Genomic DNA, 70,896 nt, shown 5'->3' on the forward strand with positions numbered 1-70,896 from the left:
TCAGCAGGCCGTCTTCACCATGTTGCTGAGTTGTTTCTGTGTAATTATCTGCAGAGAGAAATGCATTAACAAAATGTTGAGAAGGTGTACCTAATAAAGTGGCTGGAGAATGCCGTGTAGTTTGCAAGCTAATTCTCGGAAAACAAGGAAAGTTTGCAAAAGAAAAGCCAGGGTTTTGTTTTTTTTTTAACTTTGTTTGTATTTCTCCATGAAAATTCCAAAGAACTTTTTCAATTCAAACTCTTCTTTACTTCTTCAGAGTAGAAAAAAAACAGCACATAATCGTTGGCTCATTGCTTCCTTGCCAGCTACCAGCTCCTGATTGCATTTCAGCTGAGAAGTAAATACTACATGCTCAGTTACCAGGTGAAATCAAGCAGGCAGATGTGTCTACAGCCTCAGTAGACACTCGCTGGACCCTGCCTCTGTCTACCTGTGACACAGAGATTCCAGCCAAGTCAGCTGCTATTCATCCATGTTGCTGAGTTGGTACGAGTGTGTGTGTGTGTGTGTGTGTGTGTGTGTGTGTGTGTGTGTGTAAAAAAGAAGGCACTTTGCTGACATTTTAAGAAATAAACTCGCCTTTCTGACCTATAAGGCAATGGATTTATGAGACACTTACGGGACATATTCCTCATTAGAATCAATAAAAGAATAAATCTAACTAATACAGATAGCTTCAGATTCCAACCCACTCTGCAGAATCAGCAGGCCCGTTTGTCATGAAGAGAAAGAGCAGCAGAGGTATGTTTGCCAGACAAGGGGTAAGAACACAATAGCCCTCCTTCCAAGGGTCTGTAACCATAGACTCTAATAAAGTCACCGCCTGCAAATAAAGAGCCACTGCTCGGCATCGTCTTACAACAACAAGGGCCGCATTATACGACTCGCTCCTGCTTTGAAGCTCTCCACCGAATGTTGTCCAGAGCACAAAGTATCCTTTTCAACTGTCATTTGTTGGAAGATGATGATGAATATGTGTTTGATTAAATGTGATGTACGGTTCATAATTGCAAAACTTGTCTGAATTAGCAAGTTGTGTCTATCCTAAACAAAAACTGACTTTTTTAACATACTCTTGTACTTTTATTTAATTTTCAGTGGTTTTAGAAAAAATTATATTTTAAATTTTATAAAAAGTGACGGCAGACTGTGTGAGACTGACCTGCAGGTTCATCTCTTTTTGTCATAATTTGTAAGGATGCCAGAAGGACGAGTGCTGAAAATAAAAATATAAAAAAATACATGAAAATCAGAATACAGTGGACTGTAATTAACCGGCAAGACATTTATACATGTGTCTAAATAGCTTAAATTATTAGCTAATACAACTTACTATGAACTAATGTTTAAATAATTTAAACAGAACTTTTTTTGAGGTAAAACACGATGACAAAACAATAGAGATTTCCTGGAATGTCCTTTAAATGATGACTCTCATTCAAAAAGCCTTTATTGTTCAGAAAGTTTCATCCAGCCAAAGTGGGAAGGAGCATCCCTTTGCAAGTTTCCAGGCCTCCCTGTTGCTATGGGTTGTGACCCCTCTTTTTATTTTTCCCGGGGCTGTTGGGTTAATGAAGTAACAACAAACTGGGCCTGCGGCTAATTTGGAGTGGCACTTCCTGGGCCCTCCGGTCTCCGTGAAGACGTATTTCATTTTCTCTTATCTCTGGCTCAGTCATGTGGCTTTCCGCATGGACGCCCATGTCTCCCCCAGTTGGACGACTAATGGAAACTTTGTTAATGTCATTAATCTGCCGGCCGGGACGCGAACACAACACGTTTAACCTCTCCGGGCAGGCCTCTGCCACTGGAGCTGTAGTGACTGTCCACGCACTCTTGTACTTGTGGCCTCAGCGAGTAACAATAGGAGATTCACTTGTCCACGTCACTTCAAACTATCACGGCAGAGAGAGCCTTCATTCACACTCACATTCCAAAATGTGTTTTCATTGGTTCGCTAATATCAAGAAAGATGTTTGACGGACGCATTCTGAATAGAAAAATAAAACACAAATCGACGCCTGCAGTCGTCAGTTTACACTGAATATCTTTCTTTCCTAATCAGCCTCACATGAGTGAACAGTGGGGCTGCAGATGACAGCACTCTCACTTCCACCATGCACATTTAAACAATGGTAATGTCAAAAGACTCTTTAATGACTAATCAGGTGGCTCTGATTCATGCCTCATTCATGCTGTATTCACACATTCCACCGGCTCCATGAATGGACACTCTCAGCCACACATGTCATATACTTTCATTCATAAAGAAGAAAACAGGAGGGGGGGGGGGGGTGAAAAAAAAAAGAGGGATCTGTCTGGTAGGATGAGTAACCCAGGGGACATTTTCTTTTGTGTGGCGCTCAGCTTATGGGGCCAAATGCCAGCAGGCTTACCTCCGCACTGTCTGTCTGTGTGTTTCCCCCTTTCCTTTGCACACAGTAATTAGGAGGATCTTAATGGAGAGGGGGTTTATTAGTGTCTGAGGAAGGCTTTAAACGTCACGTTAATTAAGGGGGATTCGGCAGACAGCTTGTGTGGCGATGTCACCCGTTTTATAAAATCCTTGTTTTGGCACAACAGGAAAATAGGAACTGGTTTTCCAAAGGAAGGACGTCTAGACCTGCGGTCAGAGGCAGAATAGATATTCTGACCCTGGCTGAGCATTAGGATGACGGTCATTATCTGCCAAGAAATTCCACATGTGCATGCAGGGAGCAACAACACCTCCTTTTCTCCCACCCAGGAAAAATAATCAGCCAAATAAACGGCCCAACCCACCAACAGTTTCTTTCAAAAGATAACATCACTGCTAAAATTTTTGGGGGGGATTAATTTATTCTCAGCATATCCTACGGCCACTCATGCAGGATATAAAATCCTAGATTATTTCCTGCTTGGTTAACCCGCATCCGGCCAGTCCCTCTCACAAAGCCATTCTAATGTTGCCATTAGTTATGCTCCTCTGGTGGCCAAAAGATTGATCCCTGAGACTTGGAATCCAATAAATGTGTACATGAATGGCAGAGGGAGATAACATGTTTCTCACAGATAGAGCGAGGGACCGATCAGTGCTGCGACATGATTGGAAAAAGATGATTAACGATATCATATTTGAAAATAGCATCAGCATTAAATTCATCCATAAATTCTAAAGGCTTTTCATTTCCTCGTCCCTTCTATCTTCACACTTTCCAGATTTTCTATTAAAATCACACTCAGCTGCTGGAAATTTGATAGGAACTGATTTTTTTTCTTCACTTGTGGGCTAAAAATATTGTTTCTTAATAGTTTTTTTTTTATTGGCTCTTATGTGACAATGAAAAGTAACCTAAACAACGCAGGATACACTTTCAAAGCAAAGCAAACAAAAAAGAAGAAGAAGAAACTACTCACCCAACGACCACAGGAGAGCATGTACTCAGTCATAAAAGCCGGTGTTGTCGCAGACATCATGAGGCCATAAAACCAGAGTCTTCCACAATAACTGCAGCTGCTGGGAGCCTACAGAGGGGATCTGATAACGGGCCCGAGGGGAAACGACAACGCGCTCAGGGACCAGAGATTGTCTGGAAGACAGATAAGAAGACACAGGGACAGGTTATCAGTTAGTTTATGAGGTGTCACTCTGCTCAAACACTCACCTGTTCTGCAGGAGAAAATCATCACAAACAGGCGTCCCATTGATTTGTGCCGGGATCCCACTGGGTCATTTCAATTTGGATTCATTTTACACCTTTTTATGCTCCATGTCCAGATTACTTTATGAAGCAAGCAAGAATACAAGTATACAAGTAGTTATAGATATTTATGGGGGGGGGGGGGGGGGGGGGATAGAAAAACTGTAAATAAGAATGTATCCTTAGCTGACATGACATCAGTATTTACAGTTAAAACCCCAGTCAGAGTCTGCCTTCAGTGTGAAAATTCCTCCTGTCGAACATGGACACATATTCATTTTGTGCTTCAAAACAGCTGAGAAAAAGCTCTCGGGACTGAGAGGAAATAGCACGTCCATCCACAAGTGTTTTGTTGTTGTTCTTGTCAAACAGCGTTGAGTGGAGGAATAGTCGATTCAGGTTTTTTTTGCTTGTGTACCAGACCTGAATATAGTCCAAACCTGCCTGTATGACTTTACTGTCACACTGGGCTGACACTGATTTCCAAATTGACGCCAGTGATTTATTACTGCAGTAATTATCTTGTATTATTTGGGCCCTAAAATGACTCAAAGTTGATTCCATGTGCCTGAATTCAACTTTAAGAATAACTAACTTGGTTTTGAAGGATTTCCAGGTGAAAGAGCTGCTAGACTGAGACAAATGGCAGAGAGGACATGCTTTGTGGCAGACAGGCGCTTTAAAAATACTTCCTGTGTAGGTGGACAACAACTGCATCATCATCATCATCATCGCACCCTGGGCCATTATTTTGAAGGGAAAAGTCACATTTGTGTTCAAAATATTTCTCATGAAACAATTTCTTTTTAGACCAATCATTTATGCTTACACTTGTTTACACCAGTTCCTTTTATATTCAATACTATTATTTTTATTGGTGTTTTATACAAATAGAATTGCATAAAACACCATATTTTCAGCAATTAAATCTTTATAAATGATTTAAAAAAACTTTTTCCAAATCTGCACATACAGTACATACAAACATACATACAACTTTCATTTATACTCAATAAATCATCAAAGGGGTAACCTTTGTTCATAGTTAAATCAAGTAAAAGACACAGATAAAAGAGATGTAAAGGCTGAATGACCACAATGTAAAATATGATCGTAAAATCTAAAAATATTGAAGAAAAAAATGCAAAATATCTTACAATTGTATCAAAGAGTTGCTGCTGTAAGTTTAAAGGTTTAACCCTTAGTGCTCACATGCCACAGATCAGTGCCACAGGTGCATCCTTGGTAAATTGCAGCAGAAATATTAAGCAACTCTATATGGATAACCTGGCGGTCTGTGTTTACATCTTGTCTTCAGGCTTTACAAAATGTAATTTGTTGTCTTCTTATGGGCTAAGAAGACAACAAATAGCCATAGTTATGATTCATTTTTAAAAGAAACAAAATGGGAGTAGGGATAATTGTGTAACAAAATAGACCGCTTTTATTTTATTTCCGTTTCTAAAAACGAGACAAGAACTCTGAACCGTGACCTATTTCCAATTTTCCCAAATTCAATCAGATTTAAAACAGATGTGTGTAGTTGGTGAAAATGAACAGTAAATCTTTTACATCAGAGTGCCTATAGGTAAAGGTGCTGTAAAACAGGATATAAGGCACTCTATTAACATATGTTTTAACATAGTAATGGGAAAAAACAACCTAAATCCCAAAAGAGTCAAATGTACTTGTATGACATGTCTAAAAAGACAATTGGATAAGCATAAATGAATCATATGTTATCGTATTCTACTGCTGAACTGCTACATATGTATTTAATTAAAAACTTTACTTTGTCATATCACTCACTGTGAGTTCTTATTTACTTTTCAGCTCCATGTCATGCCTCAATGTGCAGACCATGATGGCACCATGTCAGAGAGAGAAACGTCTCCTTCCTTTAAGAAAATAAACAACATTGCAGTCGCACTGTAAAAGCTGCAAAGCTGCATCTCCAGGTTTCCTTTTCTTTTTTTGAAATCATTATTCTTTCACCCACATAAATGATCACAACAAATGACAGTCTCTCCGTGCAGAGAAGAGGGGGAGCCCACAAAAGGGAGTCTGACAGCCATTTCCACAACAGATGTTTTTACAGAGGGGTGTCTTCTCTCCGCTGAGCAGTCTCACACATGAGAGACCCCCAAAAGCTTCAGAGAAACGTCCAGAAAACCAACATGTAAATTTGTAACTGCCATGTCGCAGACTGGCGGGCCCACGCCAATATCACTTCCGCAGGAAACAAACAAGGAAAATGAGAGACGTTAGTGTATGGGGGGTTTAAAAAGGTGTGCGGGGGGGGGGCAGAATTAGAACCTCAATATCAGAAAAAGACAACAGACAACATTGTTATGTGTTATCATGAAAAGATAAGTTGCTATCGATCCAGGTTGTGGGCAAAGGCTGCACTATTGACAGGAAGACAGAATATGTTGGCGGGGCAATATTTCATACATTTGGCCTGTTCACTCCATCACTGTGAGAGGGTGTTTTTCTGGGCTGTATATAATAACACGTGTGCTCTTTATTTCCCTCAGATCAATGGTAATGCGAGGGGGGCCACACAAGATGGATGCTACGGGCAGGTTAACCTATCGACTGCTGCACAGAGACACACGGGACAAGACAAGGCAGGGCAGCCCATTTACTACTTTCTTGTGTTTGGAATCACCCGGCTTATTGCACACACAATATATTATACTTAATTGTACAGTATAATTAATTTTCTGTATAATTTACAGTTAACTCTTGGCAAGGAAGTTACATAATGTATTGTACAATTGTTCATTATTGCGGAAGATGATTACAGTGTATTACAGGGTTTGCTTTACAGGTTTTTTACTAAATTAAATTACATTGCCTATTAGAGCTGCAACTAACAATTATGTCATAATCGATTAATCTGTCAATTATTTTCTTGATCAATCGAGTAATCGCTTGGTCCATAAAATATCAGAAAACGTTAAAAAATGTTGATCAGTGATTGTTAAACCTGGAAATGATGATGTTCTCAAATATCTTGTTTTGTCCGCAAACCAAAATGATTCACTTTTAATGATTTCTTTGTTATTATGGAGCAAAGAAAAGAATATATTCACTTTTGAAAAGCTAGAAAGTCAGTCAGACAGTCAGAAATCTTGTTTTAATCGTGAAAATCTAAATAGTTGACGGTTAATTCAGTAATCGATTAATAGACTAATTGCTTCAGCTCGATTGTCTATTCAATTTACCTGAAACTAATGTTGTACTGTTAATACGTTGCCATGGGATATTTCTGAAGTTAATTTCTTTTTTTGAGACCAGACTTGCTGTTTATCCAACATTAGCCTCTTCTCACATTTTAAATACATTTGATAACAATCTTAAAAGTCCAGTTTGTAAAACATAGGGGAAATTATATTTGCTTGGCAGAAATTTAAGATAAAATAAACATATTGTTTTTAAATAAGTGTAAAATCAGAAGATTGTTTTTCATTACCCCAGAATGAGCCTTTAAAATGGAATTCTGGACACTACAGAGTGTTTTTACACTAAGCCAGGATGGACAAACTAAGCATCTTTTTGAGCTCCGACACACTTGGAAGGGAAACTGCAACATGTCACCAAGAAATATTCCTACATTTTACCTTTAAAACTCTGAAACACTAGAGAGATGAAGGTCTAGGCAACTGACATCACCTGGAAATATGACAATCACTAATCTGCAAAACAAAACATCATGAAGTTATCATCTATTATCTACTATAATGTTCACTCTTAATCAGAGTCAAATATAGGAAATCATGTTCCCTCTACCCCTGTACTTTCGTGTGCTCTGTCTCTATATGGACAAACGGGCAGCCTGCTGAGCGGCCACTTCCTGGAGACAGGAAAGGAGGCAGACGGGACTGCAGGCTCGTCCACACAGGAGGCCCAGATCTGGATCAGGTCGCCCTCAAACAACCAGCCGCAGCTAATCCTTCACTTCTTGTCTCTTCAGGACTCCTGAGCCTGCAGCTCTCAAAAAGTGAAAAGGTAAAAATTTAATTGAAAACATTTATGATCTGTACACAATAAGGCTTTGAAACCAAGCAGAAAGAGAAAGAATGATTAGTAAGTTTGATATTTGATTAAAGGTGGGTGATGATAGTGACGAAGGTGAAGGCGGCCTCATATTGTTAAGAGTTTCAATTAATTAAACTGCACTAAGGTTGAATTCACTCTGTAAAAGCACCTTTTGTGCCACGTCGGAACAGATATGTTTAACTGTTCGATATTTTCAACAAATTCTCGCTGAACCCATTTCTGCTGCACAGGTGATTAAACTGAAAAAAAATATCAGATAACTCGCAGGCCTTTCTATTGTGAATGCAGGGCTACACATTCACTAAGAAAATACAATAAAATCTAAATATGAAGTCACTCTGGCTGAACTGCAAATCGAACGTTAATAGAATAAAACTGTTCCGTCAGACAGCACTGAGCATTATTGTCAAAAGTTAGGTAAAGGGTAATTAATTTGGCAGTGTTTTGGTAACTCTGATAAGAATTTTAATTTTTTTTTTTGCACAGACACCACCTCTCTCTCTCTCTCTCTCTCACACACACACACACACACTCAAACACCACCAACCCCCTGCCTGTGTGAAAATGAAAATCTGTGCCACCAGTACAATATCCACATTATGTGCCTTGATCAACATTGTTGCATGACATGCTTGATTGTGCCCCAGCATATAGGAAGAGAAATGTGTAAACACACCATTAGCACACATTAGGCGTTCCTTTCCATGTGCAGCAGTTTGTAATACTTGTCTCTAAAGTTTCTGAATGTTTTGTTTCTCTCTCCGTGTTTGCATGTTGGATTCGTCTGATGCAACATGTAAGATTCACTCCGTTTTTATTTTAGTTTAGTATAATCTGAAACTGTAGTGACCCTTAAACATAGTTAAATAGATGACTAGTTGAGTGTATGCATGCACATTTCACATGACTTTGCTCCAAGGGTATGAGACGTCCAATCAGAAAAACTAATGTTCAGACCAAAGAAAAATGACAAAAGTAAATACATCAACAACACTTATCCACTGATGATGGCGTCAATATTTCCTGACTCTCGGCTTGTGTTTTGGGTGTTATAGAGTGAAAGGGAACTTAATATTAATAACTTTCACACCAAATGTGTTATAAATACTTCAGGTTTGTTTGATCGTACATTTCCTTTGTTGTTTTGATTCATCAGGAGGGCAAACCAAATCTCTCAGAGGAGTGAGTGAAGTCTTGCTGTCACTAATAACTCAATGATGCCATCTAGTGTTAAAACATGGGTTTCAAAAGAAAACAAAATGCAACCATATTACAGTTTTATTGAGTCTGTCAGTATGAGTTCATGTTTATCACTGAATTCTGATTTAGGGAAAACATGATTAAAACAATTGTTGTGATTTTTGCTTGTTTGGTTGGTTTAATGGCTTAAACCCATGGTTCTCAAACTGTGGTGTGTGTAGCACCAGTGGTACACAAGCTTCCCCTGGTGGTACCGGAGGAAAATCAGAAATACTGTTTCACTGTAAATACCAGGGTATGTGATTGGAGTTGCACTGAGGAATTTTAACTGGACTGAACAGAAAATGAAAAATAAAAAATGTCACCTTATCTCCCGCTCTCTTAATCTAATTTCACTATACAAGTGTGTGAAGTATATGTGAGGAAGTGGAGGATGATGGGAGAACAAATTATCTTATTGGGACTAAATCTGCCTCCTGTGAAAAGTCTGTAGCTGACTTTCCTCTGCCTATGTATGTATTTATATTTATGTATGTATTTTAACATTGGTGATAATGGTTACCAAGAGCTCAGTATTATCTCAGGTGGTACTTAGTGTATAAAAAACACAAGTATAATTTGAACACAAGTGAAAACATAATACTCTGTGTGAACAGGTGTACCAGTATGAGTGATATGGCTCGAAGGCTTTTTTTTATTATTTTAAAGACAAACTATTGCAAATCAATTCACAATATAAACCATGACAATAGCACATTTGTGCAAACTATAACCTTTACACATATTGTACTGCCATTTTCATCACACATGATATTGTTTTGGATTGGTAAACCAGCCATTTCAATGATTTATGGGGTTTTTATTATTCTGTGAGGTTTTATGATTGAGATTGTGATCCTGAAAGTTGCATATTTTTGATTATTTTATGTTTTTGTATAGTATATACGGATGCTTAATTGTCTGTCTCGCCAGGACGCATTTGAAAAAGAGATTTTTAATCCAAATGGTTTATTTTACCTGGTTTAATAAAAGTTAAATGTCAGATGATTAGATCACCTCTTCATTTTATGCACATGCTACATAACACATATGCAAATCCTAAGTAAAAGGATTGTAAAATTCTGCAAATATATTTGGCAACTAAAAATCTGTGGGTCCAAACCCAGTTTGTGGGACTGACTGTTCAACACACATGGAGAAAAACATGATGCCCTCATTTGCTGTAGCTCTTGTTCGCTCTCCCTTGGTTCCTCGGCCCCACCTGTCTGACCATGAGCTCAGGGTTGAAACAGAGTTCAGCCAAGTTGAGAATTGTTCTTGCTTGTTTTATCAGCGGCGTGTACCATATTTCCTGATGAAATACTACAGCCGGCGAGAGATACTGCCAAGGGAGCAAGACAACAATTGAGTGGGCATTAAAGATTTACATGTACATATCTGCTATAATACCAACACAGACGGAGGCAACTGAGAACAGGATCTGATGGCACCATTGATGCTGCCTCAGATAACACCTCCATCATCAACTATGTATGGATCTGGCAAAAGATATAAGATAATGTCCCAGTGAGAGTCGACTGCTGTCTCTGTGTGGACCAGAGCTGTGTGGAGACAGTGAGTCAGGAAACACAGAAAGCTTTACATTACTGAGGAGTAAGTGTGTCTGTGTTTGTATTTGTTACCTCTTTAGGAGATTTTTTGGCATAAACACCGACAGTAGTCCTGATGCAGACCAAAACCTGGTCCTAATGAGGCAGTACCTCATTTCTGAGGAAGAGATAAAGTTTAGGGCTAAGATTTGAATTATGGTTAAGATTAGACATGATTATGATTAAGCTTTATTTAGGCGGTCCAAATGAATGATGGCCAGTGCAGACTGTGTGTATGTTGTACCAAAATGAAAGAAATTTGAAAAACATAATTTCCATTGTAAAGCCAATTGTGACCCTAACCCTATGTGCCTGCATCTTAAATTACAGTTCATACAACAAGAACTAAGTTTGAAGAAGATTTTTTAGACATTGCCAGTTGTTCCATTTCTTTGTTACTGTAATGACAGGTGTCATTTTCTCAGTAAGTTGTTTGGTCTGTAAAATATCAGAAAAATCATAATTTTGACTCATATTATAAAATACTAAGTACTCAGCCCAAATGAATACCACAGAACCATTAGGCAGACTTTGTGATCAAATGACCAATCAATTCAGTGGAATTGTATCACTACAGTGTTTGTCACAGCACCAAAATGTCACTAAAGTGGATTCAGTTTCTTCTTTTGGGAGAAAAAAAAATATGGCAAAACGATAAGCAAAAGAGCAAAAACATAATCTGTTATGATGTACAAGTTATTATTGGACATGGATTCAAAGGTCACTATAGGACCTTTTTTAATGAACTTTGTTGGGGGGGGGGGGGGAAATCAAACCAAAAACAATTCACCAGACAAGTACGCCATCTAGTGGAAGAGAAAAGTGTGATCGTAAAACTTACAAAATCAATGTGCTCTGTGGTTATAAAACACAAAAATACATAATTCCTCTCTGAAAAGACACTTGGGTAGTTTAGGGGTTTAAATGTTGTTTTTGGTATCAATAAATGTCAGAGCTTCCATAAATCCAACAGAAACAACATTGTGGGACATTAGGGTCATTTTACATTTCATCACAACATTCACAATAAATTGTGTGTGTTTTTTTGACCATTGATATGCAATGGTCAAAAAAACAATTTGTCACGTTTGTACAGAGGTATGTATATTGTATAGAGAGAAGCATTTATGAAAAAGTCATTGTGTAGAGCAAACTGGTTGAATAATAACCAGGAAATTACGTAGCAATGTTTGGGATTGTGTGCCCAACGACAAGCTGCACGGATGGAAAGCTCGACTGAGTGAGCAGCCTTTTACCCTGCAGCATTTGGGGGGAACGTTGAGCTTTATGTCGCCATAATTTCCGCAGAGTAAGTTTGCAACTGCACTTTAAAAGTGCACGGATATAAATAACAGAAGTTAGCCATATAAGCGTTAGCCATTAGCTAGCCGTTAGTGTCTGCTAACAATAAAGTCACTCAGCTAGCGCTAGTTAGCTTACACTGTACAGTCCTATTTCTCAGTGAAGGTTAACGTTTTGGACAATTTCCAATGTATATATTGAGAAAACGTGTGGAACAATTGAGGTGGCAGTGGAGAAATATTTACAACGTAACCGTGGCGTCAGTTATGAAGCATTAGCTTGTAAAAACAGCCGAGGATCTGTGATGCTAACGCTGGGCAAAACAACGCAGCAATATCAATGTCTTACTCTCTACAAGATTTACTACCTTACTCGACAAAGGCGTTATACAGTGCGTTGTTTATTAGCATCGGTTACACGTGAGGTCTGAGGTTTTACTTGGTATTTATACACTCACCGACCACTTTAGCGGGTACACCTTGTTAACACCGGTTTAGACCTCCTTTTTGCCTTAATGCTTCGCGGCATTTATTCAAAAAGCTCCTGGAAACTTTCTCCATATGTGTAGGTCCTTATTGATGTTATAACATCAGCTGCACATACATGGTGCCACATTCAAAGTCACTTAAATCACTTTTATTGTCCATAATGATGCTTGTTGGTTTGAACTCCAGCAGGTCTCGACTGTTGTCTTAATTATTAGCATCTACTTGCTGCCACTGTTGTACCTAATAAAGTGGCCAGTGAGTGTTTGTAAGCACATTTTAATGTAAACCGATGTGTTAAGTAAAGGTATAAAGTCGATCATATTATCTCTGGATTAATCTCATGGAAGTCTTTGTTGCAAGATGATGGTTAGTGCCTGAAAATGAAAACGTTGTTTGTTGCTTTTGTAAGAAATACTTTGAAGACATACCTGTCAGTCTGAGCTGGTGGTGTACCTATCAAATGTGGTGCTTAGACCAATGTTTCACAACACTGCCCTGCATGTTTTAGATGTTTCCCTGCTCCAACACACCTGAATCAAAGGATCAGCTCATCAACAAGCTTTGCAAAACACTGGTGACGAAGCATTCATTTGTGTTGTGCTGGGAAAACAATCTAAAACATGCAGGGAGGGTAATGGGTCCAGGGGAACAGAAATTGAGAGCTACTGGCTTAGGCAACAGCTGTTGTGCTTGGTCATTTGAGATTCACACCTGTTATAACATTGTTTTCTGTACCTCAACCCCAGCACTTCTTCTACTGCACAGTAGAACGCAATGGACCTTCACAAAATCATCCACAGTGCGATGCACGATTTCATTCATACGTACATTCCTGATGCAGATCTCAGGTAAACAATGCCTCCAGCTTCTTTTGCATCCCTACAAGAGAAATCCAGGTTACTCATTTTTACAGTAATGTCTTTTATGTCATTTATTGCAGTGCACTGGATGATGTTCTTCTGTCGTATATCACTGGAGTCCTGGAGGATCTTGGCTCCCCACATAGTGTGGAGGAGAACTTCGATGTGGAGGTTTTTGCAGAGATGCTAGAAGCTTACATACCTGGCTTTGCTGAAATTGACAGGTGATACTAGTCATTGTTTTCATGATTGATAATCTGTGTTGCTTTGTCCACAAACCAAAGCTATTCAGTTTCTCTAAATATCTTTGGTTTATATATATTGAACATTGTTTTTATTTCTGAACAAATTGTCAAAATAATCCATCAATTAGCAACATTTTTGGCAAGTTATTTTACTATTGTTGCATCCCTTATTTCATCCATGAGTCAGTTGTAATTAAAATTGTTTTACCTTTTTTATTTTGCAGTGTAAAAGTCTGTGAAATGATGTTCAGCCTGGCTTCAAAACTAGCCACTGCTCGGACCACAGGTAACTACATTTGTATTCATAATCATTCGTTTCCTGTTCTGTTCATTTACCCATCAACAACTCCTCTTGGGTGCAGTGGATAAATGTCAGCATGCAAATAAATAAACATATAGAATGTACAGGGTTCCCCTGGCTCTAAATGGCATCGCTAATTCAAAGTGCCAGCTCCTTTATCTGTGATATTTGTTTTTGTATTTTGTGTAGAAGAACACACACTATCTGTCTTTATAAAGTGATTGGTGTTGGGTTTAGAAGTCTGTGCGCATGGTATACCGTAAGATGTGCTGCCTGAGATCTTGGCTTGTATATGAAAATCACAAATAATACAAGGTTGTGCACTGAAATAGGTGCAAAGTCTTTTTAAACAGAATTGAGTTCAAGCGATTTATAAAACTCCGGAATTCCTCCATTTGTAGTCAACAAACTCACTTTGAGTAACATTGATACTCATTTAAATGGCTATCATTTACATGTTCAGTAATGTGTGATGATGTTAACTTGTTTGTTTCCTTTGTAGGCAATGAAGACAGTGATGTGCCTAAATCAAGGAAAGATGATCTTTCTATGAAACACCTCGACACCCTGCCAAATGAACATCCATCAGGAAGAGAAGCACCACACAGAGAATCACAGACAGAGGGCGCCACTGCTAAAGTGATTATTTGAGCACATTATTCTCCTGAAGCTGATCCATTTGAATTGTTGTGTGCCCTGCTGTTTATATAAGGTAATTAAAATGTGTATATTATGTCAAGCTTCCAGAGTCTGAATGGGAAGCCCAGGAGCAACACCTGCTAGAGATGTTTCCCAAGTGTAGTCTGTCTGAGGCTCGTAGTGCCCTGTCTATTGCCAAAGGAGACATGGAGGAAGCTGTGCGCCTTATCATAGAGGGCGATATCCAACTCAGCTCCACTTCCGCTAACGTGAGTCTGCCACACCTACAATCATTGTCACTGTGTGTTTTATGTCAGCCTTGTGCGTGTTTACAGTCTGATTTGATGGTGTCCTGTTGCCTCAGGTTAATCATGGGAAAAGTATTTCCTCGCAGGCAGACCATAAACTTAAAGAAAGCATCCTTGAGAAGTGAGTAAGACAGCTTTTAAACTGTGGAGCACAGAACAAGCCTCACTGCTTTGTGTCATTGTTTATGACTTGTTTTTTTCTTCTCCACAGGTACATGCATGTGGACAGTGAAGAGGACAAAATAACACACCGGCCTGTCGCCCCCAAAGATGTAAGTCTCTGCTTATACTCTGTAAATCACGGAGTAGCTTTATCAAATGTCTTACTCACCTATAAAACATAATCGTGGTGTAAAATCCACAGGCTCCAAAGAAGTTAGTGCGCTACCATGGCAGCCAGGTCGTAACCACAAAAGGCGAGAGATACCAACTTGTGAAGACAAACGAGACGGAGGACATGAAGAAAACATACGTCAACCTCAAGCCTGCAAGAAAGTACAGATTCCATTGATGACGAGCACGGCACTGTAAGCGCAGCTACTGACAATATTGTTTACATTATTGGTCAAATAAGCAAATTTAGCTTTTTTTTTCTTTTCCCAAGTCACGAAACATATTTATTAGACAATGTTTGTGGCTTATTTTAAAAAACATACCATTTTATGCCTTGGTTAAATCATGATATTACAGTGTTCCAGTTGTATCACTGTTCATTAACTTAAAACTTTGTGTGATATTTGGCTGGGATGTCGTCACATGTGGTCTAGTTTGTCCTACGGCCTAATTTATCAGTGTTTTGTCATTTCAGCAGGTCTGATGTTGCACTGACATCCTTTTTTGACCGTGTAAAATGCAAATTTGTAATAGTTTTTTGCTTTCTTTTTGTATTGTATTGTATTTTAACTGGGTAGAACATGTGTAGGTTCATAACTATGGCACGAAGTTATAGAGATGAATCTACTTTACTTTCTGTACATACGTATGAGTGAAGCTGTAAAATTCCTTCTGAACATTACATGTCACAGCTGTTTTTCGTGCCATTTTTACCAAAAGGTCCAGTGTGTAACATTTAGGAGGCTTTATAGCAAATATTGTATATTCTAGCCATATGTATGTTTATATATAGGTGTATAATCACTTTTAAATAAAAAAACAATTTGGTTTTTCCAAAGCCTTAGAACATGTACTTAAGGTCAGGGCCTTGTAATCATATTTCTGCAGCAGCTGAAACTGACGAGTCAGCCACAGTGTGATTTGCCAACTAAGAAAAAGGCAACGGGTAAAAAAAGAGTGGAGGAAGTTATGAAAGAGTGATTGCATCCTTTCTAGAATGCAAAGGCCACCATAGTTCCCTGATGCACTTGGGAAAGGGACAGTACACTGATTGTGTGCTGAACAAATCTTTTTCCTCTTAGCCAATGTTCCAGATAAATCCACATTGGATAGTGAACTTGGTCCAATGCAGCTGAGGCACAAGAGTTTAACAATGCAAGGGTATGGGATAATATGCAAAGTTAAAAACATTTCCATTTAAAAAAAAAACTGAAGAGAATTAAGATAAATATGTCCCAATGTGAAACGACCTGATACTAGAGCTAAACAGTTATTTTCAAAGTGAAATTGCCGTTTATATGAATGGAATTCACACATATTAAAGTTATTTGCTCTGTATTAGAATGTATTTCACGTTTTAAATGTATTATATGAAAATGTTAAATCTTTACTTTAAAAAAAAAATTGCAATTCAAATGACACAGCAATATCTCTCAGAAAAATCAGATATTTAGTTTAGTCCTGAGCAGCTTGAGAATATCTTAATGTTAGTGGGTGACACCAGTGAATTGTTATTAAACAAAAGGTGCTCCAACTTTCATGTTACTCCACGACAATGGGAAACACTACCACTATCAAGGATGGCATCATTTTCTAGCACAGCATATCTAATTCTCAAGGGATGCACAAACTCAACATGTTAAATTTCAAGTGCTACTGGTTGATGTTGATGTGTTTTTAAATTTCGTTTGTTTTTGTTATCAACATTTAGATTTGCAACATCTCATTTACATTGCTGAAATGGCCCACCAGCTCTCTTCATCTCATTTGTGTTGAGTTTTGCTCATTTTTGTGACTGCCTTTTTTTTTTTTATTGTTGTTAATATCATGGTTGGCTCCTTTATCTTTCCACCAACATATACAACTTATCTATTTTTGTTCTGTGTCCATTTTGAGCTACTGTAAGCTGTCGTTTTTGATTGGTGGCATAATATACTTTTCCTGAGTGTAGATTTAACACAATCAAATGTTTCAAAGACGTGTTGTTATTGACGCTCGTCATTATCAGCAGCAATGTTGTTTTTATTTACTGTATGATGGTATTACTGTAGAGCATGGAACGGATTCACCGAATCCAATGAGAAACTGTACACGCACAATTTATAGTAAATAAATACAAATTTTTTTTAGACGACCATTAAAATTGTATCCTTTGATTCATTTACAAGTACATTCAAACCACGCACACACGTGCCGTAACTTTGCAAACAAACTTTAATCAGTGGGTGAACACATACTCGTATGTTCAAAACAGAAAACCAGCATCTATCAATGAAAACAAGCTTTCACCTCAGTCACTCAGAACTTTTAAAGCTGTTCAAAGTGAAAAATATTTGACAGAAAAATTAAAAACACACACACACACATTTTTCATTATGTTCTCACAACAAGGAGTGCCCCACCCATGTCAAGCAAGGCACATGGTAAACAAGGTTAAGAAGTGATTTTGTTTTATACAACTAGTTTTTACAGAGAAAGTAGCACTGTTGGATGACTGTGCAGTTTGTGAGAAACAACTCAAGCAAACATGTGGCAAAACTAAACGACCGGAAAACGCATGTATTCCTCACAAATTAAGTGCTTGGATGTCCCTAGTTTTAGTGCATCAATGTCACAGGCAATCACAGCTTTCTGGATATTACGACCGTCGGCTCGTTTGCCAAATACAACACAATTTATGAAATTATTCCTTCCCTTTCGTTTACCTTTTTAGTTTGAGGGAGCATTGTGACTGCGGGAAATTAAAGAGGAGTTCATCCTTGAGGAACTAGAATCCTTCGTTTTGAGCGAGTGCAGGGGTTTTCTACTGCAGTGTGCCTTAATCCCAGAGCTGCTTCACTCAATACATCTGTACTGAAGAAGCACAATATTATATAGTGCATGAACCAGGTATGTTGAGATTAACATGCAAGAGCCTATGTGAACACTAGATGGTGCAATATGTCCTACTACAAGTGGCAAACACGCAAGCTTATTTCCAGCAGATGCCCCCCTCAGTGTAATGTTACACTGATACGACGACTACTACTACTAATAATAATAATAATAATAATAAATCAGTTAAACAGTTAAGTCAAACCCCAAGAACCACCAGAATTATGTTCACATCTACTGAGGTTTCCAAAACAATGTGAAATGTATTTTCTTCTCACGCATTAAAACAATAGCTGCAACTAAAATTGCACTTTCTTTTCTTCTTCTTCTGTGCTCCCTAACCTGTTGAATAACAGGGCAGCACGTCCAATTAAGTCCTCAAGGTATAAAACAAGCTCAAACGCAAATAAATCAGCAAGCCATTACATATTCCTTCAGCTGAATACCAAGCCCTGCTTTTATGCACTCTAAAAATCTAATTTCATTACTATTTTTTTCTTTTTTCCAAATCTCAATCAATTATTGCCGTGCCTCGTCTGTCTCCTTTGTGAGGTAATCACCGCTGATCGCTCCCAGAAAACCTGCTATTAGTCAGTGTCAAGATAAAGCAGATTACGCAGATAAATATAATAAAAAGACACTCAGATCTGTCACCAGTCATGAAAGCAGTCTGTGTGATAAGGACGGAGGAAATTCAGTCTGCATTACTAATTAAGCCACAGCTGTGGGTTTGCGTGTATAAAGGAAATGACCTGCATGGGCTGATATCGACTGTCTACAATATATGTATGTGTACAAACCCCCTGATTTATTAATTAGTGGTCAACGTATTGAGGTTGCTCCAAAGGTACCGATCTCATGCAAGGTTTTTTTGCGTCTGGGTGAGCAAATGCACCCAAATACCCTTGAGCTTGAATTATGAGCATGTTGACAGAACACTGAATCACATATACATATATATATATATATATATATAGATACACATACATATACATACATATATATATATATATATATATATATATATATATATATATAAAGAAAAACTTCAAGTAGCGCAATTCCCATGAGTTAAGTCGGACTTTTCTTCGACATTTGTTGTATGTGTAATGACAATGGCACTCTTGAGACAACTGAAGTAGAACAGTTTCAAGATGGCCGCTTATTGCCATGCAGTCAGTATGCGTGTTACACACACACACACACACACACGCGCACACACACACACACACACACACACACACAAACAAACACACACACACACACAGCAGTTTCCGCAGCAGTCTCGTCAACAGATCAAAGGTGGGGCCTCTAACTGAGACCGTGGTCATATCGGCCCTTGATCATCGTTTTCAGTAAAGGTCCAACCTACAGAAAAAAAAACAACATTCTTAGATAGACATATTTTATTGTTTTATACACCGTCCCATCCAGACTGCATACATCCTCCCTTTGTACTAAATCAGATACTCCATAAATATTTATAGTAACTGGGCTGCGGGACGGGTCAGCCTGCCCCAGGGATTCCATCTAACAGGTGACCTTAATATGATCTGATTTAATGTTCCAGAAAGTGGCAGCGTGACATTCATGTGCGACTAACACCAATCCACCATAACATTATCTGTGTTGATGTTGTCACACATTAGTGTTTAACATTGCGCGTTTTCTTTTGGTGAAGGGAACGGAGACATTTAGCAACAGCAGGGCTAGATATGGATGTGGTCAGTTCGGGGGAAAGTTGAAGTTGAAACAGAAACTATCAAACACTTTGTGTCACAAAAGTGCACGACACAAGAGGAAAGTGTCATGGAACATTTTTCTTGTTGTTTGACAGACTTAAAGGTGTTACATCGCGGAGAATAAATCACACTTAATTGTAAAGAGAAAGAAAAATCAAAAGGCTTTTACTTCTCGAGGGTCTCCAAGTGCTTCTCCCAGCATCTTCTCAATGTTTCTCATGATGGCCACCTTCTGATGAGCCCGCAGAGGGTATTCTATCCTCCTGGGTGTGGGGGCGCCCTGAACACAGGAGTCAAACTGGTGAATAGTTGGGAAAAGAAAATACAGAGTACTAAGACAGAACAGTCAAAACGAAAAATTCAAGTTGACCTACTTTGTACCAGAAGTTTACTGTGATCGTCACACCACCATTCAGCAGTGACTCAATGTGATGCCACCTAAAGAAAATAAAGTAGACTTGTTTTACAACCTCCACTATGGAAATAACCAAATATTTATACAATGACTATAAACGTATGAATATCAACAGCTTGTGATGGTATTTATTAGGGGTGAGAACACGCTACGATACGATCACTGATGCAAGTATTTTTTTTCAATATTATCACATTATTTAAGTCACGATGCGATATTATCGTGATAATTAAGTCACAATATGATATTATCACGATATTTAAGTCACGATGCGATAACTTCACAATATTTAGGTCACTATACGACATTATCATGACACTGCAAAATACGTCGTTTTTTTACGATATCGCGATATGCAAGTCACGATGCGATACTACAGTTTTGGTATACAGAATTTGCGAAATCATATATTGCAATATACTCAGACAACAGCTCTAGTGAGAGTGAGCACTTGGCACCATCTAGTGGACTGAACTGTCAATGGATTTTTTTTGTTGATCCACAAAATCGATACAGTGAAATATCGCAATATTTTGCATGGCGATATATTATATATATATATTGATTTCCCCCACCTCGCCCCTAATATTTATGAATATTAGTATTCAAATGACATTTATAATAATACTCTTAATATTCAAAAATTGTGAGTTTCACAGTAACCTGCATGTTCTCATTTCAAATCCTATTATTTTTCATCACAATGAGTTACTGAAGTTCATAATTAGGGACTGATGCAAAAAAATTATCTCGTTATTGATTATTTTTTTTACAGATTAATAGTTTAGGGTTACCAAACTAGTATCGCTTTATAGTATCCAAGTAGCAGAGTAGCAGCAGTGACTAATCTGACTACTCTTTAGCAGTTAAGTCTCAGAAAATATACAGAAGACACCAATTTCCTGCATGTGTTGTGGATTCAAGCTCCAACACATCAGCTTTATTACCTCTGTCAAGGCGGTTGTTTTCAGCCACGTTTGTGTTTGTTTATGAGAAGCATAACTCAAATGAAATGTGAGATAGGGGAGTATATCAACACTGCAGAACCTCGGGGGCCTTGGCAGAGATTTGTGCTCTCATTTCTTTCTCTAGTTAAGAAAAATCTGTATCTAAGAAATAACTAGCTGTTTTTATAGTTAAAATAAAACAAACATTATTTAAGTATATAATGTTACTACACAATCATTTCTATAGTAAAGATTTATAGACGTACTTCTTACCAATACATAGGGATGTAAAGGACATCTCCTGGGCCCACGACTGCCTCATAGCCGACAACATTCCTAAAATTAGGAAACCTTGTGTAGTCAGGGTTATCGAAATCCACCTAAAAATGACAAATATGCATTCATTAAAACGTATGAACCCTGCATTCATTAGAAGTGAAAAAAAACATTTCATTCTTTTGTCTTTGGTTGATGACGGTAGCAGACGTTAAGTGGAGGGTAATGGAACCCCCTCTTCTGAGGCTAACTCAGCCCATTTTGGAAAATGCCAAGAAGTGGGCTGACAGCTGAGTGAGGAGGACGTTTTGTGAATGAGTTTAAAAAAATATCGTTATAATATCATATGGGGACTTAAATATCGTGATAATATGTTACTGTGGTGTCTGTTGATTCCCACTCCTCATAGACATTGACTTTCACAGAAAAAAGTGGTCTAGTTAAGTTTTAAAAGTGAGTCCCTTAGAACTAGGGGTGGAACGAACCTGTTGATTATTTCCCCCCCGATTAAATGAGTACTTGTTTGGTCCATAAAATGTCAAAAAATGCCGAGAAATGCTGAACAGTGTTTCCCAAACCTCGAAAATTATAATTTTTTTTTGTTTGTACACAAACCAAAATAAATCCGTTTCAGCAAAGAAACCAGAAAAAATTCATATTTAAGAAGCTGAAAAACCAGGAAGCTTGTTTTAATTATTAAAAATCAGTCAAGTAGATTAATCAAACTCTTGTCAAATGAGTTAATACAATTCCAATAATGAATGTAAGCTCCACGAAACTCTGTTTCTCAGCATAGTGGCGTTTAGATCTTGTGTCGCCAAGAGACATTAGAGCACAGGAAGTGGTTAGTTTTATTTCAATACAGGTGGAGGCAACAACAACGTTGTGCTAGCAGTTGTACTGCCACCAACCTGCACTGCCAGCATGTACACGCAAACACTGCCTCAGCCAAGTCTGACAATATTGATTGACAGAGCAGCCCATTTTCAGATGAAAGACACAGGATACAAAAAAGATTTAATTATTTCTCTTCATAAAGACAAAATGGAGGCAGAGCAATAACATCAACAACAAAACAACAAAAAACAAGAAATCTGCAGGTTTAACTTCACATTATTCAACCAGGATCTCTCTAGAGTTGTTGGCTTACTTGGCTCTGTCTGTCACAGGGGTGATGCACCGGGTACGGGTAAAGACACTCAAACTGTTCTGGATGGAAGAGGATGCATCTCTTGTGCCCTTTGATCTGTGCAAAGAAGTTCTGCTGCTCGTCATAATGTGCTGGTGTCACGTTGCCTGTGTTGACAGAACATTAATGTAAAAATGTAATACAACGAAAGGCGAAAGCATTTGCAGACGTGACATTTTACAGCACAGATTAAATTACTTATTCAGGATGTAACCACTGTTAAATTCCTCACCTTCCATGCCTATGAGCAGAAGATTAGATGTCAGCTGCCCCCAGTTTCTCTTGGCTTGCTGCTTGTTGATCCAGTTCCAGTTGAAACCAAGGAAGTCAACAACTATCTTCTTCCCGACAGTGTCATTCAACGTCTGCTGCAGATATACTCTGAAAGAGACGTGCAAAATGCATGAGCACTGTGGTTTTACAGACCTGAGACATGAAGTAAGTTCCAGTGCAGCTTATTTTCAACAGCGCAGTCAACACGTATGCAGGATATACGCTTGTTCAATTCTGTTTTAGTAGATTTGCCTGACATTTTACCTCTCATCTGAAAGGCTGAAAGTCATACAGCACTTAGAAATACCATGACCTGGCTGCCTGAGAAGCATTACAGACATTTAGTAAGTGATCTGTGCTTGTGTGGCCATGCCAAGTCAGGTTATAGCAACAAGCCTCTTCCCTGATCCTCCTGTCTAAATGCTTAGTCACTCTGCACCACTTTCATGTGTGCTGTGAGGGAGAACACCTATTCACTACAAAACATGCATTATCACATCCTGGTACTCTTAAGTTTGCTTCGCCCAGATACTTCGAGGTCTGATTTAAAGTGCACAGTACCTCCCCTCTCCTCCGATTTCCTCTGTTTCATGCATTTTGTCCAAAAATTCTGAGAATTTCATTTCCACACGCCTTGACTTGGGGACAAAGTCCTGAAAGTTGGACATTTTCTTCTCATCGTAATAGAGGAACTTGTGGTTTTCTGCCATGTAAACAGAGAAGTCTCCATTCCCAATGTTCTCCCGCAGGTATGCAATGTCCCAATTAAGAGCTGGATACACGAGGTTTGTGTCCGTCAAAACCACCGGTTCCTGAAAGCAGACAAAGAACATTTGAAAAATAGAACTAGTCAACTGAATGAGTCCAAAACCTCATGTAAAGGCATTTTCTATTTAAATCAACATTTAGAGTGAAGTAATGAAGTAGAAGTGCTGCTCATCTAAAATAGGAGGAGGCACATAACAGCCAATATAATAATAGAATATAGAATGAATAAATGTAGGACTGTATTATATTAAGACAAGATGTAATAATGTTGGATACTGCAATGATAAAGATAGGACCTTCTGTTTTTGGTTCACTGTGACAAAAAAAATGTAATGCATTATTTTCATTCCAACGTTTTATTGAAAACATGGAACATCCTTCATCCCTCCTCAAAACATCTCTGCTACTCACCCCTTATTACCTGGATTGTTGTCTTGCACACAAATTTGAATGATGCACTAAACTCATTACTGCAATTTAACATCTAAAAATATCTACATCACTACTTGTAACTGTTCTTTGTCTCACACTGCACTAAACCTTTAATTTGTAGTCTTACTGCAACATGTGCTAAATGAATCCATGACAACACAAATGTTTTTTTTGTTTTGTTTTTTAACGTAAACGTGAGAATTTGCTGCATCTGGACTGAACTGGAATGAGCTGAAATCCCAGCACACGCAAACGCAGCACATCCACGGACAGAGAGGTGTGTGTGTGTGTGTGTGTGTGACTGGTTTGAAGGGGCTACGTGACCAACTGAACGTAGCAAGGGGAGCGCGCTCCCGCTGTACGCGCGCCTCGCGTCGCCTGAGCGGGAGAACGTGCGTAAAATGAGTGCACGTGTGCGCGCGTCCGCGCTGACTGTGATACCGGGCAGCAGAGCAGTGCAGTGACTTCTGCAGCGTTGTTCTCCAAACCAAGTCACTTTGATCTGTGAGGGTTTAAGTTGCCACTTCCTCATGAGTCATTATTAGCTCTTCACGTCTTCATTAGTTCAGTATTACAGAAGCGCATTGTATTCACTTGAAAAAAAAAAATTTGGTTTGATTTTCGGAGTTATTATTTCTGTTTTTCGGAGTAATTTATTTTTTTGGTATGTTTTTCGGAGTAATTATTATTTTTTATTCATTCCTTTATTGAGAGATCGATGTATAACAACATGGACGACTTGTTTAGTAAGTTTTACTTTGATCTGGGTTTAAAGTCACTGGGAGATAGTACCACATAGATGGTATTAGTTTGTCGACTTTACGCAGGCACCTGAGGACTTTGGGGGTGTTCAGAAGGAAAGCCCAGACATAGCAATGTTTCTCCAGGATCAGTTGGACAGTTATGGCATGCTCCATGGATACAAGATGATGCATTTGAAATGCATTCAGGATGGCTACGTGGTGACTCAAGAGACGACAAGGAGACTGCTGAAAATATGGGAGTCACTGGCAGGTTGGAGGTTCTCGCGAGAGTTCTCGATAATTCAGAAGAAAAAAAATACTCCGAAAAACAGTAAAAAATAATTACTCAGAAAAACAGGGAAAAAAACATTAGACAGAAAAACAGAAAAAAAAGATAAAAAAAAATGTATTACTTTTTATTTCCCAAATGAACGCAATACACTTCTGTACAATATAAAGTCGGTTTTGTGTGTCATTATTAGTGGGGGGGGGGAAGGGTAAATCAGGACACAAAACCAACTTCATCAAGAGTCTCTCAAACATTTACTAATATAGTGACAACTGAGACATGGAACAGTCCAGTTTCTCCTGTCAGACAAATAACACTTGTAAATTCTACATGTTCAGTCATGCAACTCATATCCACGAGAATCTGCTCTCATCAGCTTTATTATTAGGTACACATGCTGTTCAGCTGCTTGTCAATGAAAATAATCTAAATTGCCAGTGACATGGCAGCAACTCATTTAGACATGGTGAAGATGACCTGCTGGAATTTAAACCAAGCATCACAATGTAATGGCATTAAACCAGAATGTAATGTAAACAGTCTGTATACTTTTCTAGTCTTGGTGACCACTCAAAAGCTGCTTTACACTGTCAGGAGCAACAACTTGCCCAAGGACACATTAGCATGTAGACTGGCGGAGCTAGGAATCAAACCCACAACCTTCAAGTTGAAATAAGACTCGCTCTACCACTGAGCTACCGTCGCCTGTAATGTCATATACTTTATTTCTATAGCCCTTTACAACCCACAGTTGACCAAAGTGCGTAACAAAATAAAAAGCATTACAAACACGCAGTATAAAAACACATTCATGATACCATGAGCCAAAGCATGAAAATACCACCAATTAAAAACACACAAGAAGAAAAAGTGAAATCAGAGAATAAAACTGTCACCACACTACTGAGGATTAAAAGCCATTCTGAATAAATATGTTTTAAGTTTGTATTTAAAAAAGCCCAGCCCGGCTCGGTCGCCCCACTGTTTATACCCTGACCCAGACACATCACGCAGAAGCTGGTTGGACGACCGCAAATCTCTGCCATGCTTGCAAACAGGTAAAATTTCAGTTAAATTGGCCGTAATGGAGAATAGAAAGGAAAGGTGTTTTAAGTGACGCTGAATGCACGACACAGTTGTTTGAGTATTTCAGAAAATGATTGAATTTTTCATTATATAATCGGTTTACAGACGACCTTTCCTGATCTCAAACCTCTACAGCAGCAGAGAACCACACCAGGTGCCACTCCTCGCACTTTATTAGGTGTCCTTTGTACCTTATAGTAAAAGTGGAAATTGGGTGTACGTTGAAAATGTTTGTGTCCCCAAGAGGAAACCAACAGCTAATACTCATCATGCACATAAGCTGCTTTTAGACAGGCACTGAACTCCACACTGTTGCCCACAGACAGTATGTAGGGGCTGAACACGACTACGTAAATGGCTTCTTCAGGAATTGCTCCAGGGATTCTCCTGCCACCTCCCTGAAGATTCACGTTAATGTCGGAGCGAATAGCAGGAGCTATTCACAGCACCGATCCATCACACAGAGCCTTTACTGCCATTATGAATCAGCAGACAGGAGGACAATGTTTTTAGGATTTCTCTCTCTCTCTCTTGGATCACATTTCAGGACTTCACAATGTTCACGTGGCGTCTGCCTTCGTCTTACAAAACTGCAGTGTTACTAATCATGTAAAACATTTCTCAAGAGGTGACCTTTATCACAGGTTAAATGTGCAGACGAATGAATAAAGGCAAAGAGGAGACATTTCAAATACAGTGTACTCTACTGATGGTTAAACAGAGCAAAGGGTCATTTTTCTTCTGTTTCAGAATCCAAGAACGGATGGGACAGACCGGGGAGAGGAGGAAAGCAGTTGGGTGGAGGACTTTATGCTGTGATAGAGAGATGTGTGGATCGCTTTTAAGAACTTTGAACTGTGATTAAGAACTTCAAACAGTGATAAAGGACTCTGAACTGTCGACAGGAATTTGTTTTCCTGTGGAGGGCAGCATTGTACCTCTCTGTATAAAGCCTGGCAGAAATGATAAGAAGAAGAATCCAAGAATTCTTTGTTTGAATCTGAGTGAGACAAACTATCTGGTGAAAAACTGCTGAAACCATTTGTGTATTTTCTTCTAAACAGAAAACATTCAAGGACATCGGTAAAGTTAGTAAAGCAGCAGCTCCATCAGGGTTCTCTCTATTAATCGTGATACACTGATGCGTACTGTTGGATCCAAAAATATCCAAACACAATGTCACATATCTCTTTAGGGTGAAGTGTATTTATGGCCTCATTAGTGTATAAAAAAAATAAAAATTATTACCAACTACTATTCTGCAAATTCAATTTCATGCAATTACATTAAGGATCGATACTTAAAAGTACAAAATATTCTTCTATAATATATCTTCTGTGGAACCTCTGTGTTTGATTACTCGTGCCCATGCAAATACATCTGTCATTGGTCATTGGTTTCTGGTTTGTTGCTGAATTATGTTAAGATTTTAATTGTATACAACTCTACAATTGCTCACATTTTACGTTATTTGCTTTATCTGGACAATTGTTGGGACAAATTGAGGTCAGAGGGTTCGAGTGACGTGTTACGAGCAGGGCTGGACTGGTAAGATGGCAAACCTGGCATTTATTTGGTAAGTCGATGCACTTTGAGGGAAAAATGATTTGGTTGTTTTTCACAGAGAAAACTACGTGAGCTTTGTTATTTCCTTCAGCGACTTGATTTTGAAAACACTTTTGATTTCATCCTCTTTATCTTTCCACGTCCATTCGTTTTATTTCTATACTGATCCAGGGCTACAACAAAGGATTACGGTCATAATTCACTAATCTGTTGATTGTTTTCTAGATAAATCAATCAGTGGTTTGGTCCATACATTGTCAATTGGTGTCTCCCAGACCTCGAAATTGTGATTTCTTTTTTCCAAATGTCTTGATCGGTTTTAATGATTTCTTTGTTACATGGAGCAAAGAAACAAGAAAATATTAACTTTTAAGATAAAATAACACTCAAAACCAAGTAATCAGTTAATTTAGTAATCGATTAATAAACAATTAATCATTGCAGCCCTAGATTGATCTCTCAAACAATATGTTGACAAATACAATTTGACAATGTGACACTGGTAATTGCATGTTCTCATTTATAGATGTATAAAAATTGTGTTTGATTATCACTTTTTTTTGGCAGTGTTGTTTTTCGGGCTCCACTGAAGATGTGACCAAAAACAAAATTGTTTATGTCGACAATTATCTTGATAATTAAAATGATTGTTTAAGATATTTTTTCTTCTCTTTACTGAAAATAGGAGAAACAACGTACTTGTGCTTTTAAATTAATTTTTCCACTTGGCATCGAAGGTAAGAAAATTAAGTTTTTCTCCCAAATAATCTAATAATAAAAGAAGACTTAAAACTTGTCTTTTTACTCTAGCCTTCAACGATAGCTCCTTTTTATTGCACCCTGTGCTGTGTGTTACTGTTTTATTTGCATCTTTTGTTTAATTTCAAAGTTAAAACAGCATTTTTGACTTTTTGACTTTAGACTTGTCCTCTTCATTCCACCCTGTGTTGTGCTTTGTTGTTATGTTATTTTCCTTTTATTGTGAAGCACTTTGAGCTGCAATTATACTATACAAATCAGGTTTATTATTATTATGTAAATAAAATAGTCATGCTGTTTTCTTGTAAAATGTGTTAGTCATGTGTATATATATATGTACTTTGTCATCCACAGATGCTTGTGCACTCCCTAAACTTAAATACCTGCATGTTCAAACAACATTCAGTCTGCATTTCTGTTAGATTTGTCATGCATAGACAAAAGACCAACTGTTTCTCTCTCACATACACACACACACACACAAATAAAGTTGAGATGGGAGGAGTAAGAGGATCTCTAATCATTAAAGCTCTCTGCTGCATTTCTGAGCCACAGCAGGTGTTTATGACCAGATGTTGAAGGCAAGCAGACTGCATTACTCACAGGCTTTAGTCCTAATGGGCTTTCCAGTTTTATTATACTTTCAGCAAAACACAGACAGTTTGTTAGATAAAACATGAGATATGTAGATGACTTTCTGGGCTCTAGGACACAAACATACATATTTAGTAGTTGATATTTTTTGGGGCCTATTTATTTCTATTAATTCTCAACTTCATTTATCTTTTCATATTCTGATGTCTGTGGAGGAAATCAATAAAATCATATATTGTTAAGTTTATAGGGTGCATATTCATGAAAACAATCTTTAGTTGGAGCTTGAACTTGCAAAAAACCTTTTTTTTTAAGTCATGGTCAAGTTAATTATTCACTGTCACAATAAAGGTCCTGTGTGTAGGATTTAGTGGCACCTTGTGGTGAAGTTGAACACTGCAACCACATGAATACAACAAGCCTGAAGTGTCAGGTGATATTAAAAATAATTAATACATCATTTTTAATTATTTATGTTTATATTTTTTGTTAACAGAGTTCCACTAAAGTCTACAGAAATTAAAGACGTGTACAATCACCTGATTGCATGAACTACTGTTGGGTTTTGTTTGTTTTTGTAGAACCTTTTATATTTATATGGAGGAACTGGGTCAGCTGTACAGAGGCAGAGTTGTGATGCTGGGTGAAAATACTGTTCAGTGTAGTTTGTCAGAGTAGCTTCTCCAACACACTTGGAATGGAAGGGTGAGGTTTTCAGCTGCTGCATGTAACTTCACAAATAAAGTTCACACACTGGTGCATATTTATCTGCATATTTATCTTTTTCTACATGTTTATTTTTTGTATAAAACTATTACATCGCAGCAATTTACTAGTTTCAAACAGCGATTTTTCTTCGATATAGATCAAGTGTTCAAGCCTCACAGAAACATAGAGCACTTTCATTTCCATTTCCTCTCACAATCAATGTTATCTCCTTTTACCTAATACGAACGGCAGCTATTAAAGGTTTAACTTCCAGCTTCCTCAATTTAAGATTCACGCACTTTTGTTTGGACTCATGTGTTAAACGTCTGGACATCCGTGAACTGATGAATGTGTGAAAAGGTTCAGCCAAGCACACGCACCTCGTTATTGATCAGTATCTCTGCCCGTGGGTCCGTGTGGGACATTCTGGGGATGGGTTTGGTCGGGAAAGAATATTTACGGAGCTGGGACTCGTCCCAGCCCCGGTCCTGGACGCCGGAGAACTCGGCGCCGCCTTCGCTCGCCGCCGGATCGGGCTCGACCACTGTCGCAGCTGCCATGACCGTCGACCAGCTGCTGCCTCTGTCCTCCTCCACCTCCTCTGGCTCAAAGTGAAAGCACAGAGAACGGCTTCTGTTCCGGACTCTGTCCTCACTGAGCTACAGAAGGAGGCTGAAAAACACGCAGGGCGAGCCCCCTCTTTTTTTTTGTATCCCATTCACAGTGGAGACACACGGTGAGGGGACGTGTGCGCGGTCCTGCCGCCTTCAGTCAACTGTTTACACACTGATGTTGACAGCCAGACAACGTATGACCACACGGCTCGAGGCAGGGAAATACTCACGGGGTCCGACAGCGACACCTACTGCACTGACTGACTCAACGCTCACTTGTATTAATTCACCTGCACCGCTAGAGGGAGCTGATGTTTTTGTTTTCATGACATCAGAGGCTGGGTGCAGTGTTGTATAAAGCACTTTTAAGGTGATACTTGAGTAAAAGTACAAGTATCTTAACCAGAAAATGACTTTGTCACTTTTTTTATGTAATATTACTTCAGTAAAAGTCTTAAAGTATATGTCAGTATTTCTTCTGATATAAAATGTACTTAAGTTTTAGAAGTAGAAGTAAAAGCAGTAAGGATTGAACCATGGTGGGGCTCAGTGGTAGGGTGAGTTGTCGTTCAACTGGAAAGGTTGTGGGTTCAATTCCTGGCTCTGCTCGTCTGTGTGCTTGAGCAAGACACTTAATCCCATGTTGAAGTGTGTGTGAATGGCAAAACTGTAGTGTAAAGCAGCTCATCAAGACTAGAAAAGCTCTGTATGAATACAGACCATTACCAACTCTTCTTCTTAACGAGTCGCAGATAGAGGAAATGTAGTAGAGTAAAAGGAAAAATTGCTAGAAATATAAATAAAGTAAATTACAGATACGTGGATTTTGTACTCGTACAGTGACAAAGTATTTGTACTCTGTTAAATTACAACACTACCTGGGGGCCAGTGAGCTTGACTGGTCAGGAAGGGTTTATGAAAAAATCAACCATTTAGTATAAATGGTGATATGCATTTCTTTATATTCCACCATGATATTGTGATAAAGATATGATATCATGAGGGCCACACGCTTGGTTGCAGCAAGAAGACAGGTTCATGACCCAGTCAGAACAATGGAGTTTGCATGTTCTCCCCCCTGTTCTCCAGTTTCCGCCCACAGTCCACAAACATGCAGATTTGGGGATTAAGATTAGGCAAATTGGACAAATCTAAATTGAGCGTGATTGTGAGAGTGAATGGTTGTTTGTCTCTATGTGTCCCTGTGATGGACTGGTGACTTGTCCAGGGTTCACCCCACATTTAGTCCCTATGTCAGCTGAGATCAGCTCTTCATGTGGGGGATCAATGAATAAATGAATCACGTCTTCATTCTATCTATGCATTTGTTCTAAAGAAAAGAAAAAAATATATATAAATGAGGAAAATTAAACCAAATAAAGGCACTGAGTTGGCATTAAAGGGCCAATTAATGAATTCAGAACCATGCTCGTTATTGACCGCCATCTCTGCCTTTTTAACCACTTTGTGGTTCCAAATGGGCACGTTTCCACTTATGTGGACAATAAAGATAATAATTATCATTATTGTAGGTAACACACATGGTGAGTGCAGAGTTCAGTCTCTTTACATTTTGTGACTATGACCATCATGACATAGTTGTCTCACCACTATTGAGTTGCATGGTCATTACTTCATGTATATAAATCTGTTCCATCACACATGCATATGTATCAGTGATCCAGTATCATATTGTGATCACGGATGAAACACAGTCAGCCCACACTCTCACCGTGTGACAAATGAAGTCATGTTGTAATAATCGAGCAAAAACTTTTGAAATCCTGAGCCAATATTTACCAGCGGTCATCACGGCATTGATCAGTGGGAGTTCATTCATCATGAGATAGCGGCACACACTTGTACCTTGCACAGTGGGCTGATCATAGTGTCACACTGGATGGAGAACATTCTTATCAATCACATCGATTGATCAGCACTTTCGACAGATTTCCTTACTCTGCATTTTTGAACCTACATCACTGGCAGCTTCATGTATAAGCATCTTTGAACCTACATCACCGGCAGCTTCATAAGGTAAAATACTGGCTCAAAAAGTATGTAAGAATTCATTCAGATTTCTAAGCGAAATTCTGCATTTTTCTCCCGTGTCATGCTTTATCAGCAGATTTTCACTTCAGGGACGACTCTGGCACCTCCTGCTGTGTTCCCATGCTCTGAGTTTCCTGGGCAGATCAGTGGCCTGAGCTGAGCTGATCCCTGTGATGCTCCGCTTCTCCCCATTCTTTGCAAGACACCAGCAGCCAGGAGACTGACCACCCTGGTGAGCCCGAGAAGCTTGTGTATCCCCGTCCTGCTGGCAGCGACAAACACATGCACCGGCGCTGCTGTCCTCTCCTGACACATGCACTGCTCTCTGTCAAAACAACGGAGATACTCTTTAATGTTAAAAAGAAATGGTTTCCCTGACGAGTGACGGCATCTGACGACTGCTGCAAACATCCTCCCATGTTGCAATATTCACTAAATCTACATGGTTTCACATTCAAACATCTGTTTATCTGTCCTCATCATCTGTATTGTTTTTCTCTCACATTCACACTGACCCTCGCCCCTGTAGGTGTTGTAGGTCCAGAACCCTTAAGCCTTAAATCCTATTAGTCGAGGATTCTCTGAAGCATTATAAGTCGTTTTCCCATCTTTCGGTGATTGCATTATCTCCCAGTACCTGCAGGAAACCAGCCCCTGTATGTGATTAAAGTTTCTACATTTATTAATCAGAGTGCGATGTTGCAGAGGTACATATTTAACATTTGAGTGTTTATTGGCAGAATTAAAATATAATATCCACAAGTACAGCTTTGTTTCCATGTCTGTCAAATTCTGTGATCACTGGTGTTTAGAGTTGACTGAAAGTTGGTCTCAGGAATGCATATTATGAGAATACGACTTCTTTAATTTATGTATTGATTCATGCTTTTAATCTAATGTATGTTCAGTCTTGTGTAAAAGTACCTCAAAAGGATACTTGAGTAAAAGTCCAAGTATCTTACCAGAAAATGACTTTAGTAGAAGTTGAAGTCACTTTTTTTATAATATTACTTAAGTAAAAGTATAAAATGAACCGAGTTGTCGTTCAGGTCTTGGGTTCAATTCCTGGCTCCACTTGAGCAAGACACTTAACTGCATGTTGAAGTGTGTGAACGACAAAACTATAGTGCAAAGCAGCTCAAGAACAGAAAAGCTCCATATAAATACAGAATTGCTAACTCTTCTGATTTTATTTGGTAGTAACGAGTAACAAAGATAGTTAAGTCAATTAAAAGTTGCTAGAAATATAAAGTACAGATACATGAATTATTTGTTCACAACAATGTGTATGTTTTTATGCTTGCATTTAATCTGTTGTGTAGTACTTTGAAATTTGCCTCAAAATGTTAAGTGCTTTATAACTCAGATAAATTATTATACACTGTATTGGCAAACTGTCAGTGAGTTTGTGCAATGTTCAAGCATGTCTTGAATAAACTGGGGTTTTTTTTTTCCACAGCAAACATTTCTCAACATGAAATAGTGGGACAAACACTAATAAGGTTCAGTGTCACGCTCTTGTGTAAGTGCAGGTCACATTACTAATACACATTTTTACCTGTAGAAGCCGTTTGTTGTCCTGGAAAAAAATAGTTATGCATACTATCAGGCTGGACACACACTACACTCAAAAGCAACAAGTGTGGGGGGGGAAAAAAAACAAGTTTCCAAAAGCACAAGACAACAAAAGATACAAAACAGGTCTAAAGACTTCAAGTAACTGACCTTGAGATAAGAGGACATTTACCAGTCAGCAGACACAAGAAACATGCAGGCTAAAATACACAGGTGGCGGGATAACGATACACAGGTGAAAAACATCAGGTAATCACAGAGGGGGGAACCTTTACAGGAAGCAGACTCTGAAACGAGAGCTGCAACGGTGATTATTTCAAAATAAAACAGGAAACACAACACACGACTCCTCGGGATGTTACACATACACGTTTTCCAAGTGATTGAGAAATAATTATACTGTATGGTCATTAAAGCATTGGTCTGAGTCTGAGACTTTCGTATGTCAACGTCGGGAAAGGGCTTTGTTTTATGGAAACACTAACTCTTAAACACTGGGCATTTAAACCAAATACTGTTTAATTTGTTGTTTAATTAAAACAACAAATTGGACTCAAAATTAGATTTTCATAGTACCACTACTGTGTCTTCTGCATTTAACCCCTCACTTCCTCCAGGGTGTCTCTCCACTCTCCTCTCTCCTCCCCCTCCCGTGTCACCTTGGGCTCATCACGTATGGTTGCAAATAGGACATGGCAGGTCAGGCCTGAGAGACGGAAGTGCAGACCCCTCGGTCAGAGGTTGTGTCACTCTCTGGGTGGGTGGGTGTGTGGGGTTGAGGGTGAAAACAGCATGATGTGCCCGTTTCACACGCTGTTAGAATGTCACTTTACCTCCGCTCTTGTCCTCGCGGTGTGTGCTGCTGCTGTGTTTGAGGCCATGGCACTGACGGAGGGAATGTGGATGAAACCTTGACTCATGATTTAAAGCTGTGGTGTGTAACTTTGGGCCATTTTTGTTGACGTCGAGGTTATTATTCTTCTTCCGAGTCCTTTTATTTTGAAGAAAAGACTAGTTTTTCTTGAAGCAGTTTCTCATCACTGTTGAGAAACAGTGATGTTTCTCACCACTCCCCCCCCCCGTTTGTTGTTTGTTGTGACACAAAACTAATCACTTCCTGTGTGCAGCGCTGGAATGTCACCGGGTGACACAAGATCTAATACCGAGCAACTCACAGAGAGAGAGAGAGAGAGAGAGAGAGAGATTCATGTGGAGCTGATAGGCTTAAACCGTGTGGTGTGACCTCTTTTGGACAATGCTTTGAATGCAACAGGCATTTCTTGAAATATAAAAAGTCACACGCTAGAAAATATTTGTAAATTACAGACCAGAGGGATTTCAAAGTGTCAGGATTATCGTGGTAATCCTGTAATTTACATGTATCATCTTGTGTGTGTCTTTCTTTATGTACTGCTGTGTTTTAATACCTGTGTTTTTAAGTAGTTTGTGAACTGCTGAATTGTAAAATGGCCAAACGTGTTTTTCCGGCCGGGTTTCCCACACATTAACTGACTTGTTGAGTCAACAGGATTATCTATGTGTGTGTGTGTGTGTGTGTGTGTGTGTGTTTGTGTGTGTGTGTATTTATACATGCGGGTATAAATTGGAAAGTTTCTGCAGAGGATGACTCACTGTTGATGTATGACTCACACGATCACTTCTCAAAGAAGTTTAGCTCAGTTGTCTTTCTTGGTAACTGCAGTTCCCTGCGTGTTGGTTATTGGACAGTGTGATTTGACACCACTTTGCTAAGATGAGATGTTGCAGCCCCATGTTTATCTGATCTATGGAACAGTTTACCTGTTCATGTAAGGACCGCTCATAAAGAAACATTTCAATCACCACCAAAGACCCAATTCTTTCAATTTGACTTAAGTTTAAGTCCTTGGTTTCATCAGTTGTGCAATATTTTAATTATTCCAGGAATAGAAAAAAAGGAAAAGGGGGAATTGGGACCAGAAATGTTCCATAATTCCTTACACACCTTTTTGACCATTGAATGATTATTATTTTGTTGTTTATCTAAAGAAATGTTCCATGTTGTTACATTGGACTGCTTATATTTTGTTATATTCAGTGCTTTATTACTATTTATATGTATATGCGATATGACATATGATATAATGTGTTCTATTTTACCAAATTCAAATAAATAAACTAAATTGAATATTATACTTTAGGCCTGTTCTGCACTTGTGGTCATTTTAAACCTGCTATTTAAACCAACTTTGACGTGACATTACTCCCAAAATGCACTGCAGGTTCTGATTAAGCTACGTCTATCACCTTTCACAGGAGTTTGTGAAAGAACATGAAGGTGTGCGAGCTGCTGTCATGCTCGTGGTAACCAGGAAACTGCGGAACTTCTTCCCCAGAGCTCCAGGGCAAAATCTTGGTTAACTCGGTTGCTTTTGTTGGCGAGGGCCGGGCTTTGCTGCGCGCCAGGCAGAGCAAAGCGGGGCGAGGCGGCCCACAGGGGTCATCGCGGGAGGGAGGAGATTTGATTATGATCATTATTTGGTAAATAAGATGTCAACAAGGTGGTTCCTTGACATTTTATTGAGTAAAGAAGGAAGGTGCAGAAATGAACGCCCCCTTCTCAATGGGACCTCTAATCTCCTCTTTCATGTCCCATCTCCTCTGAAGGGCTTCGGCCTCAGCTGCCATGTGCTTGTCTGCCCGGGCCTGGCACCTCTTACACGCAGGTGGGGTGAGTATCCTGGCAAGCATGTGTTTATAAAACCCACTTGTTTGGGCACAATACTTGAACTAACTTCTTTTGAGCGAACAGTGTGAATCTGTGCAAAGCCTTTTCCCAAAGTCCTTTAGAAGGCGACGGCCCATTGAGAGCAGAGAAGAAGGGATTACCTTCCTCAACAGTGGTGCATTTCCGAGAGAGCTGATTAGCTCGGCATTCATTGTTAAATCGAGCAAAGGAAGGCCCTAGAGGAGTGAAAGGATCCAAATAGGTGGGCCCAGAAATAAAACAGCCGCAGGAAGCCCCTGCACAGGCAACCCAACGTTTTCCCAACATTTCTTTTCCCCACTCCTAAGGAGGTGCGGCGTGAAAAAGGAGATTAGCATACAAAATTAGAGACGGGATGATTTTTAAGGGCAACTTGCCTCATGCCCTCCACCCTCGCGGCCCTACTCTGTCTGGACAAAGTTAATTAAACTAGTATTAAACAGTAAAGAAACTTCCAAGCGCTTGGGAGTTTTGAGGCTCTTTGAGGATTACCATGATGAGGGAGAGAACGGGAGGTATTTGTCCAGGCGAAATTGAGAAAGGCCCGATGGAAGGAGAGTTTTCTTTTCTCGTCGCTTTGGCCCAGAGTGTGCAAAACTCAACGGGCTGAACAATGCAGAGAGAAAGGTTGTGTTTACTGCGGACCGTCTGGTATTACTGTCACAAAGAGTGTGTTACAGGAGGATGAGCGCTTTCTTTAGGCAGTTGAATATATAAGATTGGAGGATTGGATTTTTTTTCTTTCATTACATTTTAATAGAAAACAGAACCACAAAGGCGACTAGCAGTAAAAGCGACACTAGGAAATGCTGTGCAATAAATTAACAATGTACAGTACAAAGTGCTTCATTTTATATACAATTAAATACATCAAGAGGGGCAGCAGAGGCCAGGGACAGTGTGTGACTGGGATGGTTTTTTTTTTACTCTTCCAATGTCAGATCATCAAGCACTCAAAAAGCTGTTGGTTTTTTTTGTATGGAAATAAATTAACCGTTTTGTGGAGAATTTTAGAGAAGAAATTGCTTTCAAATGTGACAAAACTAAATGTTGTACACAAAATATATCTTAAATAGACTCATCTGATCCTTATGTGGCCCTTTGTGCGTTAAAATGCTTAAAGAAAAACTGGCAAATGAAAGTGGTCGGCAGAAATAACATTCCTTCTAAAACACACTATGTGGTCGTGCACAGAGTCTGGGCGGTGAGGAGCTGCAGTGGCACAGCAGGGAGGAGGCGATGAAGACGCTCAGTGCTTCTTCCTCAGTCTGAGGTTCTTCCGGCGGCTGCCCGCGCTCTCGTTCCTTCCCCTCTTACCTCCTTTCTTCACACAAAAGTACTTGGTCACTGTCTTCCTGCACTGCTCACACTTCACCGCGCAGCACCAGTGGAATTTACAGTTGCAGCTCGACAGCATCTCGGCTTTGCGCTCCTCCACAGCGAGGCCGCACTCTCCACACAGCCTCTTGCAGCTCCGCTTCTCCCACTTGCTCAGGTTCTTGCCTTTCTTGACACACTCGCGGCCCTCAGTGCCCGGGAAGCCCAGAGTACGGTTTTCCAGGCAGTAGTCAGGGGAGTCTTCCAGGTGGACCAGCTCCTTGCGAGAGATGGAGCTGAATGTCTCGGCAATGGCTCCTCGACTGGCCGCGCTGTTCCCCGCTCCTCGGAGGAGATCCACCTTCAGGGCCCTGTGGTACTTCTCCTTCAAGTAGTTCCCCACCTCCCTGAACTCTGGCAGCTGCAGCCAGCAGGTCTGAGTGGTGCAGCTTCCTGACACACCGTGACACTTACACGTCCTCTGCATGGTTCCCTTCACAGCCTGGAGGGGGAAATACAGACGGAAGTTTAACATATATAAAAATAAAACATGTGTGTGACGGTTCTCAGTGATCCAGTCATGCATTGATTCACCAGGTATGCAGCCTTCAGAGGCGGCTAAATACCTGGATGTTTCCATCAGTGAGTCAAAAACTGAAGAGGTAAAGCATCTTCAACTTAACTCACATACATGGTAAGTCCACTTGCCTACAGCTAACGCCTGAAGATAAAGAAGTTTCAGCATGAGAAAAAAACCTCTCATTCAGTTAGTGTCAATAAACCTTCTGTATCTGACAAGATTAAACATGTCGTGTGATTTTTTTTTATTATTCTGCCTCTGTTTATTCTTCCTGAACAGAAACAGTAAACCAGAAATACTATCAGACCTGACAGGGGGAGCATATACCTGTATACAGCGGCAACTGTTGAATGAATGTGCTTTTTAAGCACTTGCAGCTGCCTCACTTGACTAGTTGCCTCCATGTGTCACCAGTCACACGATCTAAACAGTGCTATAGTTAGAGAAACTCAGAGAAAGTCGTGCAACGATGATTGGCTCAATCATCATTGTGTAAACTCGGAAAGCTATATGGACTATATTTTATAACAACAAAAGTCCAGAATTGTATCCAAATCACAACCAAAATCTTATCATTTGGGCCATTACCTTCTCATGTTTCTCATGTTTGTGTTGCCTTGTTGTATCACTGCAACACTGTTGTTTTGAATGTGCGTTATAAATAAAGTTGGATTGGATTGTTCTGAGAAGAAAAGCTGAGCGAACCTCAGTGTGTGTGTGTGTGTGTGTGTGTGTCCATTGTGTCTTTACTGATGTGTTGTCAGATTGTTTGGTCGTATTGTCGCTCTCCCCCAGTGAGGTAAAAACACAAAGTGATAAAAACCCTGAAAGGATGAAATGATAGTTTCAAAGTCCACAACTGAGCGTCTTTGTCGCCCCTCTGTGTCTCCTGACTTTGCCCCGACACAAAACAGCTGTTGCATGAAAAGGAAGGTTTTTCTTTTTTCCGCGAGGAGGGGATGAACCTTATGTCGAGGTGAGGCTGAATCAAAGTTTCACATTGAGTGCCATTGTCCGCCACGAAGAAATAGGAGTATTTATTTAGCATGTTCATTATCAACATGTTTTCTAGTGTGAGAAGACCAAAAACGGAGGGTCCCATTGAGGCGAGAAATTAAAAAAAAAGGAGTTTTTCTCTCTTTCTATCCCCCATTTTTTTCTGTTACAATGATGCTCCAGGTGCCTCGGGGATCCTAGGGCCCAACAGGGGGGAGCAAAGGCACCGTAAACAAAGAGCACTTCAGCTGCATGCCTGTGGTCCCCTCAGACTCCCCCAGAGCCAAACAAAGACCAACATAAATGTGGGATCCTTATTGCAAGAATAAAACTAAACACTTATTTTAAAAAGCAGCATAATACAGAACACTGTGCAATGTCTGGCTCCCCAGGATCTCTAATTAAGTTTGCACCAGTGATCCTGAGATTCTTGAGTTGAGGTATTGTCATAAGGGGCATTCAGCGCTGGTAAATAGGCCCTTCTGGTACACCGAACACACTGTTATTATCAGGGACGAGTGGCACCTCACTTATAGCGAACGTGAAAGGGATGCTTGGGTGGCACACTCAGTGTAATTCTGAGCAGGGGAACAAAAATTATTCAAAAGCTGCTTTATACTGTGCAATCAGTTGGACGCCAGAGGAGAAATTTCAGCCAAAGCACCGCCCGGTTTTCTATACTGTATGTTTTAAAACATATACATCTCCTCCTTCTACATCCCTCCATTGCCCCGCGTGGACGGAGTCACTGTACCTTGCGTCCGGCCTCGTTATTGTGGAGATTCATGGCAGCGCGTGCATCCTGCCCGGTCTCCAGCGCGTCCACAAACTGTTTGGAAATGGCTTCTCCGAAGCCGACGTTGTCACTGCAGCCGCCCCACAGCCAACCGTGGCCACCTGTGTGACCAATGTGGTTAAAACATCTGTGCTTTTTGTCCACTGGGTGCTGATCTGTGTGTGTGTGTACGTATAATATATCTCTCTCTCTCTCTCTCACCTCGTTGTCCGTTCCTGCTGTCATCACAGCCGCAGTTGTCAAAGTCCCCAAGACTGCAGTTCCTGGTCAGAGTGTACATGACCCCGGCCGAGCTGATGGCGTGGACGAACGCTGTCTCCCGATTGGCTGCCAAGACCGAGAAAGACTCAATTAATGTCAGTTAGATATTTTATTACATCATTTGATAATCTCTTCCTCTTATATCCATTTATTTGTAGAGCCAAAATTCACAAATTATAGTTGGATTTATAATCTGTAACTGTAGCGACATCTTTGGTGTTTTACAATCCATTTATTCGCCTTATGAGAATTGACAATGTTGATGAAAAACTAAACATTTTAATGCTTGACTCCTAAAGGCTTTCCATTGATAATTGTTTGGTTTCGCTTCTGTTTTTAATCTTTAGTCTTAATTTTAGTTTCGTATGATTTTATTCCCATATATTTATAAAGCACATTGAACCTTGTTAAGATATGTTATGTTAGGTCACATTAGAACATTAGATTAGATTAGATTAGATTTGATTAGACTTTATTGCTCCCACACTGGAGAAATTCCCTTGTTGCAACATCCCGGGTGGGAGCAGAATTATAGTTGGATTTATAATCTGTACATGTAGTGACATCCTCTGAGAATAGAGGAACAAAACGAGGTAAAAATGGAAGAAAGTGCAGGAATCTTTTCTTTATTCTTCTGTGTTTTACAACAGTTTACTGCCTTCTCCTGGATTTTATCCTTCATTCTCATTGGCTCGTCCTGCTTGCAGCAAAGTGCTGCATAAAAGTGATGTACATCCTACAGATATCTAAGTAGGCCTGAAACAATTGTTTGACGAATAGATTATTAATCCCATTCCTAAATACTGAAGCTTTATATGAGGATTTTTCCAGCCTCATAAATGTGATTATTTTCTAGTTTCTTCTTGCTCTATATAACAAATAAATCATTAAAACTGAATCATTTCGGTCTGTGGACAAAATAGATAATTTAAGAAGCTCATTATTTCAAGGTGTTAATATCTTCTGTCATTTTATGGACTATATTCTATATACTCTTTCATTATTCTACTTTTATGAGCGGATTGTGGGTGTGTAGAAAACTGGATTCTTGTGTTTGCTTTGCCTCCGACCATTGCCAGTGTAACGAGTGTGAAGGGTGATGAATGTCCTCGCTGTGCAAACATCTCCCCCATTCACAAAGGGAACTATGTCTTCTCCCCCAATGCAACGTAACACAGAGCTTGAGACAAACAGAAGCTAAACAAAATCCATCATCGACCATGTTCTCCATCCAGGAGTGTTTGGGTGTGGACTCACCGCTGTGCAGGCTGCTGTGCGTGGACAGCTGCAGAGCTCTCTCCGGGCAGTTCCACCGGTCCCATGAAAACTGGTATTTACACTCCTCAATGCCGCTCTGAGCTCCTGCTGCCACGCTGCTGGAGTAGATCAGGTAGGCCTGCAGCAACACACACACACACACACACACGGTATGTATATATAACACATGAGCACTGCATATAATTACAGTTAGAACCACCAGACGACTCACAGGAGTAAGTCATTTATGAAACATCATTGTTTGGAAATGACCGGTCAACCTGTAGCCAAAATATAACAGTAAAAATACTGGAAATTTGCTTTTGTCACAATTTATATTAAGAATTGGTTTCACACCTCAGCTCTTCTAATCAGCACTTGCTCATGGGTCTCAAGTCAAGGCCAGAAACCCAAGGTCTTGGCTTGGCTTTTGCTTTCAAACCCAAAGCATTTATTCACCTCATGAGATTTGACATGTTAAATGTTAAACTCAACATTTTAACGCCTGATTCCTAAATGCTTTTCACTGATTGTCTTTAATTTACAATACTGTTTTGTATGATTTGATTCTCATAAATGTATAAAGCATGTTACATTAGGTCAGGTTGGATTAGATTAGATTAGATTAGACTTTATTGCTCGCACACTGGGGGAAATTCACGTGTTACAACATCACGGTTGGAAGCAGACACTGCTACATGATATATGATATAAAATAAGCAATATCAACTATAAAAATGCAAATATGTTCTATGAAATCAAGTTTTATTCATTGTTATTCAATTATAATATAATAACATATGGTTCTGAAGGATCTGCCACAAAGAACCTTGTAGGAAACGAAAATCACATGGAAAACGTGAGAAAGACGCCACTTAAAATGAGTCAAAAGTTATAAACTTCTGTTTGTTCACTCAATAAAATGAGATGAGTCCTTTTATTCATGTTGCTGAACTAATTTTGTGGGAGTTCTCATGTTTGTGTTGTTTAATTGTGCGTTATTTTATGCTCATACTGTTTTGAGATGATTCTGTCATTGCATTGAAATGCTTTGGGGAGGTTTTTAAAAATCACACTTAACTTTTAAAGAAATGTATCAAGAAAGCCAGAGTAACTTCCGAGATTGAGATCGAGTTTACAGCCAGAAAACAACCCGATTGAATAAGCTCGATCAAACTCGTAGAGCCGCGTTAAACCGGCGAGCTCTGTCCCTGGCTTTCGCCCGCTGCTCGGCTGCTTGTCCAGACTGTGTGAACGATAATATAACTAATATGTCTCAAGTGGCCTTTGGGGAGATGGAGAGCCACCTCTTTCACTGGGGTCTCACTCACTAATGATGACCACCCACTACAACAATGTCTGCCCTTCGCCTCTCAACACATTCAATCCCGCACCGAAAACACTGAGCCTCTGAATAAGGTCAAGTGTACGAAGTGGGAAAGGGAGAATCACAAAGGGCCCAAGAATATCACTGATATATCACTTCTGCCATTGAACGGGAAACCAGAGCTCGTCCATGCACTTGGATTAAGACATCACCAGTGAGAAAACAAAATAACACGGCACACAGAAGCCATGCTCTCTCTCTCTCTCTCTCTACATCCCTCTTTTTTGGGGAAATGGACAGGCTGAAAAGATCAAAAGAAAGTTGGCTTACCTTGGGTCCAGTCATCAGGAAATTATTCACTGACCTGGAAAAGAAGACAGCTTATTCACTCACTGAAGCTCAGTGTCCTTCACAAATTCCTCTGCTTAACATCTCATTAGTGCACTTTGTAACATGTTAACTGTGACACCGGCGGCCGATCCCAACCACAGCGGGCAACGGCATGGCGGAATTTTTAAAGAAAAACACAACAGTGAATGTGATGTGACTGTAGGACTGTTCACACTCTCTGTTTGTCAAATAAAGCACATATAAATGTCGGTTTTCTCATCATTCAGTGGTTGAACCAGTTTTTAGAAATGGATTTAAAACCTGTTTGTTGTCTGTTGGGGTTTTTTTCTATAACAGTTTAAATATGTGAGATGTTTGTACTTTTTCATCATTCTCTAAAGATTCTCCAAAGCCTTTCTACCCCCCCTTTATTTCTGTACGCACGCTGAACGACCTCTGCGTATTAGAAATAGCCGTACAAATAAATCTGCCTCGTAGATGGAGAAATGATTAATATACATTAAAATCGGTCCAAATCCTCTGTAAAAATAAAATGGGTAATGGCTTCTACTTTGTATATTTGAGCCTGATAAGCAGCTGACACTTATTCCATCCCACAATATCTCAATTTGAGGGTAAAGTTTTGATGTGAATTTGATTAAAATGGCTCCAAATCCTCTGCAGCCCTGCTTTCCTGCACATGCTATAACAAATCAATGTGTTTTCTTTAATAATGCAGCCAAAACAATACAAATAAATACTGAATAAATGATTTGATCGGCATTAATAAAGCCATTATTTCAATGTACGACCCCTGTATATGTGCTCATGTGTGGGAAAATGGTGCTAATGTGAATCATTTAATAATGAAGTTGCTTGTTGTGAGGATATTGAATATTAAATCAAAGTAACAGTTTTCTGTGTGATTCTCTGTGACAGAAAAACAAGATTATTATTATTGTTTTTACTTTTTTGAGCAAAGTTGAACTTAAATGAACCAAACTCACCAGGAGCAGCAGGATCTCATGTGTGCCAGAAGAATGAAAACGTAATAGAAAACCTCCAAATGCATGAACATCCTGACAGGTGAGGTGTGGCTGACGGTGGCTCTGCAGTGAGACCGTCCAGATCCTGCAGACAGTCTGGATGAAGATGGAGAGGAAAAGTGGAACTGAGCTGCACCAAGAGCTTCCTCCAGGATTCCTTCTTCACCATTCAAGGAGGGGGGCTCTGAAATGGAGCCGCTCTCGTCCCAACAAGAGATTATCTGCTTAATTAAAGATTTTCCCTCTTCTTAGCCTCTTGGCCAATCACAAGTATTGCACCAAGGGGAGATTGACGTGATCAAAAGGGCTCCCCGGGCCTTCAGGGCCGGGCAACGCTGGGTTCCCTGCCTCCATTCAAGCGCAGAGGAAGATCTGTTTAATCCTGTAGGGAAAGTGTAACACTGATCCCTTCAATTTATGGTCCGGGGGTAGAAAAAGAAAACGAAAAAGGTTGATTTAAGTCAATGTAACGCGCAGACGAGAGTCGGGGATTAGAGGAGGATGCTCTGTGAGTTTGATAAGAAAATAGTTTGTTCTCCGGGAAGTAATTCGTGGATCAAGTGTGATTGAATCACAGTTTATCGCGGTGTAACATTGTCACGCAGACAGAGGACGCCGGGGACTTCAAAGAGAATGTGTCAAATTCACTCACTCACTCATTCACTCCATGCTCCATCAACATGTCTCGTTTTCAGAAATCCACCGTTCAGTTACGCACGAAATCTGCTTTTCAAAATAAAATGTTACCATGAAGTCAAACGTCCAGGAAATAAAAGTGAATGGATTTTAATTCACTGGAATTCAACGTCGTACCTTGGAAATCTGTCATTTTAGTAGTTTTGACACAAAAAACATGTATTTTATAATTGTTGATAAAAAAAATAATAATAACTGTTGCTCTTCAATGTCACAGTTTCTAATGTTTGTCATGTTTGTCCTTAACTGTTGAAAAAAAAGCACTTCACTGAGATGAAATAACATTTCGGTATTGGAATTTGTGCATATGGATCTGACTGAACATCTGAAACTCATTTCTCTCTGAGTTTAGCTGATGGTTTAGAATAACCCCAGAATAAAAATCTGTCATTTCTGCTTCACTGCAAGGATTTAGAGAAATGACACCTTGAATGCCTCACATCTGCATTTGTGCATGACTTTTTATTTAAAACCTGAGCTGCTGTAAACACATAGCTCCATGAGTACTGGTAATTTTGTTTTTTTATTATTATTGTTTTACCTTTATTTTACATGGATAATCCCACTGAGATTGCAGATCTCTTTTCCAAAACTGTATTAACTGATGGTTTTGACTTCAGAAAAGCTTTACAGGCTAAATTCAGACATTTGAGTTGCTGTAAAACATTTGTCCATCACATCGATGAAGAGAAATTGCACACTACATGTCCAACATCTGCAAACTGTTATGAAACTTTGAGTTCCGTTAGTAACATCTGTCCCATATTTGTAAAACTGCCTCCTAAAGTTTTTCTATTAGCACAGGGGTTAAAGCATTTCAGCATTTCTTCATATAAACACTTATATATAACATATAACTTAATTTTGTCTCGATTTGTGCACAGTTTTTGTGCAAATGACAATCTTTTTTATTTCCGCATTTTTGTTGCACTTTTATTATTTGCATGTGTGGACATAAATATGACTTTGAAGTCTTTAGCCACCCCGTCAGGAAAGAAAAGGAGGATTAGGACACAGTGAGGGCCTTAGCTATTGATCAGATATGGTGCATTTGCATGACTAATCCACATGGTCCCTACCTAACACTGGATGAAGGGTGATTTCCCACTAACCCTGTCTGACCCACAGGTCCCTTTCCTTTGCAAGGAGAAGGCCTTTAGCAAACTTCTTGTGTGCAAATTAGGATTAGAGAGAAAAGTGATTGGGAGGAGGAGGAGGATGAGGAGGAGGAGGGGGTGGGGATGGTGATGGTGATGGTGAGGGATGTTTTTGGATTAAGGAATAACAAGTAAGATGAGACAAATCCGGGATCCGTCCTGTTGTTGTAGAGTGACGGTGTCAGCCCGTCACTTTAGGGAACATAAAAGAGCACAAGGTGATATTTAATTAAAACAATCCATTTTTTAACAAGTTATTAAAGTTCCAGTGCATAGGATTTCGTCAATGCACTGATGCCATTAAACTGTGTTAAAATGTATATACAGAGACTATAACAATGCGCAATATTGAGTGTGCAAAAACCACAATTTAAAATTTTAATTATTTAGAATTAATTTAGCTGACTATCATGTACACAAAAATAGAGATCAAACTGTTTTCAAAGTTATAACTGTCTAAAAACCATAAAAAGCATAATTCACTAATTAAATGATGTCAAGACATGCCATTCTCTCAAAAATCAGTCTGTGAATCAGAATAAAAAAAAAATACAAAAATTCCTATCCTGCACCTGCAGCACTGATCTTGGGGTTAATCCAACTAAAATGGCACCTAAATTCGGACAAGCACATCCAGATGATATGATTATGAGCTCAACAGGTGTCATAGACCCAAACTTAAACCTGGCAATAGTAGACTAATAAGATAACAGTGACAAAAACAAAACTCATGCTAAATCTCCACCTGGTGCAGCAGAAGTGGACACACTTTATTTGTGCTTGTGTACTGGGATAAGGGCAGAATTCGCCTTCACTGTGCACGGAAGCGTGACATCTACTGACGATACTGCAGAATGTAAGAGACCCTAAGAGCGTCAGGGAACTACGGTGGCCTTCACATACCAGACAGGATTGCCTTAATCTTCTTCTGCTTCAAAACACACAACATTCTGGCTGTTCGTCCGCTGAAGAAACCAGGATGACAGCCTCCGTAAAGCAAGGCCCTTGCCTAAATAAAACACTTTCATACTTTTACTTTTACCTCTAAAACGTAGGTACATTTTATATCAGAAAATGACTTTTGATACTTTAGTACAGTAAATGTCATATACTTTAAGACTTTTCTTGAAGTAATAGTATAAAAACAACTTTTCAACTTCTACCAAAGTCATTTTCTGGTAACAGAGTTGTACTTTTACTCAAGTAACCCTTTTAGCTATTTTATAATCGTTGACAGATAGAGGTCAGCACGTGGGCAGCACATCTCAAATATTAACTCCCAAAGGTTATATATATATATATATATATATATATATATATATATATATATATATATATATATATATATACATATATATATACATATATACATATATATGTTATATGAACAAAAATGCTATGGCAAACCAAACCAAGTGTGAGCACTGTGGGCACACTCAGGTGTTACATGCCATGAGGAGCATGACATGGTCTGATACTCAGCAGCCAATAGATGGAGGGCTGATGTCACACATGCACACACTTCTCTGCCAAAAACCTCGAACTACAACAAACAAAACAAAACAAATATGGATCCTTTCTTTACACAGGAAGGAAGCGTTTGTGTCGACTAGCCCTGACGTCGCTCTCCAGCAGAGGGAGCAAGTGCACAGATCTTGCCCATGAAGATGTGTTCATCCTCCTAATCATCTCTGGTGATCATGTAAAACAATCAAGGGCCATAATTGAGATGAATGTTTATGTTATTTATCTAATTTAATCAGTTTAATCCCTCTGAGAGGAATAACCTCTTTTATTAGGTAAACCCTTAGATATGAGCAGCGCAACAACATTATAACCTGATCGTATAAAACACTTGACCTGGATGCCTTTGCCCACAGCTTTAAAGGTGCAGTGTGTAAAATTTTTGCATTTGTCAGTGGATTTGCATGTTGCAGGTGAAAGTCCCTCAGCTCACGCTTTGCTTCCAAGGGTGTGGGAGAACATACAGTGTGTCACCTTCACTTCAAAACTCAAAAGAAGATTTTCTTTAGTCTATCGTAGGTTATTGTTAAAAAAAACAAAATGGCTGTCTCTGAAGAGATGTAAATATAAAAGGCTCATTCTGGGGTCATGAAAAACAACAATTTATACGGTATAATTAGTTTATTTTCAATTTCTACATAAGCTACATCCTGAGTAGTAGAGATGAGGCAAAAATGAGTCAGTGTCTTCCTGTTCGTGTGTGTTTCTGATCACATTGGTGCCAAAAGGCTTCAGTGTCGTGCGAGGCTCTAAAATTAAAGAGACTAATATGGAATAAAATATTACGCAAAAGTGCTGAAGATTGATGAAGATGAATGACGAGGACAGGTGAATGACGAGGACAGGTAAGTGATGTGGACAGGAGAATGTTGAGGACAGGTGAGTGATGAGGACAGGTGAATGAAATGTAGGTTATATCGACAGAGAGAAAGTATATTGCTGACAGTGATATGTAGGACAGGTGAATGACGAGGATGGACGAATGATGAGGACAGGTGAATTGGCGCTAATAAAGGTCCCTGAGGGATTTAGAATGTTAAAGCATGTGTGACCTTTGACCCATTTTGACTGATACATTATGTGTTAACATATGTTATTAGATTTTTCTCTCATGGACTGGTGACCTGTCCATCATGGACATGAATAAGTGAGCATGCTTTACCTCCTATTAAACATTGCACTTCGCCACGTTTTTGCACCTCTTAGAGACAAATGTGATCTTCGATAGTGTAGCGTCAGCCGCATATTCACATGCTTTGTGCGTTACAATGTAAAACCAGATATGTATTCATATCAGTATCATCATAATCTCTTTTTGCTTGACCACCAAATCAGGCTCAAATATACAAAGTAGAAGGCGCTGGCAGGACAAGTACTTGTACATTTTTACTTTGCCCATCAGAAAAAAAAAAGCCACCCCTCCCATTAAGACAAAAACATGATAAGGAGCCGGTTTGTGGGCGACACATGAAAGCTGCAAAGTATCGCTCGCTGTGCCGTATCTGCACAAGTCTGACACAAAGGAGTCCACGAGGAATGCTCAAATAATATCTGGAGACAATCAAAGTATGTGCAGTATGCTTGGTCCCCAAGTGCCGCGTCAGCACTTTCAGATGAGGGTGATACGAGGGTGATAAACAATGCAGCACGAACACGAACAGAGAGAGAGAGAGGGAGAAAGAGAAAGAGAGAGAGAGAGAGAGAGAGAGATTTTAATCAGTGTGTGCCGTTGGCATGTGGATAAGGGACTTTCAATTAACAAGGTACAAGATTTCTGTATGGGGAGAATGAGATACTGGAGCTGCTGTGGTTTAATTATGTCAGGTGCAAAATGAACATCTGGAGATTCTTGTTCACTCCTGTCACACAAACTCACAGGGAATCAGTGAAGGAAGTGTTGGTTATACCGACAGAGAGGAAGTATACTGCTGACAAATTAAAGGAACGTCTATTGTGTGATGTTACTGTATATATGTTGTTCAGCAGAGGTGGAAAGAGTACTGAAATATTCTAAAGTAAAGGTATTTACTGAAGTACAAGTAAAAGTACTGGTCTAAAAGTGTACTCAAGTTCAAGTGAAAAAGTAGCTTGTTTAAGAGTAAAAGTTACTCCTTTTTTAGCAAGGTTGTCGGTTCTTTCTTGTGTCGAATCTCACATTCATCGTTTTTCATTAAAGACAAACCTTTAGAAAATCAAGTGCTGACAAAATCAAACATGTAAACACATAATGTATCAGTCAAAATGGGTCAAAGGTCACAAATGCTTTAACTTTCTCACTCACTCAGGGACCTTAACTGACGCCAATTCACCTGTCCTCGTCATTCACCTGTCCTAATCATTCACCTGTCCTCGTCATTCACCTGTCCTAAGCATTCAATACACAACTCCTTATATGGAAATGGGGGTGATGGGGGGGCAGAAGTCACAAAATAGACCGTTTTTTGTTCATTAAAACGAGCCATGCAAACTTTTAAATGTGACGCGTTTCACAAATTCCACTCGATTTTTAAAAGATGTGAGTACTTTTTGCTTGGATGTGTTTATATAGCTGGTAAAAAATGCAGAAAAAAGGATATAAAACACTGTATATTGCACATCCTTGATAGCCTCTGTATATACATAAATAAAAAAGAAGCCTGAATGTTCTGAGTTCTAAGGGTTAAAGGTGGTAGAAAATGAGTGAAAGAGTAAATGATGTCAGTTCACAGCTCAGTGGGTGCTGTAAAAACCTTGGACTCTACCACTGTGCTCTCTGATGAAAGTCCTGCAATGTTCAATTTACATAACGCAGCTAAAACCAAACACTTTTACTGACTGGACTTTTCATGTGAGACCGCGTGGTCACATGGTTTGTGAGTTTACTGTGCGCCACACGGCAATAAAGGTTCACAATAAAGGTCTCTGTATGCAGTGCCCTGTAACACTCACAGCCACTTTATTAGGTATACCTGTTCAACTGCTTTTTAATGCAAATGTCTCGTCAGCCGATCACATGGCAGCACCTCGGTGCATCGAGGCGTGGACACGTGAACAAGTCAGACTCCTGAAGTTCAACCCAGACATCAGAATTTGGAATGATTTGAGTAACACAGCATGGTTGTTGGTGCCAGACGGGCTGCTCTGAGTGTTTCAGAAACTGCTGATCTGATTACAACACATACATAACCATGTCTAGGGTTTACAGAAGACAATGTTGCAAAAATTTCCTGGATGAAAACGCCTCGATGGTGCCAGATCTCCGAGGGAAATGTCAAGAGTGTTTCAAAATGACAGAGAAGCAACAGTTTAGTGCAACAATAACTCTAAAAGAAACCCAGAAGACACTTGGTTACAACCAAGATATGCAGAAGTGTCAGGAACTCTCTCTCGCTTATCAAAAACTAGAGCAAAGTTCATTCGGACAAAAAAAATCTTACTGTCTCATCTTATGAACCCGTGATCGACAGATATGCAAATACAGAGCTTGTGTGATAACCAATTTTTGCTTTTACTCTGTACACGCGTACGTTATCCACCACCTTTATCTTCATGTTTGAGTGACACATTTTGAAATGCTGATTACGCACTGATGCATTTCCTACGTAATAAGCCCTTATTTTTTTTTAGTATCACGTTGTCCCATTATGCACTCAGATGTTTCAATTTCAAGTATTGTGGATTTATTGTTTAGTATTTTATTGGCTCCTCTAAGTTTAATGTGCCTTCAGAAGTTGTGCCTCTTCCTAACGTGTCCTTTGCACCTAATAAAGTGGCCAGTGAGTGTATAGATGCTGTATTTATTTCTATTTAATAAGGATAATCATGTAATGTAATGTAATGTAATGTAATAATCAGTGGTGTTTTTGTAATCTTGCCCAGGACGAAAAAGAACGTAACAGAAAAGGTATGATCATATATATTTTTTTAATTCAGTATATGAATAAGGAGTATTACAGAATTCCAACCAGCAAAACATACTTTGTCACAAGTATAAAATTTTGTTTTTTTTTCCTCATGGTACATACTGTGGGGAAGAAGAAAAAAACAAACCAAAAAAACATTCTTTGAAAAATGTGCCGTTTTAAGGCGTTTCAATTTCAAGAAGTCTAATACTGTAACAAAAGTGACTCCTCTGTAAAAGAGGGAGCGGTGACAAATATCACAACAGTATCATTAAGGATCTAACAGCAAGACTGCATCTTGTGTTTCGTTTGGTTTACACAAAATCGTAGTTATAAAGCACTGTTTTCGTTGAAAGGTCCCTCTTCTTCTTCTTCGTAAACGCGGGACTATAGATTTTCGCGGTTTGCCTAGAAACAGGTCGATGGACAATTTATTCATCAATAACCTCCTCTTTTAAATTTTTTTTTTTTTTTTTCAAACAAAAAGTGCAACCCCCTCATAAGGCATTTGGGCAAGAGTCCTGGCATAATGCTTCAGCAATATCACAGAGCTTAAAAAGGATCAAAGCACCTCTTAACATGTGCCTAGTTGGCCTTATCGGAGGGAGAGGGGAATCCTTATTACTTGGGTGTAATGAAAATAATTCTCTCTTCTCACGTTAAAAGTGAAAAAGTCTGGCGTCAGTGGCGTCTAAATGGAGAGGATTAATGGCAAAGTCTGACTCAAATCGGCAGTATACATACGGCACACACACACACGCCAGAGAAATTCTCATTAATCCTCATTAAGAACCACTTGCAGACGGCGGGTGTGAACGCATCCCCCCGAATTTATCGGGGATTATTTAAGTGTGATAAATGGGGCGTTTGAATTCAGCAGCTTTCTGTTCAGTAAGACTACGGGCTCGCTAAAATTTTTTAGAAAACCTCAGCTTAAAACTGACAAATACCGAGATTAAACTCCACTCCCTGTGGAATGAAACAACACAGCACACAACAGACGGATGTTTGAGTGAGAGGCCGCTCAGTCTTTGACTGGCATGAACAACACGTTTGTTAGGTTTCAGTAAGAAGCTCTCAAAAAAGTGCCAATGACTGTTAATAAATAGCACATTAATAAATAACATACAGTAAATTATGTTGTAATTTCTGCGTTTACACACCACTCACTCAAAAACCACTCAACTGTGTGTCCTACCGCTGCCAAAGAAAAAGACGGAAAATCGGACTTTTTCATTCCATTTTTTTCTTTTTGTGCCTGTTTATTGTTGTTGTTGTTGTTTTTTGAAAAAATGCTGTGCTTGCATGTGTCACTGGCTATGGAGAATGGACAAAAATATAAAGAGACCCACACAAGTGATGAGAAGGTCCGTAGCTCTTTAAAAGCCAGTTTTAATCTCGGGAGGAGGTTTTAACTTATAATCAGAGGCATTGGTAATCACCACCCAAACGCTGAAATGCTGCTATACTTGTTGCTACGCTCCGTCTCGGGTTTTCGACAACATCGATATCACAACAGTAGAATTTTGCCCGCGGTGGGTCGCGCGCCTTAGCCACTTTTATTGATGCCCTCGCCCGTGCCCGTGCGCTTGATGCGAGCGGCGATCATCTCCTTTGACACGCTCTTGCGCTCCCTGGCCAAACCGAGGGAACACATCAAGTCTATGAAGGCGGTGGTGACATTCAGCTTCCAGCCGAACTCTCCCGTGGCGTAGTCGAAGGGGAAAGTGTGATGGTAGTTGTGGAAGCCTTCACCTACATTAGAAAAAAGAAAAAGAAGAAAGTGTTGGACTGGATGGTAACAAATTCACACAACCTGAGTTAAGATATAGAGAGCCTAACACATTTATTAGACCACAGCAAATCATTTTTTTAATGTTTCTGTAACGGTTAATACGGGTGTATGAAGAAGCTCTTTAACCAAAATGATATTTTGAATGCTAAAAACTTTATTTAAACAAGAAGTTTTTCACAGATCACTTGTTTTATTGGCAGGCGGTCATATTAATTTGTTGAGCACTGTTAAAACAGAGCAACACAATCAATATTCTCATAATACTAGAGCTGCAACTAACGATTATTTCATAATCGATTCATCCGTCGACCTTCAAAAATCATCAACCTTAAAAAATGTTGATCAGTGTTCGTCAAACCTGGAAATGTCTTGTTTTGTCCACAAACCAAAATGATTAACTTTTAATGATTTCTTTGTTATCCAGAGCAAAGAAATGAAGAAAATATTAACATTTAAGAAGCTTAAACAATCGGAAATCTTGTTTTAATCATAAAAAAAAAGCTTCAAACCGAATAATCTATTATCAAAAGATTAATTGTTTCAGCTCTATATAATACTTAAAACTTAGTATAACCTTTACTGTATTGCTTAAAATCCTCTTCACACCCCAATTCTAACCAATCAATGAATGAATTGTCACAGAAATAAAAAAAAATTATTCAATCACCTGCGGAGCTGGAAAAACACCATCAAACCATAATGAACGGTCCGAAAGAACTGGATCGCCATGCATCAATCAAACCGCCCTCAGCCCCGCCCTCAGCCCGCCCTCCCCTCATGCGCGTACACATGCACTAATCACACATGCTCAGAAGACAGCGCCAGAGCTTATGCTAGCTTGCTAAACACAACGAGACAGTTGTAGTAGCAGCAACAACAACAACAACAACAACAACAACAGGTGTCGGTTGCAAACGAAAGACGCTCCAAGAACAGAGTGAACAGGAAACCGGTGCTGTGTTTGAACTCGGGCGACAGGTAGGTTCACTAAATGTCTTTGTGATCATTTTAGAGTATTTGTTGTTGTTTTTCAGCATCACGTTATCATTTGAACAAGCATCCAAAACAGTTCACTGCTTCACTGAAAAAGTACCGGACGTTACCGACGCTGCGCAGCGCTCGTGAATCCGTGTTCGCTACGCGTTCCTTTGCTCTGGAGGCGTGGCTTCGGAGGGAAGTCTGGAGAAAGAGGCTTGGACTTTTGAATTTAAAATGTGGCTCTAACTGTTCCTCCAGGATCTCTGACGCTACCTTTAACCAGAAAGACCTTATTGAGGACGAGACACGTCGCAGTGCATTCAAAAGCTTATAGGATTATAGGCCATAAAATTTACAGCCCTCAATGATAAGACCTATGATAGACCATATGCTTTACTATTAATTATAATAATAATTTTATTTTGTAAAGCACCTTTCACAAAAAATAAAATATGTTCTTTACACGAATAAATAGAGGAAACAAGCAAATATTAAATACAAGGCAGCCAGATAAAGCCAGATAAAAGCACAGGCCATAAAGTTAAAAAGCCATAAACACGCACAATCGGATGCAGTCAACACACGAGATAAACAGGCACTGACATACTTTAGATACGGAGAAAGTCCAGTTTTAATCGGACAGGTTTTTCGACGCTGACGCCCGTAAAATAAAAGAGTGTTCGACAGTTTTTGTTTTTCAAAAAGGTGTGGATTTCAAAGTCCGACTGTACAGTATTTGTATGATTGAAGACCTTTTGTCGATGAACACTGCTTTTAAATAAATTCTAAACACAACTGGCAGCCGGCGTTTTTAAATATAAAGGTGGGTGTGATGCAGCAGCGTTGTGGAGGATACGGTGTATTTGAACACACTCAAATGTGCAGGTGTCGTGACTCGCTCCACTGACTTTCACGTCTGAACGTGACGTGTGAGGAGAGCGGAGAAAGTGAAGTGAAGGCTTATTTCTGGACGGGTAAAAACCTTCACGGCCAACACGTCGTCATTCACAGGCTACCAAATCCAGACCGACTCAATCAATCCCTGCCACCATTGTCCTGTGGCATGGTTGTCATGGTAACACTGAAGGTGAAGGTAAGGGGAGAATCTGCTTTTAAATGGTTTGGATCGGACAACAAAAATGAAGCAATTATGATTTGGGTCTGTTTCCAAGCAGAAATAACTCCACGCGGCTGTTTCTGTGTTGCCGGACACTGCAGTTGTCATCAGATACTTTCAGATGGGGATTTAATTTAATTGAAAAATGCTTTCAAAAGACACAGCAACAGCCTTTACGTCTCAATTTCCGCACTATTATTGCAGCTGCGACTGAATAACGTGGTTTTAATCAGGACATGAAGATGAGTTCAAGAGATAAAAGTGTTTTAGAAGCAAATTGCACTAAACATTTAAATAATATAAAGGCAAGACTGTTTGTTTTTTTTCCTTTCCACCATGTATTCTTGTGTAATCGTAAGTTAATATCCAACCAAAAACACTTTAAAAATGTGGACATTTTTTGTGAAAAATCACAATTTAATACTGTTCAGTCTGTTTAGTTAACTTGTGAGTTTGATGCTGTTTTCAGAATCAGGTCCCTGTGGTTGCCAGCTGTACAAAAATGACTATTCTTAGAATACTGCGTAAATACTGGCCAGAAAGAAAAAAAGGCCTAGAAAATAAATAAACAACCACTGAGTTTGCACACTGTCCAACCACCGAGTCATGGGTAAAGCTGCTTCATTTAAAACATACACAAACATAGGCTGTGAAAATAAAAAAGATGTTCCCTTACCCATGGCGCTGAAAGCAACAAGTGGGTTTTCCCTCGGGTTAATGGTCTTGTCATACGGTCTGTTGCCCCACATATGTGCAGCGCTGTTGACCAGCCAAGTGGCGTTGAGCACCAAAGTGTATCTCAGGAGTCCGGGGACAAAGTAAGCCACTGCCAGGGACTCACCCCAGAAGTACCAGGGGATCAGGGTGGGCACCAGGAAGCAAAGGACCACCACGGAGAGCTTGTAGTGCCTGCAACCAAAGAGAGATGTTAAGTTATCGCTTAATTCATGTCCATAGTAGTTCCTGTTGTAAAGATGCAGCAATTATCATGAGCCTTTCTGGTTCCCCCTGAAGCCAACCAGGAAATAACAATATATTGAATAGCCACTAGGGGGCCACTCCACTGGTGGCCAAAACAAAGGGAAAATTGGTTTACTTTCCACTTGATTTATAACATATGCATTTTCCTGAGGAGTAAATGGTCTTAATCGCTGGTTTTATCTCTTCTCCAATAGAAAATGTCAATTTTGTTAATTATGTTCCATTTTAGAAGAAAGTAGAAAATTAGGATCCTGGTCGTCTCTGACGTCAGTGACCTTCCAGTATCAGAAAACTAACATGGCAGCGGTCACGTCGCGACACCGGAGGCTTCAATAAGACGGAATATTGCAGTTCCCTTGTGCCATAAATCATATGGTGGGAGAAAATCTACGTTTACATCTCAACGTTTCCCTCTCGCCATTATGCCGCGCCATCAACGGTAAAGAAAGACGCGTCTACTACGGTTTTAACTCATGTAAATACTCTTTTTAAATTCCAACAACTGTGTAGTGTCGCTGTCCAATGCCAGAGACACTACACAGTCCGTAAACATATCACCGAAGAGGACACACACATTTACCGCTCTGTTGTTTATGCGAGCGAATGTAAACATGTTGTCACAGTTACGAACATCAGTTCACTGCACACAGTTGACCTGGAACCTTGTGACTGGGTTTCTCTTCAACCGTGTTAATCCCTGTTTGACTGGAAGCACAAATGAAAAAAAAACAAACAAAAAAAACTGGGAAAGCTTCCAGAGACGAGTAGAAAGGTTGACAAATGACCAGTGAGTGGACACTGTGTGGACACGCTGTCCCTGGAAACTTCCCTTATCAGTGCATCCATTATCTTGGTCACTTTGACATCCTGTACAGCCTGAGCCGAAAGGGAAGTCACTTTTAATGACAGGAATAAAAGGACCAGGCCCAAAGCCTGTGAATGCATTCAAACAGCAGGCGACGATTCTACATATTCAGCGCTAACATTCAGGGACTTTTTAAGCCGGTTTTAATTTACGTAAATAAATATTTATCTTACCTTTTATTAACTTTAAACCAGAAATGTGACATCAATTGTCTTAATGTTTTGCGTGGATTGTTGTAGAAAGGCACAATGAAGGTAGTATTAGCATGAATATGTGAATAAAAATTATGTTTGACCATAATCCAGGATAAAAGTGGGACAAAATACTGATTGTCCGGACACAAGAGACGATGATTGTATTGCACTCGTGCCAAATATTGATATTTTCAGTCTGATTTTCTCACCAGAGTCACATTACTCTTTATCACAGAAAAGTTAAAGCTGGAATAGACTCATTTTTTGAAACAATGATTGCAGAGTAAGTAATAGTTTAATAGAAAAGTGACACCATCCACGCTTGTATTGATCCTCAACATCAATGACTAACACAGCTACGTTTTTCTCACGGGGGTTTTAAGGAAAAACAGAGAAACCTATTTAGAACACAGGGGAGCCACATTATTCTGATTCACATTATACTTAAACACTGCCAAATAAATGACATGAAAGTTGTCTTGTTGTCTCTTTCAGTGGATGAAGAAGAACAAAATGGCAGAAAACACTCTAAATTAATCACACACTTTAACTTTTTAGGGGTATTATTTTATTCTCGACAGTGTTAGGGGCTGCAATGAAGGATTATTTTCATAATCGAGTAATCTGTTGATTATTTTCTCGATTAATTGGGTCATCGTTTGGTGCATAAAATGTTGATCAGTGTTTCCCAAACATAGTTTTAATGTTTTCTTTGTTGCATGGAGAAAAGAAACATTTAAGAAGCTATCTTAGTTGATGATTGTTTAAATGTTTCAACCCTTATCATTATAAGACTGCGTTGCAGTGTATCAATAATGACAGAACAGCTGAGTGTATTACGAATCGAGTTGCCCTACATGTTGACCTTTATCCAGGTGGCATTTAGCTTTCCCAAAAAAAAAACTACTTTGCTAATGCAAAACCACTGACTCGCACGGGACAAGATTAACAAGAAGCAATATTGTAAAGTAAAGTCGCAGGAAGTACAGAAAACAAATGTCTTAAGTCAAGAGAAATCTGTGGTGTTTGCTCACCGCCTCTGAAACATGACCACTTTATCCGCCCTCAGGTCCGACAGCTCCAGTTTACGTCCCTTTTCAATGACGTCGGGGTGCTTGCGCAGCATCAGCCAGCCAATGTGTGAGAAGAAGAATCCCCGCTTGGCATTGTGGGGGTCCGCGTCTGTCTCCGAATACTTGTGGTGAACCCTGTGGTCCCTCGCCCACTCGTAGATGTCGTTCTGCACACACGACACAGAGACACAGAGGATTACATGAGGCATAGAGGGTTAAAATCACCAGATTAAGGACAGGGACCGTGTGGTGGTAAAACACTACATGCTTTTTACTCAGATTACATAACACACACACGCACACACACACACGGCTGCTTGAAAACCATACTCTCTTTTATATTGAGGAAATATCATTTATATCCCTGCATGTAGGATTTGGTGTGTGGGTTTTCTCCGGGTTCTCCGGTTTCCTCCCACAGTCCAAAAACATGCAGATTTGGGGATTAGGCAAACTGGACACTCTAGATTGACTGTGAAGTGTGATTTACAGTAAACAGCACCGTCTGTTACAATTGTCGTAAAAAAATGACGCAGTAACGCGGGCATTTGTTGACGAGCTAACGATAACGGTGATGATACCATGTAGCCAGTGTTGTTGCATTACATACAAATATGATTACACTGTTTTATTTCTCGAGATATCACAACAACATCACAGACTGTGACGTACGCCGTAAGGGAGAACTTTGTATTTCAAATCCTGACGTTCCATGGTGCCAATGGGTTTGACAGGGGAGTTATTCACACTATTGTAAGTTGATGTACTAACAAAAGGGTTAGGGTTGAAATCCTACATTGTGTCTTTTTGACTGGACTACTGCAACTCCCTTTATGTTGGGTTAATGCAGTTATCTCCCATTTGCCTTCAGCGAATCCACAACTCACCAAACTAACCACCAAACAGTAGTTCTGACCTCCCTCCACTGGCTTCCTGTGCAATTTAGGATGGATTTCTAGATTTTAAAATGGACTAGCTCCACCTTTTGTTTTGTGTGACCTTTCAACAAGTGACATGGTCAGCTAACCAGCATCTTCTGGATGTTTGAAGATCCAGACGCAAAAGTAAAGGTGACCAAGCTCTGAAACAAACTGCCAACTCATAGAAAATGTCAGCCATTTTAAATCTTTACTTTAATTTTTTTTTTAGCTCTTAAGTCAGGTTGAATCTGAGCTTCTTGGTTGGGTGGACATGTGGAACAAGAGAATGAATGTGTATAACTGTATTCAATTCATTGTCTGTAAAGGACATTCGGTAAACTATGGTTGTTTTAAATGAGCTATATTAATACATTTGATTTTAACATTGTGGCAAATGAACTAAGACAGGAAGAGCACTTAGCCACCACAACTATGTTTGAATGTAAAATGGTCTCAATTGCAGGTTTCAGGTCTTCTTCAATAGCACATGTCGTTGAGTTGGTAAATGGTTTCCCCATTTTGAGAGGAAAATAGAAGGTAAAGTATGGCACATGTGAGCGGACACCAGTGTGAGCCTGGTTGCGTGTGACGGACTTATGGTGACACGGGTCAAACTGTGATACTGGAGGTTTCAAATCAAGAGTTCACTTAGTATGAACTCGTGTACTTTTCCTCAACACCTCGACAGCTATCTTGAGGTCTTCTTCATTGGAACAAGATGTCAACTTTGCAAATTGTGTTCCTATTTAAAAAGGAAATCATTACGTACCGCACACGCAATTAGACACCACGTGTGATAACGGCTCATTTGCTTTGCAAATGTTCACTTTTCATACACGGCCCGAGGACGGAACGTTTACATTTCCAAGCATTTTTACCTGAAAGGCCATTGAGTTGGCGAGAGCGAGGAAGATTTGCAGGGGGAGGGAAGCCTTATAGGACCTGTGGCTCCATAATCTGTGAGCACCTGCCGTCACTCCGAGGGCACTCATGAGGTAGCACACCACAGCTGGAGGGAAGAGGAGGTGGAAAGAACAACAGTCTTAGCACAAACCTGTTACCATCACACTGAGGCTAATCTTACAGCCCTGGGAGCAGAGTCACTGGGACACACCACGTTCTTTCCATTACAGTCATTACAAAGTCAGCCAAGTCAGGAGATGGGACGGGTCGGCGGGAGCACGCGGTTCTGTCTGTCCCCTCACAGTTTTGTTGTTTTCTAAAAAATGCAGCAGCCCAGACGAGACGGCCCAGGATTTGACAAGTGGCAAAGAGCATTCTGTTGTTGTGGTACCACACGGCACACAATGGGGCGACTATGGGAAGGGCGATTGTTCTTTGTCTTCCCCAGTGAAATAATATGCAGCTCAGCATTGCAAAGGGAAATTATGCAGTGCCAGAGTGGATACAAAGTGGAGGCTGTACAGGACAAATCTGAGTCATGCCTCTATTTATATATCGTCTATTTATCAGGTATGAGGAGAGATGGCTACTTTGTCACATTTAGCCTGACCAAAACAATCACAAAGCATAAGATTTGTGATAATTGTCTCGATTCTTAAACGTAAATGTAACAAATTTGTCCACATCTGAGCACATTAGCTGGAAACTTGATGAACAACTGTGACTTAAGTTAAAAAAAATACAGTATTCATGTTACCTAAGTGAAAAAATATGATCATTATAAATCATGAGGTCTCTCCCCTGTTGTGGTTCTTAATAAATAAATGACAAGGACTGTATAATGGTGAGCTGGACAGTCACACAATTAACACATCATTGATTTTCTCTATACATGTATATTTCAAGAAAAACTATAACCCTAACCCATCCAATCTCAATGGTCAACCCTTGGTTTAATAATCACTGGAGTAGATTTAAAATGTGACGGAGTTTATGTTTTATTATTATTACCATTATGTTTGCACAGCTTAAAAAAAAAGAATTTAAAAAAAAAAAAGGTTGAGAATATCGGCAAAATGTCCAATATTGTGCATCACGAATGTGTCCTGGGTGTGTCATGAATCTACTGATATTTATTCTCAGATTGATTTTTCAGCTTCTTAAATGTTAATATTTCCCTGGTTTATTTCATTAAAACTGAATCATGTTTGTTTTTGGGGACAAACATCATCATCATATCACGTTTGGGGAAACGCCAGTTAACATTTTCTGGAGCAAGCAACAAATGAATCGATTAAAGTAATCATTTGTTGCAGCCCCATGTGTTTTAAATGTACAAACGTACATTTAAAACACAAACAAAACAGTTGAGCTGCAGTTTTGAGCTCCGAGGAAGGGAGCAAATTGGAGTGGAAGCTTCCAGGCAGGGTGTGTGTGTAACGAAAATCACAAGGCCAATGTGACTCATTCTCCATTATTCTCACTGACACGACCCTCCAGGCGCTTGTCTACTGTAGATTTACTGTATGTGCATAGATCACACGCCATCAGCAGTCTGTGGCCTTCAGTAAACATCCGGATTAAAGCCAAAATGAAAAAAACGGCTCCACATCAAAGCCTGCGACTGTTTTTTTTTTGTTTGTTTTTTAATTCATTTCTCTTATTTAAATAAATACTTACACCATGCTAGAGTTGGAACAGACGCGGAAGGGAGGACAACGAGTCCATACAGTGCACCGGCGTGCAGGAGGGACATGAGAATGATATTCCTCCACACCGGCGTCCTGGGCGGTTTAGGTCCCTCTTTCTCCACATAGGTGTCGTCAAAAACATCCTCCACCGTCGACGTCGTCTCTGCCGCCGCGGCGGAGGTGGCGGCGTCGGCTTTCTGGCGCTTGTCGGCGCGGTGGCCCCTCGTTTCCGTCTCGGTCATTTTTGCTGCGCGGTTTCTGTAACAGCAGGAGGGGGAAAATGGACAAGTTGCTGAGTGAAAATGCGCACAGCAGGAGCAGCGGGAGCGCAGATAAGAGGAGGAGGAGGAGGAGGGAGGAGGAGGGAGGAAAGTAAGGAGGGAGGAACAGCGGCTGGATGTGAACATGCAGCGGTTACTTGTGGCGGGTTTTTTTTTTGCTCTGCAGCTGCAGCGCCCTCATCCACGTAGTGGCTGAAGAAGAAGAAAGCATCATGACATGTGCGGCCCCCTGCCGGACTGATGTGGTATTGCAGCTGGGCCTCAGATATATATAAAATGCTTCTATTTACTATATTAGTCTGTACAGATGTTTTTTAATGTTATTTGTACATGGACCTCATAGAGATTGACCAGATTCCAACACAGTAAATGAGGGACAAAGAGAATGTTTATGTGGGACAATGTGGGACGCCTATTATCGGTGCTGAGAAGAAATGTTGGTAGATTGTCTATTTAACAGTCAAAGGCAATTTAAAAAAACAAAACAAAACACTATCATTTACAAGTGTAACAACACTTAGGTGATAAATAACTAAATACATAAGTATTTGTAATTACTTCAGCTGGCTTGACCCAGTTGCAAATACAGTATTTTCCCCTTTTTTGTTGTAGCTGCATCTTCTTTTATTTGCTTATTTAACATTTTCAAATATGTCTCATTTGTGACGGACGACGAAGAGGGAGGCAGTGCCCTGTGTTTAACATCTTGATTGACATCAGACAAGCAGCTCTTGCGGCAACAGCCCGCCTCCTTTTTACAGAGCTGTCGGATCAGATGAATACTTTTAGGAAAGCATTAGTATCGATGTGGGACATTTTCTCAATATGTGGGGTGTGGGACAGTGCAGCCCTGGTCACCCTGACCTCTGTCACAAAGCTGTTCCTGTTTATATTAACCTCTTCTTACATCAATTGTTACTTTTTAACTTTCATAGTGTTTTGTACCAATTTCATGCTTGGTTTTCCGTGACCTGACAGTATTTGTAATTTAGGCAAGGTGCCGCCACCTTGCACTATAACGTGGCTGCAGTGGCCATAACTGACACACCAGCTACATGTGGGAGCAAACAAAGGTGAGCAACATTCTTTCTGGTCTGCACAGGCCACATGGCTCCCTGATGCACTCAGAAAGCGGTGAATGGGTGAGTCCTATCATCTTAGATGCACTCTGCCACGAAAGGGAGCTTGCATCTTTGGATGTTATAATTTATAATAATCTTATTTAAGATTCTTTATGGTTCTTTCTTTTTCACTTTAAAATGTTTGTAGCATTAGTTCATTGAGTTCCTGTGAATCCATGAACTCTAAGGTGTTCACAAATATGAATATTTGTGATATATTTTCCATAAATCACCTTGAATTTCCTTGCTCTATAAATCTCCCTACACGATTAAATTTGTCTTGCTTTGTACATTATTCATATATTTTACTAACACGATTCCTTTGTTTATAAGCAAATGTTTGGCCTGTATTATTACCCAGAAATTAAATATATATACATCAAATCACTTTTATTGTTCTAACAAATGTGTTGATTTTACTATTATATAAAGTTGTGGGAAAAGGAAAATGCCCACACAGGACATAAGATGCAGGTATGCATGGGTTGATTTTGGGTTGATTTTGGCATTTTTTATTAATAATAATAATAATAATAATAATAATAATAATAATTAATTATTCTTACCAATTCTATGGGGCTCAATAAGCCATCTTGGATGTTAATCTTGTGATATGTGCACCCACAGTTCTACACACATAAGAGTATCTATTTACATTCTTTTTGATTGATATATTAATTGTTTCTTACCCAAGCTGGATCTTTATTCACCAAGTGCTCTGCAGAAGTTGATTTCTTACAGAGGAAAAATACCAAAGTTGCAGCCGAGGATCCGGGCAAAGTGTGAAATGTAGGTTAAAGAATTAGAAAAATTAAGACGTGGTGCGTTGATGCTGGGTTTCTGAAGTCCTCTCATACAACCCATTCTGAGGACGCTTAAAAGCAGCTGATGATGATGATGATGAAGTTGATGTTATCTGCTCTGGATTTCCATTGGCTGTTTGCTTAACTGATGTTGACCGCCCTCAGTTTGTTTTATTATCTAAGAATCTTATCATATGAAGAAAACATAGCCGTTGCCTAATCTTTCATATGAACTTCTTCGCCATTTTATCTGAAAACCATGCAAAGGTCGCAGACACCATGATCTCATTGTGCATGCAACACCATATACTGTATGTATGTCGTACAGATATGCTCACGGAGCCCCCAAGCAGAAGTGGGGCGGTATTAAACATGACAACCAAGAGATATTTCATATGTAAAAGGAAAGTTTTTATTTTATTTACTCGTGCACATAATCACATCACATCATCTTTTTTATTCTGAAGTCTAAAACATGAGATTGCACATGCACATGAACCCCAGCACCCTTGTGTTGAGTTCCTGTGAGGCTACAAAAGTTCATTTCCTCTGGCTCAGTCTGGCTCATTCTGGCTGATTTAACCACAATCTTACCATTACTTCACTCTGGAGATAATACAACATCCGATCTTCAACCCCTGTTGCAATAAATGACCTCACTTAAACGATGGTGACCGCAGCAGGGGGAGGAAATGTGCTGCTCACACTGTACTCACAATGTTTTATGACCCTCAATGTACTGGAATGAATGTGATGAGGTTGGGTAACAGCTGTTTGAAGCCAGTGTTTATTAGAGGGATGGGGTGAATCAGGCTGCAACAGCACCACCTACTGCACAAACACTGCCACTGCAGGTCACAGACAGGGGAAGTACAGCGGGGATGATGTAACACATTATGACCAGGTATGATATATTGGCCAAACGGACAAAGGCTGTGACATACTTTTCTTATATTGCTGATAGGAGCTGCAAATAATCATTATTTGTAATTGATCAAACGGTTGATTATTTTCTTAATTGATCAAGTACTTGTCAGAAAATGTTCATCAGCGTTCCCCAAACCTAGAAATGATGTTCTCAAATGTCTTGCTTTATCCACAAACTGAAAATGAATCAGTGAACAAGTGCTGCTGGCAAAGCATTAAGGGTCCAGTTTGTAAGAATTAGTGATAATTGGTGGCATCTACTGGACAGACTGCAGAATGCAGAAAATATATAGACTTGTCTGCTCACCTCTCACTTTCCCAAGCATTTTGTGGAACTACGGCAGCCTTTGGGATGTAAACACTCTTTCACAACACTCCCTACTCTCCTAATTTATTTTTATATTTTGTGGTTCATGCAGCTGAAGATGGCAGCCTTCATAAAGCAAGCCTCATACCTTAAATGGATTAAAAAAAAAGCCATAATAATTATATTTTAAAGCAAATATACACTTACACAAACAGCTTTAAAGCCCTCCATCTGCTACCTCTCAAAGAGCAGCACCAGTTCACAGTGAGGAGTGTGTGGAAACATGTCCACAGGCACAGCTAGAGTTGGAGTGAACGCATCTCCTGTGAGTTTTTTCTGCAAGTCCGGTGCGCAGCAAAGCTCCCTAAAGTTCCTCATTGCCTCTCCATCTGGCTTACAGGAAACAAAGACCAGCCGGTGGATACCAGGTTGGTTCCGTAAAGCTCGGACCACTCGGTAGTGCAGGCCAGCCCGGGAAGGGTTGACCACAGCCGTGAGGCCTCCATCTATGGGGCTCAACTGAGACATGAGGCCAGGCAGCACCACCTCTGCCTTCCCAGGGATAAACTCGCAATTTAGTACATTATTGAAAGCTGCATTGTGTCGTGCGTCTTCCACAGCTTGTTCTATGAGCTCTATACCAATGATTCTGTCCACTCGGGGGGATACAATAATGCCGATAGCACCAGTCCCACAACACACGTCCAGAAGAGTACCACCAACTTTTGGTTGTCCACCACCTTGCCCGGTGTTTGGGGTGCACAGATCTCTCACTGTGCCATACAGCACCTCAGCAGCGGCTTGGTTCACCTGGAAGAAGGCGTCAGGAGAAATGCGGAACTTGAAGCCCAGAACCTGTAAATGACAGAACAACAATATGGGTAAAACTTGATGTAGACACGTGGATTACAGAATTTATCATGATAAGAGACAAATCCCAAACTATGAGGGGTGTAACACATACATACATACAATCTCATAACTACTACTACTGCTCCAGGTACAGTCTTTTGAGTTTCTAGTACTCGTCATGTTGCAAAAGTCATATCTCAGTTTTCAGGTCATTACTGCACGTGTCGTATTTTACAACAGCTGTGATTGAGTAATCACCCCGCACAGTAAAATTTAAGCCAGTTAAATTACATCAAGATGGATAACAACCGTGACTGCAGTTAACCATCCTGAGTCAATGGTTAAAGGTCTGTATTTATATAGTGTTTTTCAAGTCTCGGTGACATCGCGAACCACTCCACATGATAGTTTTGGCATCCACATGCATTCAAATAATAAATACATGTAAACCATTTATAGTGATAACAAGTGCTGTATTATACCTCATGAGTGTTTCTGCAATGCATAATCATTATATCCATGATGAACATTTGTTATTTTTGCATTCTGCAACTAATGATTATTTTCATAACTAATTGATCTGTCGACTGCTGTCGAGATTAATCGAGTAATCTTTTGGTCCTCAAATGCCTTGTTTTGTCCACAAACCACAATTATTCGGTTTCAATGATTTCTTTGTTATATGGAGCAAAGAAACCAGACAATATTCACATTTAAGAAGCTGAAAAATCCAACCAACTTTTTTTAATAATGAAAAAACCCTCAAACTGATTACCAAAATAGATTGACAATTAAAGGTTAGGTATATTATTCCCCAGCCTGAGCTGTATAAGTGAAGTCCCTTACTGATTAATCTAAAATTCTGCCCATTACCTCGTCATATATGTGTGGCTGACCATGTAGGAGATGATAGGGGGATTCCTCATGAGTGCAGCGGGTCATGTTAGTCTCCTGGAAGAACAGTGAGTCCAGCTGACACACTGATCCAGGACCCTTTGTGAAGTAATCCACCAGGTCAGCCTTATGGACTGCCACCTCGTCTGGGGTGAGTGTCTGTGGATGGAAGTACACTATAGCCATGGTGTGACCCTCAGTGTTGGTCCTCACTGTGATCTCTCTCCAGTGACCTCCAGTGTGAAACAGCAGGCATGACTCTAGGGAAGAGAGGCGTAAGAAGTTCTGGTAGCATCTGGCTACCAGTTTGTGCTTCTCTGGCATGTTGAGCAGGTGGTCCCCGTTGACACAAACGATGTTTCGTTGCCTCCATGTGCCCACGTAGAATCCAACTGTCTTTGCATTTCCATCCACTCCTCTATTGACAGAAAAAGTAGACTTGTTGCGGTAGCCATCCCTAACTGGGGAAGGCAGGATAGGCAGGACAGGGAAGCTGAGTTTACTACTCACAGGTGATGAGGATTGTGATTGGAGGTCACCTGAAAGATGCCCAGAGAGCTGAGACAGTATCTGTAGCTGGTGATTTTGCTTGAGCTCAAGTTGTTCATCATAGCTCAGCCTCCACAGAGGAGTGACCACATCAGCCAGCCTTTCCTCCAACGACAGCTCAGTAGCATTACTTTTTCCCCGGCGTTTTTTTGACAGTGATTTCCTTTCAGCTGAACTAGTGCTATTAGTTGAAAACAACTGACTGGTTTTCCCAAAATAACAAAAAAAATTGCGTCTAATAAAAACTGACCTGCTGCATAAACATGCTGGAGCCATTTTGACTTGAGAAGAAGTTCCGTTTTTTTGACAAATAAGTAAACAGAAGCAACAAAACAGACTTTAAAATAAATGTCTCACCAAGGTTATTTTCGATTCAAGTGTGATGACGTCTAATTCACGAGCCTGGGCATATTTGTTTTAACACGTCATTTCCGTGCGTCCCGTCTTGAGGCAAGTAAACATTTCCGCTTGTGTCGCGATGGACTCAAACAAGGACGAAGCGGAGCGATGCATCAAAATAGCCCTAAATGCGATCAGCGGCAATCAGCCAGACAAAGCCAGGAAGTTTCTGGAGAAGGCCCAGCGCCTGTTTCCGACGGGTCGAGCCAAAAGTACGTCGAATAAACGCCTGTTTCGGGTGTGGTTGTGTGTCTGACGGTGGGCCATCGCCATGAAACCGAATCAGCTGGTATTAGCTTAGCCATCTTAGCATTACGCCACTTGCTCCAAGCCAACATCAGTATTTGTAATTTTGCTAACACTTGGCCACACTTTCTCTGCACAAATGTGTCTCATTTACTTACTCGCGTAAATCGATGTTTGTATTCTCGTTGGTCACATTTACGCAATTAACGTTCTCTCTAGTGGCTACACTGTTTACAGCTGTCAGCGTACTGTTAGCTCAAAATATAGCCTTTCCAGTTGTGAGTGGCTTCACAAGTATTCGTTTAAACATCGAATTCACAAATCAGATCGATTTCTAAATTAACCTGAACGTTATGAAACTGCGCTACATATATGTATATGTAATATTTAATATGTATATTTGTGTCAGCGGTCGTGTGTAAACAGCTGACTAAAATGCAGTAATGTTTGCGAATTTTTTAAATTTTAAGCTCTATTGTCATAATTTATCATGTCAAGTCAAGAATAATGTAGGGTGTACCCCGCCTATCGCCCGATGTTGCTGAGATTGGCACAGCACCCCCCCGCGACCCTCTGGCAGAGGATAAAGCGGTAGATGATGACTGACTGACTGACTAATTTCAGTTACAAAATGCACATGTTTATTTCCCATTGTTATTATTTTTGTTAACTAATAAGCCCCCAGATTAAGACTGCCATCTATCTACTTTTCTCTTTTCAGATCACTCCATGTGATGTTGGTATTCTCTGATTTATCATTCTATTCTTCCTCCCCTCATCTCTCATCAATGTGGTGATATACAGCACATGCAATTCAGTCTTAACTGTCTCGACCATGAGTGCTAAAAAGGCCAGAAAAGCTGCTAATCTTAAAATGCAAACATAAAAATGTTGAGAGTTATTTGTCAATTATAGTTCCAGGTCACGGTAGGACAGCATCCGAGTCTGCTATTTACTGACCTCTGTGCTCAAGAGTAAACTGACTGGTAAACATATACTTGGTTGTCATCTCTGAATAATAACATGGCTCTGCTTTGTTTCCAGACTTATTGGAGTCATTATCCCGGAATGGAAAGCCTCCAGAGGAGAACGGTGCTTCTATGAACGGCGATGGGCCCACGATGAGGCACCGCAACCACGGAGACGAGGCTGATATGTCCACACGTACAGCGACAGACTCGGCCAAGCCCTACACCGCAGAGCAGCTGGAGGCTGTCAGGAAGTCAGTGCAAATATCTGTTCTGTGGTGTTAAAAGATTAGCATTATTAATTTAACAAAAACGTGTGTGTTGTGTGTTTTTTGCCACAACCTGCCAACCACTTGTTGCACTCTTGTTTTTCACTGCAGAATCAAAAGCTGTAAAGATTATTACCAAATTCTGGGAGTTGAAAAGACGGCCTCTGAGGAGGATCTTAAAAAGGCGTACAGGAAGCTGGCTTTGAAATTTCACCCGGATAAAAATCACGCACCTGGAGCCACAGAGGCTTTTAAAGGTAAATGAAAAGGTCTGCTCTGTGGCTGTTCTATGAACAACACAGTAACTATATGTTTTATGCACTACTTGGTCTTTGTGTGTGTCATTCAGCTATTGGTAATGCCTATGCGGTTCTAAGTAACGCTGACAAGCGAAGGCAGTATGACAACTATGGAGAGGAGCGGTCACACCCAACTAGACAGCATCGTGATTTTGAGGCAGATATTTCACCTGAAGACCTTTTCAACATGTTCTTCGGTGGAGGCTTCCCATCAAGTAAGTAATAGCTTTGCCTGTTATTTTAGCACATCACCCATCCTTACTGAGGAACCCATTTGATATATGAGTTAGCCACAAAGCCACCAGCTAGCCATCAGCAGCTGTTGTTGCTATTACTGCTAAGTGTTGAAGCCTTGGTTCAACTCAGCCTGTATCATTTACTGTACTCTGGTTTATGTATGAGAGAGGGAGAGAGTGAGTTGTTTAACTGACTGTTCAGACTTCACGCTCCTTTTTCAACAAGCCCCTTTTGAGCTTTCCTGTGCAAAAATGAAGCCAGTGTCAGTGAAAATACAAATATCTTCATCTCATCATTATTATCTTATAATTTCTTTACAAAATGTTTTTTTTATCAGA

At 39.8% G+C, this 70,896-nt stretch overlaps 6 protein-coding genes and 1 long non-coding RNA gene across 10 annotated transcripts in view; 2 read left to right on the top strand and 5 right to left on the bottom strand.

Moving 5' to 3' along the window:
* Positions 1-1,144: 1,144 nt before the first annotated feature.
* LOC131473923 (uncharacterized) lies at positions 1,145-12,590 on the bottom strand. Its single transcript, XR_009242248.1, has 3 exons — positions 12,357-12,590; positions 3,400-3,572; positions 1,145-1,219 (listed from the first exon to the last, which is right to left on the bottom strand). It is a non-coding gene; the product is annotated as an uncharacterized LOC131473923 (long non-coding RNA).
* Positions 11,760-17,216, top strand: cuedc2 (CUE domain containing 2). Its single transcript, XM_058651544.1, has 9 exons — positions 11,760-11,906; positions 13,134-13,235; positions 13,328-13,471; positions 13,717-13,778; positions 14,296-14,432; positions 14,534-14,701; positions 14,797-14,861; positions 14,952-15,012; positions 15,105-17,216. The coding sequence occupies exons 2-9, from the start codon at positions 13,162-13,164 to the stop codon at positions 15,249-15,251; spliced, it is 858 nt and encodes a 285-aa protein (XP_058507527.1). The 5' UTR covers positions 11,760-11,906; positions 13,134-13,161; the 3' UTR covers positions 15,252-17,216.
* Positions 17,217-17,269: 53 nt separating this feature from the next.
* hif1an (hypoxia inducible factor 1 subunit alpha inhibitor) lies at positions 17,270-30,525 on the bottom strand. Of its 3 annotated transcripts, none has more exons than XM_058651541.1 (8): positions 30,115-30,525; positions 23,351-23,601; positions 22,749-22,897; positions 22,478-22,623; positions 21,325-21,431; positions 20,064-20,127; positions 19,859-19,987; positions 17,270-19,315 (listed from the first exon to the last, which is right to left on the bottom strand). In XM_058651541.1, exons 1-8 carry the CDS (start codon positions 30,292-30,294, stop codon positions 19,259-19,261), a joined length of 1,083 nt encoding a protein of 360 aa, XP_058507524.1. In that variant the 5' UTR covers positions 30,295-30,525; the 3' UTR covers positions 17,270-19,258. The 3 variants fall into 3 exon arrangements, with proteins under 3 accessions (XP_058507524.1, XP_058507525.1, XP_058507526.1); XM_058651542.1 differs by having other exon boundaries at positions 19,859-19,969; positions 30,115-30,524; XM_058651543.1 differs by lacking the exon at positions 30,115-30,525 and adding an exon at positions 23,979-24,121.
* Positions 30,526-37,615: 7,090 nt separating this feature from the next.
* Positions 37,616-45,069, bottom strand: wnt8b (wingless-type MMTV integration site family, member 8b). The gene is made up of 6 exons (XM_058650867.1): positions 44,593-45,069; positions 43,586-43,619; positions 41,929-42,067; positions 40,612-40,737; positions 40,369-40,511; positions 37,616-38,540 (listed from the first exon to the last, which is right to left on the bottom strand). The coding sequence occupies exons 1-6, from the start codon at positions 44,661-44,663 to the stop codon at positions 37,971-37,973; spliced, it is 1,083 nt and encodes a 360-aa protein (XP_058506850.1). The 5' UTR covers positions 44,664-45,069; the 3' UTR covers positions 37,616-37,970.
* A 6,823-nt stretch (positions 45,070-51,892) lies between these two features.
* Positions 51,893-64,653, bottom strand: scdb (stearoyl-CoA desaturase b). Of its 2 annotated transcripts, XM_058652091.1 has the most exons (6): positions 64,498-64,653; positions 62,396-62,664; positions 60,691-60,821; positions 58,854-59,059; positions 56,456-56,688; positions 51,893-53,644 (listed from the first exon to the last, which is right to left on the bottom strand). In XM_058652091.1, exons 2-6 carry the CDS (start codon positions 62,646-62,648, stop codon positions 53,439-53,441), a joined length of 1,029 nt encoding a protein of 342 aa, XP_058508074.1. In that variant the 5' UTR covers positions 62,649-62,664; positions 64,498-64,653; the 3' UTR covers positions 51,893-53,438. The 2 variants fall into 2 exon arrangements, with proteins under 2 accessions (XP_058508074.1, XP_058508073.1); XM_058652090.1 differs by lacking the exon at positions 64,498-64,653 and having other exon boundaries at positions 62,396-62,796.
* Positions 64,654-65,038: 385 nt separating this feature from the next.
* trmt2b (tRNA methyltransferase 2 homolog B) lies at positions 65,039-68,559 on the bottom strand. Its single transcript, XM_058651963.1, has 2 exons — positions 67,571-68,559; positions 65,039-66,700 (listed from the first exon to the last, which is right to left on the bottom strand). Exons 1-2 carry the CDS (start codon positions 68,414-68,416, stop codon positions 66,080-66,082), a joined length of 1,467 nt encoding a protein of 488 aa, XP_058507946.1. The 5' UTR covers positions 68,417-68,559; the 3' UTR covers positions 65,039-66,079.
* A 15-nt stretch (positions 68,560-68,574) lies between these two features.
* Positions 68,575-70,896, top strand: part of dnajb12a (DnaJ heat shock protein family (Hsp40) member B12a) — a 6,304-nt gene continuing 3,982 nt past the window's right edge. Inside the window, exons 1-4 of the mRNA XM_058651965.1 lie at positions 68,575-68,751; positions 69,830-70,007; positions 70,134-70,279; positions 70,372-70,536. Coding sequence (XP_058507948.1) covers positions 68,619-68,751; positions 69,830-70,007; positions 70,134-70,279; positions 70,372-70,536 — 622 coding nt within the window. The 5' untranslated portion in view covers positions 68,575-68,618. The remainder of the gene's footprint in view (positions 68,752-69,829; positions 70,008-70,133; positions 70,280-70,371; positions 70,537-70,896) is intronic.

This window comes from Solea solea, chromosome 15 (assembly GCF_958295425.1).
Source record: "Solea solea chromosome 15, fSolSol10.1, whole genome shotgun sequence".
In the NCBI taxonomy this organism is placed as follows: domain Eukaryota; kingdom Metazoa; phylum Chordata; class Actinopteri; order Pleuronectiformes; family Soleidae; genus Solea; species Solea solea.

Coding starts and splice junctions, on each gene's coding strand:
- cuedc2 (XM_058651544.1), top strand. CDS start 13,162: ATGGACCTTCACAAAATCATCCACAGTGCGATGCACGATTTCATTCAT. Junction 13,236..13,327: donor ATTCCTGATGCAGATCTCAG/GTAAACAATGCC, acceptor CATTTATTGCAG/TGCACTGGATGATGTTCTTC. Junction 15,013..15,104: donor GGCCTGTCGCCCCCAAAGAT/GTAAGTCTCTGC, acceptor TAAAATCCACAG/GCTCCAAAGAAGTTAGTGCG.
- hif1an (XM_058651541.1), bottom strand. CDS start 30,294: ATGGCAGCTGCGACAGTGGTCGAGCCCGATCCGGCGGCGAGCGAAGGC. Junction 19,988..20,063: donor CAGTAAACTTCTGGTACAAA/GTAGGTCAACTT, acceptor ACTATTCACCAG/TTTGACTCCTGTGTTCAGGG. Junction 19,316..19,858: donor CACTTGGAGACCCTCGAGAA/GTAAAAGCCTTT, acceptor TTTTTTCTGTAG/GTTGGACCTTTACTGAAAAC.
- wnt8b (XM_058650867.1), bottom strand. CDS start 44,663: ATGTTCATGCATTTGGAGGTTTTCTATTACGTTTTCATTCTTCTGGCA. Junction 40,512..40,611: donor CAGCAGGAACGGACAACGAG/GTGAGAGAGAGA, acceptor TTGGTCACACAG/GTGGCCACGGTTGGCTGTGG. Junction 38,541..40,368: donor ATAACGAGGCCGGACGCAAG/GTACAGTGACTC, acceptor TTCCCCCTCCAG/GCTGTGAAGGGAACCATGCA.
- scdb (XM_058652091.1), bottom strand. CDS start 62,648: ATGACCGAGACGGAAACGAGGGGCCACCGCGCCGACAAGCGCCAGAAA. Junction 60,822..62,395: donor TGTTCCAACTCTAGCATGGT/GTAAGTATTTAT, acceptor TCTTCCCTCCAG/CTGTGGTGTGCTACCTCATG. Junction 53,645..56,455: donor TGTTGCTTTCAGCGCCATGG/GTAAGGGAACAT, acceptor TTTCTAATGTAG/GTGAAGGCTTCCACAACTAC.
- trmt2b (XM_058651963.1), bottom strand. CDS start 68,416: ATGGCTCCAGCATGTTTATGCAGCAGGTCAGTTTTTATTAGACGCAAT. Junction 66,701..67,570: donor AGCCACACATATATGACGAG/GTAATGGGCAGA, acceptor TGTCATTTACAG/GTTCTGGGCTTCAAGTTCCG.